Here is a 72,089-nt window from a genome sequence, read left to right as displayed (position 1 = left end):
CCCTTTGGTCTGTTTAATTCATCTCCATGGTTATGAATTTACATTTATCCCTCGATTCAAGTTGTCTCTAGCACTGATTTGGAAATCCCATCTGAAATCCCATCTGAGTCGCAAAACATGTATCTGTTAAATGTAGTTGAAGACATAAATGATTTTTTTTTATAAACGATATCGCTGACAACATTGTATATATGTAAATTTGTCAGTTAGGGTCGCTTCTGAATAAGAACAAGTCACCTATGTGATCGTGTTAGGCAGAGGACGAAAGGGCTGATTGCGGGCCATTGAAATTTTATCATCTAATTTATCTATTCTGGATGAATTCATATTTTACAGCGGCTGATGTAGAAGATTGTTAGCTACATTGTAATGCAGTATGGTTGATTGGATTTCCATCCAGTTTCATTTTATTTTTCCCTTCGCAGTTCGGTAAAATGAATAAAACAACGAAGTTATATGGGATTTCTCATTTTACTATGCATCCATATGCTCGTAAGAAAATCTGTCCTTAGTGTAAGTTCTAAAACGGTGACTGAACTAAACAATATTCCTAAACAATTTGATAAAATGTGGAGAATATTCATGTCAGGATTCAGCGAAAGTGGTATACACTATTTTATTCCAAAACTTTTTCTTTCCCTAATCGTCTCAAAGAAACGCAGGCGTGTGTGTGTGTGTGTGTGTGTGTGTGTGTGTGTGTGTGCTTACGTGCGTGCATGCGTGTGTATGTGTGAGTGCTTGTGTGTGTTGTTTAATGTATGCCTGTAAGCCTTCTTCCTTTCATAGAAAAAATATATGAAGCAGAACTCTCATCTCAGCCAAGCGAGCATTTGGAAATAATCTGCCATTTATATTTATCTGCTTTATGGCCACCATGTGGATGTCACGCTATTCTTATGCATCTCTTTAAGGACTGGCATCACACTTTTGATAAAAAGTCATGTTTTCTTAGCTCTATTTCCGTTTGGTGTTTTAACTTTAATTCTATTAATCTCATTTCAGGGACATCTAAAGCTTATTAATTAAACTCAAAAAGCTTGGATCAAAAATGTTCATTTCCATTGAATATTTTATCAAAATGATTTTATTTCTTATTTTAATAAAGATTGTTTTGCATCTGAATGTGTATAGCGGCTGGCAAACTACAGCAACTCATCCTTTTTGAAACAGTCAAACCCTTCTTGGGTCGGATTGGAAACAAAATCCCTCCACTCTAGATGACATTGTGAAAGCTGGTTGGTTTCACTATGTAAAATCAAAAGACCATGGGCTAAGAAAATGTACTAAACAAAATGACTATTTGAATTTCATGAACGAAATTTTAATCTCTGAAATATTTCTGAAATTCATATCGCGGAGGAGCTCCCAATTTGTGTTACAATTCTACGGTGACAAACTAAGTAACAGTAAGAAACCAAACGAACAAGTTTTGTCAAACGTAACAGTTGACTTATCAATCTTATTTTTAAAAAACTTGGGAAGAATATACAGTATTATAAACTGAATCCAAAAACAATCCTGGAAAAAGCACTCTTGAAGTAAAAATGAATGAAATATTCTGTACAAACTTCAGATCCAAGAATATATTGATCAGCCAACGGTCCTGACTTGTTAAGATGGCGTGTTCCAGAACTTCTTTGAATAATTCACAATAGTTTCAAAATAAAATTAAAGTCCAATGAGCATTTTCTATTTCCTCTGAGTAATCCAAGCGAATGTGTCTCCTCTCAAATAACATATAAATATAGCATGAAAATACGTCTGCAGACTTGATGTTACAACAATAATAAGTTTGAGAAAATTATCCAGTCTTAGGAACATATATACAGCTGAAAGAGTAAAAGACGCATATAGTCACTACTCGCATAACCAATTGCAAATTTCAAACATCGTACAAGAACTCACATGATTTAACCCATCCAATGGGAATTAACTTAATTCTTCCAAGATACCAAAAGCCCTGAAACTTGTCAACATATTTAATAACAGTCTTATTATTTACTAATGATTTTATTATTAGTAATTATGAACACGTACGTAATCATCTATTTAAAAATAATATGCATTATTACGTTCTTTGAACCTATCCATGTACGAAATTTCAACTAAAGATAATCACTGCAATTTACAGTCATGAATACAAATTACAACAATTATTGATATACATAGCACTTTTCATGAGCACAAGTCAAACCATTCAAGACATTTCAACTACAGTTGTGCGATACATTAATGAAGTTGTAAAGTGGAGCTGTTTATTTCAACCAAACTTGTTATACATCAAACGAGTTATACAGATGAGAATTCTGTGCATTTCATATTTTTTTTGTTACTTTGAAAATAAGTGTAGCATAGGAAGTATAATTAGTACATATAATATTGATACTATAGTGCCAAATGTCATTATCACAATTATGTAAAACCTGATACTACTGGATCATGTATTATACGTGTAACAGGACTGAATCCGAACGGATTTTGGATCGAGGAAAAACACCAAGCACAATGTATTTAAATGAATGTGATTCTATGAAATGAAAATAATGCTAATCGACAGCAAGTAAATACATAAACCATAATAATGATCTACCTTGCACACTGACAATTAATTAGATATAAGATTCGTAACCATGTGAGAAAATTAAAACAAACACTACAATTAGATGAAGCAAACATAATGAATATGTCAAGGAAAAAAATAAAATGTACAATTCATGTATAAAATAACAATGATGAAAGTTGTTAATTCAACCGCAGGTTGAACTCAGCTGAACACTGTCCAGTCCCTCTAAATGATACTCACCTTCATTTAGTCCACTCTGGACTTGAATGACCACGAATGTGGCTATATAGAGAGACATTATACACTGTAAATACAAACAGGTGGCAAGTTTGGACTAAATGAACCAAAACACCAAAGGTTCTCAGTGGACATAATGTCTGTCAGTTTCCAAAAGTGCTCTGCTCAACACATTGTGACTTAGTTTATTTCCTGTCAGTTTTCTCAGCATCACTATCCTAGTGATATGAAGCGGTTATTATTATTATTATCGCACCTTTCCACTACCTTCCCTTCCAGATCATTGATTTTGTAATTATTTATCATGTCATTTTGTTTTTTTATTATGTAGCTTAGACCATTACTTCATTCTGGATTATTTTGTCTTTCTGAGCCAAAAATAAAACTATATTTAGTTGTGTGTGTGTGTGTGTGTTGTACATCTCTATGTTCATTTTTTTGTCCAGAGCAAAAGCTGGCTTAACATACAGAACTTTGCTATTTTACCGGTAATTTGGTATATATCCATATTAACAATATAATGAGCTATTAAACATTTTTGTGGCGAAAACTCTTTTACAACATTCATTTTTCTTATTGTTCATGCCTTGTTAGCAAATATGATGGGAATAAGTTCATAAATATATTATTATGTAGTTTTTCTCAGTTACACTGTTGAATCCTTTATAAGATACAGAAGAAATGATTTAAAACTAATTACTATGATGAAATCCACATCTGTTCCTTAAAAATCCTCTGTCAATTAATAATATTGATCCTGGACAGTGAACGGTTCATGCATAATGTTTATAAATGAAGATGGTTCAAGAAATAAGTTACACTTCTGGTGCAAATCTAGACATATGTTCAGAGGAAAGTAATGCTGATACCAATAAAATATCGTTAAAAATAAAACTTGTTTCAAGATACCAAGGGATAGTATCAACCCAAACAAGGGACACAGTTCTTACAATTACCAACAAAAGTGTGAAATTTCTATTGAATTAAACTGATATTAATCTCCAGATCGAATCCAACGGATCCTTTCACATTCATTTAAGCAGAATGTGTCACAAGATCTATGTATCTGAATGTAATTATGGATGTTTAATGGACAGACATGAATAACACTCAACATTTGGATGGATGTTCTGTGGATAGACATGGATAACACTCAACATATGGATGGATGTTCTGTGGATAGACATGGACAACACTCAACATTTGGATGGGTGTCCTGTGGATAGACATGGGTAACATTCAACATTTGGATGGATATTCTGTGGATAGACATGGATAACACTTAATATTTGGATGGGTGTTCTGTGGATAGACATGGATAACACTTAACATTTGGATGGATATTCTGTGGATAGATATGAATAACACTTAATATTTGGATGGATGTTATGTGGATAGAGATAGACGTGGATAACACTAAGTTCTACTTCCACAGAATATTGTAAAGAAAGTGAAATATACCCTAAATAGTACCTGATAAAGAAAGTTTGAAATAAATTAACAAGGATGATATAAAAGACACGATATTAAATCAAATTTTAAAACGGGAAAACATAAAAAGCTTGCTTAAAGTAAGTCAACAATTGCGTTTTGGAAGATAAATGTAAACCTTAGTTTTTTGAGAGGCAAGATAGAATGCTGGGTAATCCATGCTAACCCAATAAAGAACGTTACAAAGAATCAATAACAAAACGAAATCGAATTTATAAACAAGAATCTAAGTGTGAGAGATTCTAAATGTGCAGATGTAATAAATGTATTACTTGTGATATGTGTAAACATTATTTGGTGCCATACCATAAGGTAACATGGAATTTATGCATCTTATCTTTGCTGACGAGTGGAAACAGAGAATCAATGGCAAGGATGAATGGTTCCATAATAAATAAAATCCAGGCACCCAACGTACTGTTATAATTGTAATACTGTAATGATCTGAATAACTGTTATCCAACAAGTCAGTATCCATGGTACTGTTATAATTGTAATACTGTGATTATCTGAAAAACTGTTATCCAGCAAGCCAGGACCCATGGCACTGTTCTAATCGTAATACTGTAATTATCTGAATAACTGTTATCCAACAATCCAGGACCCATGGTACTGTTATAATCGTAATACTGAAACTATTTGAATAATTGTCTTCGGCATATTTTTACACAAATTACGGATCTTCAAACAGGCTTTTGACTGGTTTAATTTTCTTTAATGTTGGAAATAAAATTACTGATATTCAAATTGGTTTTGATTAGGACAATTTTGTATGTCTGGAATTTAAAATTTTTTATATTCAAACTGGGTTTGATAATATCGATTTTCTTCAGTATCTGAATAAAATTATTGAATACATTCAGGCACAGATTTCTTCCTGTGCATTCAAAATAGTATCACATTACAGTCACCTGTATATAATGTTCACCTGTTTTCTGCTGTCAGTGGCCATGTGTTTTTTTTAGCCAAACAATTGTTTCTCCCTCCTTTATAACAGCCACTGGAACATGTTGACGCGTAAATTATATGTTTGAATAATGAGGAAGACGTCGTTTTAGAAAAAGGAACAACACACAAATCAATGTGTAAACATTATCTATTTCACTTGTACTCAGTGTAATCCAATCCAGTCACACTGTCAGTGTAAATTAGATATAGTAGTATAGGGTGAACTAGCCTCTGAAAGTGTTCTACAGCCTAAACGGGAAACTAACATGGGTCACGGCACTGGGAAAAAATGGTTACAAGGGACTGAAGTCATTGGGGTGGAGACATACATTATAGTGTTCGAGCGGATCTCAATACGCATCTCTGTGTAGGTATGGCAAATCCTGGGAAAGGAGTCCATCGGTTGAACATGGGAATGAGTTTATAGGGTCAAAGGTTTTAGAGGGTCAAAAGGGCTTATGGAGTAAAATGAGCTTATAGGACAGAAGGACTGTCTGGTTTATAGGGGAAGTGCGAGGGTTTTAAGGTGAAGCTAAAACATACACATAAACAAAAAGAGTCAGACACAAAATAAAAAACATAAACAAATAAAAACATCTAGGGTAAGAGTGAAATAATATATCTTCTAGACAGGTAAGGACCCTGAATTGGAGTTTATAAATCAAAGTTAGTTAACATACGTTGCATGTCACCGATCTCCTTTTCATCCTCAAACTTCGTCTTACAGCAGGGCCATACAGCAGGACTCTCTTCAAGCACCACTGCCTCTCCAAATAAATTCTTCTCTTCTAATTAACCGTGTCCATTATCTTGGTGATCGCCCGTGATGATTCCACATACATAGTTAGGGTTGAACAGCATCCCCGAAATGTTACTGGATTCTTCCCCTCTTGCTAACATTGTTTGCGTCTTCGACTCTTCAATAGTCAATATTCTAAGTATCTTGACCTTGGTTAAGAACCGGTGAAACCATAAGACGACTCGCAAGTATTTATATTCTAAGATGGATCGAAACGAAATGTTTCACCAATCCAAAGTGGCTTTACAAACTTTTGGCACTGCAGGCAGTATTTCTTCAAATCAGAAGACAGCGCCACATGAAGTCACATGCTGTATGTAGGTGCGCCATCGCTAGTTTGAGTATGGCTGAAAATAAAAAAGACTATATACTAGTCTGCGCCTGCGGTGGATACGAAGAGTGATGGTAAGACGGCTACGAAAGCCTCATGTGATACTTCTAAAGAAGGATGATTTTAGTTTAGTGGATTTTATTTGGCCTTCGCAAGAATTGTTTCCGGCATCACAGCCTTTACTGCCCTCTCCGTGGGTAGATGATTTTAGACATAGAAGGATGAATTGGAGAAATTGTTACAACAGCATAAAGAAGAATAAGTATTTGTGCTTCTGCAACAGCAGGAAGAGGAAAGAAGAAAACAATAAGAAGAAGAGAATAGAAAGTGCGAAAGAGCAGGACAGAAGAAAGAAAGTGAAAACCAAACGTTGTGTGATACAAGACATTTTGGCAGAGTTGATGCTTCTGAGACAAATGTATCAGACGTCTTTAACTCGACAAAAGAGAACGAGACCTTCGCAAGCCAAGCATTCCAACCCAGTCATCACTACAAATACGCTGACTACCACTAAGAAGCCATCAGCAGCAGTGACCACTACCCAGTCATCCACAGTAGCATGAGAAGTAGGAGCTGGTCATGGTAAGGCCTTAAGACAGTTAAAGCTCGTCATGTCCAGTCCATGAGTTGGTCAGAAAAATATCACCCAAAGGTATTTTGCAGGGCCACCCGCATCTATAGAAATAAGATACTACTCAAAGTTTGTAAAATCAAGTAAAACTTAAATTCATTTTTCCATCATGTTTCAAAGGTGTGCGTGTGTGTTTACTCATAGAATAAAAGATCAAGACAAAGAGACATTTGCGTTTTCGTTTGAGTATATTCTCTTTTGTTTTAAACACAATAAACATTTCACAACATATTACGAAGTCCATTTTCTTCTTCTTTCACGTGTTGTCTCTCTTCTTGAAGTTCTTTGGTGGCATAAGCTCCACCTCGTCTTCCTTTCCTTCTCGTGGTCTGGATTTCTTGCCTTTCTGGACAAGAATGGGTTCTTCATCTTCTGAAGATCTTCCCTCATCCTCTTTCTTTACAAAGACGGCTTACGCTTACACCATGAAATTTAAAGAGTTTGAGTAGTGTGTGTAAAACTAGGACAAATTAAATTCTGCAATCAAGATGAAACTATCACATTTTTTTCAAAGACAAATCAGACATCAAGCGAAGATAGCAATCTAGGTCACTAACATTCTTTAAAATGTGTTGGTAGAAGTTTGTGCTAGCTATCTTGAAGATGATACTATTGTCCCATATCTAACACCATTTGTATCCACTGCAGAGTGAGGCTAAGAGGTTGAGAGAAAAAATGTGGTAAAACTGATATGCTGACAGAATATTCAGGATCTGCGAAGAAAGAAATTCGTTTGGTAATTCTTGGAAAATATCTTTTACGATCTAGCAGCCTAAAAAAAATGACTTCCAGAAACGTTAGAACGACGACATACACCTACACGGTGAAAGTAAACACTGTAAGTCGTAATGGTTGCTATGTCTTTGTATGTAATGTTCATATACTTGCCACAAATAATGTATGTAAGCTAAAGCTAACACACACACACACACACACACACACTTTACTACAAAGTGTGACAGTAGAAGGGCCGGTGCTCTAGTCTAGACATGAATGTTTTGAGAGAGAGAGAGAGGATGGTAAAAACAAACGTAGGGTACCATTTTTTGTTCTGTTTTGTTTAGTGGTATTATAGGAAAATGAAAATTTAACATGGGTTTACTTTGAGTTTCTGATGACATAAATACATTCTGAGTGGAAAATGTTCATGGGCAATTGTTTTCATTCACCAATTTCATAAATGGTTAGTGTTATATTTATTGTCGACTGACTGCAGTAACATTTGCTGTATACCCACTCCTAAATGTAAGGCATTTCCAAAAAACCATAGCCTGGAAAACAGTAAAAACACGGTTTGTTCTATCGGCAGTCTAATGTATGTGTGATTCGGGCTTTTAATATTTCTCTAACAATTTCTCAATCATATTGCTACGATATCTGCAGTGTGGTAGTTTTTATAGTGATGTCTAGCACTGGGGCATCATGCCGTAAACATGCATTATAGTGTCACACCCAGTCACCTTATCCTGACACCAGGCCGAACAGTCCTAACACTAACCTCATAATGCTGAGAGCCTAGCGAGACAGCTGTTAGTACCATTTTCATAACTCATTGGTATGACTCGGCCGAAGCGATCGCTCTAACCACTTAGGCCACGGGACCGGAACCGGTATTCTAAACTTGACTAAGAGTAGATCATGTAGTGTTACAGTTTTTCTGAACGCATGTTTTGGGTTTGTAATGAGAGTGTAGAGTAGGACGTGACATACATTGCAGAAAAAGTCATTCTCGAATCATTATAAAATGATATGTGGTCGTTTGCATTTTGTCTTTCGGAACACGGTAGATCTAATGTTAGAATTTTTCTGTGAGACATCGCAGTGCCAAACTAAGAGAAAGCAGATATTGTTTCTTCAATGAGAGTGCAGAATAGGGACTGAAATCAAGTTGGTTGCTTATTCCTTATTCCCGATTCAAATATTTTCACATACATTTGAATACTTATTCCTTATTCACACCGAGTTTTTTCCTTCATTATTCCCAATTCACTCTGTAATTGGTTACCACTTAGTTAATGCAGATGAAAGCTCTTAAGGGCATGCACTGGTGTACTTATAACCTGACTGGAGAAATACGAGTTTATATAAAGCTGAATATAGACAGATCACGAACTATATGGATGAATGGTTTAGGATATTGATAGGAATACGTGTTTTGTAATTTGAATTAGGATTAATTAGTTGTGTTAGGCATTTGGGTCGTGTCTTGTGATACATGGCGTGATGTATTAGTATTCGGGTTCGAAAGGCTTGCTAATGACTTAAGTAAAAGGGAAACCACAACAACAACAAAAAAAAAACAAGTGTGAAATTTGTGATTTCCCTTCTGTGGTCGTCAAGTCCTTAGAGGAGAATTATGTGGAGTATTTACGAGTTTAAGAAGCCTTCAGCTGACTTGGAATATTGTCTTGAAGTCCTTGGAATTGGGGAACTTAGCATACTTGTAACCGATTTACAGAAATTGGAGTTACATAAAGGGGTGTGGAGGGCAGGTAAAGCACATGCCGCAAGAAGATTATATGTTACTTATACAGTTTGGTCGTTAAGTATCACCTTTAAAGACATTTGACAAGGACCCTTCTTGACATGTTATCTCTAGAGGATAGTTTAGGTACGAAAGAATTCCTGAAGAATTTCGTTGCGCCGATTTCGAGAAATCAGCTAGATGACGGAGGTCTCGTACGACACATGCCGTAAGAAGATTATAACATAGACACTTCTTCGATATTGCATCTCTGAGGGATAGGGGTCCATCCACGAAAAATGATCTGACAAATTTCGTCGAGAGGAAACAGCGAAATAAGGGACGCCCTATGAGTACCTGGAATTAACCCCACCACCCACCACCCACCCCCGTAAAAACACCAACAAAAGCAACAGCGACACGAACATGTTAATAGACTGTATAGATAGTTTGTACTAATCGAACACCTGCTAAGAGAATATTGATTTCAACGCCTCTGACATAGCATCTAAATAGGTACACGATCTAACAGTAGAAAAGGTTTCTTTTAAAATAAAATAAATCTTCGTCGAGACGATTTCGAGAAATCTACCGATAGATGGAGGTCGCGTAAGACACATGCTGTAAGAACATTACATCTTTATACAGTTTTAACAAGGAACCTTCGTTGATATTTTATCTCTAGGGGATATCGTCAGCTCTCGAAGGAAGTCTGCACGAATTTAGTATATAGCAAACCGCGCTATAAGGGGCGTTCGATGGGTACCGGGTATGAAAAACATGCAAAGATTAATAGACTGATTCAAGAGTTTGTACTAACTGAAACTCTATTTAGACGATTTTGATTTCAACGCCTGTTGGACTGTACCTGGTTAGGCACCCATTCTAAAAGTAAAAATTAAAAAACAATTAAATACGTCGAGTCGATTTCGAGAAAGTTGCGGCCACATAAAGGGGGTCGGGTACATCACATTCCATATGCAAATTGTGTTTTACGTATATATTTGGGCCATTGAGTACCTTCTTTATAGAGTTTGACATAGACCCTTCTTTGACGTTTTATTTAAAGAGCAACTGAGTTCATCCACGAAAGAATTCATGACGAATTTCGTCGAGAGGAAACAGGGAAATAATGGACGCCAGATGGGTACCGGGTATGAAAAACACACAAATGTTAATATATTACATCATTAATTTATACTAATCGATCCCTTACTTAGACGATTCTGATTTCAAAGCCTCTCGTACGGTATCTAAATCGGGTCCCGTTCTAACAGCAGGAAAGATTTTAAGAACATTCGCCAAGATGATTTCGAGACGTTCGATGCTAGAGAAAGGAGGCCGAGTACAACACATACTGTTGTACAGTTGGGCCATTATGTCCCCTCTTTAGAGTTTTGATATGGACCTTTCTTTAATATTTTATATCTAGGTGATAGAGTGCATCCACGAATAAAGTCATGACAAATTTCGTCGTGTGGTAAGAGCGAAATGAAAGGTATCCAACGGGTACAGGGTGTGAAAAACACTCAAATATTCATAGATTGTATCAATAGTTTGTACTAATGGAACCTCCGCTTAGAGGATTTTGATTTAAACGCCTCTTTGACATTATGTAGCTAGGGACCCGTTTTAACAGCAGGAAAATACATAAACGTCGGTCGAGCAAAATTTGAGAAATTCACGACTAGATAATGGAGATCTAGAACAGCACATGCCGCAAGATTATATCTTACGTTACAGTTGGGACACTACATCACCTTTTCACTGAGTTTTGACATAGACACTTCTTTGATATTTTACATCTTGGGGATAGAGACCATCCACAAACGAAGTCCTGATGAATTTTGTCGAAAGGAAACGGCGAATAAAGGGGCGCCCTATGGGTACCGGGTATGAAAAACAGGCCAATGTTAATAGATTGTATCACTAGTTTGTGCTGATTGTGCTCCAACTTAGAGGATTTTGATTTCAACGTTTCTTGGACAGTATCTAAATAGGAACCCATTTTTACTGTAGGAAAGGTGTAAATAATTGTCTTCGAGCCAATTTGGAGAAATTAGCAGTAGGAGAAAAATAGTCGAGTACAACACACACCGTCAGAAGATGACATCATACCTAATCATTTGGGCCATTACGTCACATCTTAAGAGTTTTGACATGGACCAGTCTTTGATGTTTTATCTCTAGGGAATAGATCCATCCACGAATGGAGGTCCTCACGAATTTCGTCAGGGGGAAACGACCAAATAAAGGGTGTCCGATTAGTATCGTGTTTGAAAACCACGCAAATGTTCATAGATTGTATCACTAGTTTGTACTGATTTTTATTTCAACGTCCCTCAGAGAGTATCTAATTAAGGACCCGTTCTAACAGTAATCAAGGTTTGAAGAAAATTCGTAGAGCCAATTTCGAGAAACAAGCAGCTAGATAAAGGAAGTGGATTAGAACACATGCTGTAAGATTATATCTTACGTTTACATTTGGACCACTACGTCACCTTTTCATTGAGTTTTGATACGGATTCTTCTTTGATATTTTTCTTCTAGGGGATAGCGACCACCAACGACGGAAGTCCTGATGTATTCCGTTGAGAGGAAACAGCGCAATTCGGGGCTCCCTATATGTTTGTACTTAGTTTGTACTAAGAGTACTCCAACTTAGACGATTTTGATTTCAACGTCTCTTGGTCGGTATCTAAACGGGGACCCGTTCAAACAGTTGGAAATGTTTAAAGAAAATTCGTCGATCTGATTTAGTAAAAATTAGAAGAAAGTTCGTGCAGTCAATTTCGAGAAAGGATACATGGAAATAAGGGGCGCCCTATGGGTACTGGGTATGAAAAAACCTCAATTCTTAATATATTTGTATCAATAGTTTGTACTAATTGAGTTTCTACTTCGAGGATTTTGATCTCAAGGCCTCTTTGACATTATTTAGTTAGGGACCCATTATTACAGTACGAAAACATTGAAGAAAATGTGTCGAGCCCATTTCGAAAAATTCGTGGCTAGATGAAGAAGGTCGTGAACAACACATACCGCAAGAAGGTTATATCTTATGAACACAGTTGGGCCATTACGTCCCCTCTTTAGAGTTTTGACATGGACCCTTCTATAATATTCTATCTCTAGGGGATAGAATACATCTACGAAAGAAGTCCTGACGAATTTCGTTGAGAGGAGTCAACGATATAGGGGGAGTAGGCTATAGGAACCTTGTATGAAGAACAGTGTATGAAAAAACGCAAAAGTTAATTGATTGTATCAATAGTCTAATAATTGTACTCCAGTTTAGCGGATTTTGATTTTAACGTTTCTTATACAGTATCTAAATCGGGACCCGGTCTAACAGTATGAAATGTTTGAAGAAAAGTCTTTGAGCCGATTTCGAGACTTCGTGTCTAGAGACAGAAGTTCGAGAGATATGTTGTTTCTAGAGGATGAAGTCCACCAAAGAAGGAAGTCCTGACGAATTTCGTCGACAAGAAACAGCGATGTAAGGGGTACCCAATGAGTGTCGAATATGAACAACACGAACATGTTAAGATTACTTCAACAATTTGTACTAATTGTACTCCGTTCTAACAGTAGGAAGCAGCAACCTTCGCACATGCCCTTCTGGGCGCTCGCGACGTAAATCCAATCAATCAATCAAAAGTAGGAAGCATTAAAAGAAACTTTTTCAAGCCTATTTCTGGAAAATCGCGGCTAGATAAAGCAATAAGAGCTCTACACATGCTGTAAGATTATATCTTACATTTCCATTTGAGCCATTACATCCCCTTTATATTCAGTTTTTACATGGACCCTTCTTTGATATTTTAACCCCTAGTATAAAGTCCACAAACGAGGGACGTCCTGACATTTCGTAATGAGAAAACAGCGAAATAAGGGTACACTATGGGTGTCGGGTATGAACAATACAAAAATGTTAATAGTCCAATCATTTGTACCAATTGTACTCCCGATCATAAGACTGATTTCGACGTCTCTTGGACAGTATCTAATGAGGGACCCGTCTAGCAATATGAGAATTTTCAAAAATTATTCGTCTAGCCGATTTTGAGAAATTCGCGCTAGATAAATGGGTTCGGGTCGAGCACATACCGTAAGAAGATTATATCTTACGTATAGTGTTGACACATTACCTCCCCTCCTTAAAGAGTTTCGACATGGACCCTTCATCAACATTTCATCTCTGTTGGACCTAGGAAGCAAGTCCTGACGAATGTCAAGGAGAGGAATCATCCAAATAAGGGGTATCGTAAGGTTACCGGGTATGAAATACACGCATAATATAGATCTATTTGAGCAATAATACATTATAATTTGTACTAATTCAACACAGACTTACAGGGTTTTGATTTAAGTGCCGCCTACAAAGTATCTAGCAAGGGATCAGTTTCAGCAGTAGAGAAGTTTGAAGAAAATTCGTCGAGCCGATTAGGAGAAACTCGCTCCTATATAGAGGGGTTTGAGTACAACACATATTGTACGGAGATTATATTTTGCGTACACCCATGGCTATTACGTACCGTCTTTAAAAAAAATTTGACATGTACTTTTCTTTGAGAATTTAGATCAAGGGATAGAATCTGCCCGCGAAGGAGCACCCCATGGGTGCCAGTATGAAAAACACGCACAATTAGGATCGATTGGATCAATATTTGTACTAATATGACACATATTAAGATAATTTCTATTCCAACGCCTCGTCGGCGGTATCTAGATTTGTATGTGTTATAACAGTAGAAAAATTGTACGGAAAATTCGTCAAGCCGATTTCGAGAAATGAGATCAAGGGGTATGGGTACACCGCTTGCCGTAATGTATATCTAACATATACAGCTGAGACATTAAGTACCCTCTTGAAAGAGTTTTGAACTGGATTCTTCTTTGACATTTTATTTCTAGAGGATAGAATCGATCAACGATGGCCGTTCCGACGAATTTATTCTACAAAAATCAGGGAAATAAGGGGTACCCTATGGGTAGTGGGTATGAAAAACACGCACAATGTGGATCGATTGGATCAATCATTTTTAATTTGACAACTACTTAGATGATTTTGTTTTCAACGCTTCGTCGTTGGTATCTAGAGTTGTGTGTGTTTCAACATGGGGATAATGTTAAAGAAGATTAGTCGAGCCGATTATGAGAAACGTATGGCTGTATAACGGGTTTGGGTACACTGCATGCGGTAAAAAGATTATATCTTACGTATACAGTTTGTACATTACGTTCCCTCTTTAAATAGTTTTGAAATGGACCCTTCCTTAAGATTTTATCTTTGTTGGATAGAGGCGACCGACGAAGGATGTCCTGACAAATTCGTCGACAATAATCAGCGAAAATAGGGGGTCCCTATAGTTACCGGGCATGAAAACACGTGCACAATGTTGACCTGCTTGTTCATCACTTTTACTATTTGAGCCTCTTCTAAGAGGATTTTGATCGCAACACTTCGTCTGCGATATCTAACCCAATATCTATTCCAACAGGAGGAAAAGTTTAAAGAAAATTCGTAGAGCCGATTTCGAGATTTCTCGGCTAAATAAAGAAGTTGGGTATAACACATGCCGTAAGGATATATATCTTACGTGTAAAGTTGGGATATTACGTACCCTCCTAAAGAGTTTTGACATTTACCCTTCTTTGACATTTTATATCGAGGTGATAGAGGCGATCCACGACGTAATTTTCGTTTCATGTAAACAAATATTAGTTTCATTAACGTATATGTTTAATTTTAAATGTTATCGGGCTTTGTAGTTCCGTCTAGCGTCTTAGTTGGGGCCTCGTGATTCCACCTGGATATATATATATATATATACACGTGCCAATTGTTGCTGAGCTGATGTTGTGTTATGAAGCGGTATTGCGTAAAGACGTCCCCTTGCAAGTGAAGCTTAATAACAATCTGCCGGAGCAAACACATGTGCTCGTAGAACAAACGAAGAGGAAAGGACCAGGCTGGTGAATTTAAAAAGTATAGTGACAAGGACTTTCGTGCACCAGGATACATGCATTACAAGGTGCGTCCAAGAAACGCAGAAGTCTTACGACAATAAATATTTTAACTGATGATATATCTTGTCTCATAATTTCGCACTGATCGTCACTCTGTGTGTCGATCTTGATTGAGGAACGACGCGCAACCACAACCTTGCCGGCGATTCAGTCAGCTACACAGTCGTTGACTCTGAGACCAAGTCAGCGACACAGATGACGACTATACGACTCACTCGGTAACCCAGTCGGCAACTCTGCGACCATGTCAGCGACACAATCTTCGACTCTGCGACCCAGTCGGCCACTCTGCGACCAAGTCGTTAGACCCAGTTGGCAACTCTGCGACCAAGCTGGCAAACCTGTCGGTGACTCTGCGACATAGTCACCGACATAGTCGGCGACATTGCGACCCAGTCGGCGACTTTGCGACCAAATCTGCGACTCATTCGGCGACTCCGAGACACAGTCAGCATCAGTCGACGAATCTGCGACCCAGTCGGCGTCTGTGAGACCCAGTCGGCGACCCGGCATCCACAGGACACCCAGTCGACGACTATGCGACTCACAGACGATCCATTTTCCGACTCTGCGACTCACTCAGCGGCCCTGTTAGCGAATAGTCGGTGACTCAGCGACACAGTCGGCGCTCTGCGACAAAATCAGCGACCCAGTCGGCGGCTTGGCGATCCAGACGACAATCAAGTGTACGATCCAGCGACTCAGCTGAAGTCGCAGTCGCCGACCACAGGACTCCCAGTCGGTGACTCAGCGACCTAAGGAATCAGTCGGCGACAATAAGCCAATAATAAGACTGTATCCCGCTGGGGTAGAAATCTGTCGCTGTCTGGAACACTAGTCTCCAAAGAGATCCAGCGGGTATCACTCCAAATACAAAGATCTAACCTAAAGAACCCGAGATAGCTAGACTTGGTGTAGTGTAGCCGAGAGAGATTCCGCCACAATAATTTGACCCAATTAGAAACCTACTTAGAGGATTTTTATGTCGACATTTTATGTCAACACCTCGGCGATTCCTAGGTAGTTACGTGTTCCAACAGTGGGAAAAGTTTGAAGAAAATTCGATAAGCTGATTTCGAGACATGTGCGGATATATAAAGGGGGTCGGGTAAAACAAATGCTGTAGGAAGATTTTACCTTACGTATACAGTTGGGAAATTATGTGCCCGCTTTAAAGAGTTTTTACATGGACCCTCCATGGATATTTTATCTCTAGGAGATAGAATCTACCTACGAAGGAAGTCCTGACCAATTTCGTGAAGACGAAACAGCAAAGTAAGGGGCACCTAAGGGGTAACGGATATGAAAAACACGCAAATGTGTATAAACTGTGACAATAGTTTGTACTTATGGGAACCTTACTTAGAGGATTTTGATTTCCACGCCTCTTCTACTGTTTCTAACTAAGGCCCTTTCTAACAGCAGACAAAGTTTAAAGATTATTCGTCGAGTCGGTTTTGAGAAACTCGCGACTAAATAAAGGACGTCGAGCAGATCACATGCCGTAAGATTCTGTAGATATGGGCCATTACATCCACTCTTTATACAGTCTTGACGTGAATCCTCCATGGATATTTTATCTCTAGGAGATAGAGTCCACCTACAAAGAGAGCCCTGAAGAATTTCGTGGAGACGAAACAGCAAAATAAGGGGCGCCTTGAGGGGTACCGTGTATGAAAAACACGCAAATGTTAATAAGCTGTATCAATAGTTTGTACTCATGGGAACCTTACTTATATCATTTTTATTTGAACGCCTCTTATACTGTTTCGAAGTTAGGCCCCTTTCTAACAGCAGAAAAAGTTTAAAGAAAATTCGTCGAGCCAATTTTGAGAAACTCGCGACTAAATCAAGGAGGTCAAGCAGAACACAGGCCGTAAGATTCTATCGTACGTTTACATTTGGGCCATTACATCCACTCTTTATACATAAACACTTGAATGATATTTCATCTCTAGGGGATAGAAACACCCGCGAATTACGTCCTGATGAATTTCGTGGGGTGGAATTGTCCAAGAAAGAGGCACCCTAAGGGTTCCGGGTATGAAAACACGCAGATATTTTCACTCCTAATGAGGTCTGGCGTAATGGCGTAGTCAAGACTGTAAAAAGAGTGGACATAATGACCCAAATATAAACATATGATATAATCGTACGGCATGTGTTCTGTTCGACTTCCTTTTTTTAGTCGCGATTTCTCGAAATCGGGTCCACGAATTTTCTTTAAACATTTTCTGCTGTTATATAGGGGCCCTTTTCAGAACAGTATAAGAGGCATTGAAATCAAAATCCTCTCAGGTTCCCATGAGTACAAACTATTGATACAGTTTATTAACATCTGCTTATTTTTTCATACCCGATACCCCCTAAGGGGCCCCTTTTTTGATGTTTACGCCACAACTTCACCACTGCACTGTACCTCTTTGTTCCATTTCCGTAACGTATCGGTAGTATTTCACGCCTTGAAAATATACAACTCAAACACACCTATACAGGGAACTATTTTACCTGTGCTACCTCAGGCCAGCCAACTCATGCTTTTAAGCCTCATTTCACCTATAACCTTGCACCATATCTACCATCATATCAACAACACAAGACGTTTCTAGACAACGGAACCGTTCCTTCTGAATTATTCTATTGTACAATTTACCAGTCACCAATCGCAAATACTGCACATGAACTCACACAATTGATCCACATAATCAGGTTTTAATAGGGACTGCTCAGCTCAGGGACACATATGGGACTCTGACCTGAACTCACTATAAAATTAAATCATGCCATCCTGGAATCTCAACAACACTGGAATCTGTGACGTTTTCCCCTAACAAATGGCTGATTAGTCGGGCTGAGGACACCGACTTCCCAAAATCAACCAAGTGATCACTTAACTCCATGAAATCCTTAAAATGGAGAGCTATATGCAAATGGCTGATACGTTAAATTCATTACAATATCAACGATGGGTATGTGTAAAACTGTATAAAGAAGGTACGTATTAGCTCAAATGTAAACGTATTATAAAATCTTACGTCATGTGTTGTGCTCGACTAACTTTATCTAGCTGAGAATATCTCGAAATTGTCTGGACGTGTTTTCTTCCACTTTTTCTTTCTGCTATTTACATAGTATCCAAGAGGCGTTGTAATCAAAATCTTCGTAGTAGAGGTTCAATTAGTGCAAAAGTTTGATGCATCTATGAACATTTTAGTGTTTTTCATACCCGGTACCCATCGTTGTTTCCTATCGACGATATGCGTCAGGACTTCCTTCGTGGGTGGACTCTGTCGCACAGAGATAAAATATAAAAGCAGGTCCATTTTCAGAACTCTCTAAACAGGAGACGTAGAGGCCCAACTATGTACGTAAGGTATAATATTCTGATCACATGTGTTGTGCTCGACCTCTTTCATTTAACCGCGAATTCGTCGAAATCGTCTGAACTAATTTTCTCTAAGGTTTTGTACTGTTAGGACTGGTTACTCTTTACCGACTGTCAAACAGGGGTTGAAATCAAAATTCCCGGAATAAGGGTTCAAGCATCGCAACGTTTGGCTACAATCTTTTCATAGATTATAACGGTTTCAAATACTGCTGGAATCAGTAAAGATCCTCTTAGTTCTCCGCCTGCATTAGACAAACACCATCAAAAATGCTATTGGGAGTCAAATATATCTCTACTTAGAAGATATCGTAAATAATAAATGACAAGATCATGTTAGTGGTGAACTGTAGGAACCAGATATGGACCAAAGGGGTAATCTGCAAATGGACTTTGTTACAACTATCATATATTAATCTCCGGATTCCAAGAAATCGGGTCGACGAATTTTCTTTAAACGTTTCCTACAGTTGGAAGAGATCCCTAACTAGATATTCTCTGAGAGGCGTTGAAATCGATATATTCTAGTTAGGGGTTCAATAATTACAATCTATTCAATCGATCCAAATTGTGCGTCATACTCGGTGCCAATAGGTTGTCCCTTTTTTCGCTGATTCCTCTCGATAAGATTCATCAGGACTTCTTTCGTGGCTCGACACTATCCCCTAGAGATAAAATGTCAGTGAAAAGTCCATGTCAAAACTCTTTAAAGAGGAGACGTAATGGCCCACCCGTAGAAAGATATTATCTTCTTCCCGCATATGCTGTACTCCCTCCCCCCCCCCTTTATGTAGCCCGAATTTATGGAAATCGGTTAAACAAATTCTTTTAATAACTTTTACTTATGTTGGAACAGATTCCTGAGTAGAAACTGTCCATCAGAAGTTGCAATCAAAATCTTTTAAGTACCCCCTTTAAAGAGTTTTTACATTAACCCTCCATGGATAATCTTTTGCTAATTATTATTAGATTTGACTCACACTGAGCGTGTTTCATACACCTGCCCCTATGGTTGTTTACCCAGTTCCAAGGACTTCAAGACAATAGTTGATGTCAACTGAAGGCTTCCTAAACCCGCAGATACTTGAAGTAATTCTTCTCTAAGCACATTATGACCACATAAGAGAAATTTTTAATTTCACACTTGTATGTTTTTTTTTTTTTTTTTTGTTTTTTTGTGTGTGTGCTGGTTTCACGTTTACTTGAGTCATAGTAAAACTTTCGAATACAAATACTAATATTTCGCGCCATGCACAACAGGACGCGACCCTAACATCTAACACAACTAATTAATCATATATCAAATTACTAATTATGTATACCCACCAATATCCTAACTCCTTCCTCCACATAGTCCGTGATTTGTCTCTAGTCAGCTTTATATAGCTGGCACCAAAGAACACTCTTATTTCTCTAACTGGGTTAGAATAACACCAATGCATGCCCTGAAGGGCTTTTAATCTTCTATATAAAAAAAAAGTTATAACCATTTACTTATTGAACTGTGAATAAAGAATGAATACCGAACTGGATGTGAACAAGGAATAAGTAACCAAATGTAAGTATAAAAGTTGAATCGGGAATAAGTAACTGGTTACTTATTCCTTATTCCATCCGTAACTGGTTACTTATTCCTTATTCCATCGGTAACTGGCTACTTATTCCTTATTCAATAGGGAATAAGGAATAAGTAACCATCTTGATGTCAATTGAATAGGGTGGGTCATACTCAAGTTCTTCTTTTACTGTAAAGCGGAAGGTGTGTTTTTAGTGTGATGTTATTCTTCCTTAAAAATCGGTAGATTCAATTTTTTAGTGACTGAGTCACACAAATAATCTAATTATGCAGAGCATTGGTGAAAAAAGTACCCAAATTAATATGATTTGAAGTCAGTCATGCGTATCGTTGAGTATTAGTAAAATAAAACTGTTGCGACTTGTAAGGGGGTTTGAATGAAAGAAAATTAAAACCTTGATAGCGAACCCTCTCCTTTGCTATTCATACCCTGTTTTTACTTAGAGACTGGTATCAACGCTTAATAAGTCTTCTCGAGCCTGGCGCTTGGCTATGCGAAGAAAATAAATACAACGATTACCTTTATCATCTTTAATATCACTAGAGTAGTGGAAAGCCCTCTTCAGGCACTTCACCTCTATCCTATTATAAAATAATTACCTCACGATTATCTTCTTGATTTACTGCTTTTCTTGTTTTCTTTCTTTGAGGACGATACACATCAGAATCACGATTTAGTTACTGCCGGCCTTTAAATACACTGGTACTACGTGACCTATCGGGTTACCCGACGACTCTTTATCTAATTAAACCATCCCATTCTCATACGGGATACCTAAACCATCCCATTCTCATACGGGATGCCTATCACAATCCCCATTCTCATACGGGATACCTATCACAACCCACATTCTCATACGGGATACCTATCACAACGGCCGACTTAGACCCAGGGAAAATCGCTACACTTCATTGCGTGTTGAATTGAACCTGTTGTGGCTATCCCTATTCAAGCTGACTTGCTCTGTTTCGAACATTTTGGACTTAATCAGTGTTAAAAGTTTGTTATATTTATTTTATTTATCATGTTTAAATACACTTGTCAAAACGAACTGCAATAGATCTATTCATATATACTGTTCTCGTATTAAAAGTGACCGCTCCCTCCCGCCTCCTGTCACTAGGATAGACCGAGTTGGTTGTGGATTGATAAAGAGACCAAGACCAAGTATGAAAATGATATATTTAATACTACTACTACTACTACTGTTAATAATAATAATAATAATAATAATAATTTGGGGATAATACATTTGGTTCTGAATGAATCATGCAATCTCTGTCCTTAATGATAGACTATTAAACCCTAAATACAACGTATATGTAGACAAAAACAACTTCACTTAATACAGTGTACTACGCACATGCAATCATAAAATATACACCTACGCATACAAACATGCATGCAATAGTTTAAAACATACGTAAGATATGCATGTCAGTCTGGGAGATAGAATGGTGGTGATGGGTATCCAAGTAAAGTATCTCAACTATTTCAGAATTGGTTTAATCAGAACGAAGACATTTGTGAAACCTGCTCATAAGGAATGGAGTGTTAGTGTTTGTTTGATACCATTGGGAATGATATCCACAACACTGCTGCTGAATATGTTAAAGATGTTTTGTGCAGAGTAGTTTCGGATTTAGGCAAATAAAGATTCTATTAATAAATCGACCGCAGATTGTGTGAATATATATATTGGAAGCTGGAGCTATGTGATAGCTCATAAATGTGGAGCCGTGTTTTGAAATATGTATTTGTCAAAGTAGATTTAAAGTATTTTATTCTGTAATAAAAAGGTTACCGCTGTAAATTAATGAATGAATGAGAGGATGGATGGCTCGTGTCTGGAGTTTAATTATCTGATTCAGATAAGTAGCATTGCAATTTTCCATCTGATACGAAGCCAGTCTTGTATAATACGGACATTTTGAAGGATACTGCAGAACACACGCGATTCATTTGATTTTTCACACGCAAAATGCCTGTCAGTAAACCACACCGAACAATTCTTAATTTTCGATGTCATTTAATTTTGTTCCCTGAACACGTGGTCTACTGTGATCCAGTTTATTCGTCTGTGTTTAATTGCATTTTAATAGTTTAGCTCCGTAGTATTACAGCATCTATCTATCTATAGAAAACGTCGTAGGAAGAACCATTTAATATGGTTTTATTGTGCTAAAGAAAGAAAACAAAATAAATTGAAATATTAGAATATTTTCGACTATCAGGAAAAACCAAAACAGCAAATTACCCGACATAGCTGAAGCATGGATTAACATATTCCGATGGGACTCGCCCGCACAACATGCTTCACAATGGAATATTTTTAATGGACAATCTGGATTCCTTTTCAGGCGATTTACCCACAATTAGAGGCTTTACGAACAAAAAGCCAACCTGGGAATTCAATACCATAATACAGTCGGGCTATCCGATGGTTACGTGAAAATGCCTCGTGATATGTTTCATCTACATTTAGTCTCACATCAATAAACGAGGTGACACTGTCTACATATTTGACACCTGTACCATGTCAGACCCAACATCTGTAGAATTATGTACCGTATAGCGTGAATCGGATCCTACACATGTAGAATTATGTACCGTATCTCGCGTATCAGACCCAACATCTGTAGAATTATGTACCGTATCGCGCGAATCAGATCCAACATATGTAGAATTATCTACCGTATCTCGCATATCAAACCCACCATCTGTAGAATTATGTACCGTATCTCGCGAATCAGACTCAACATATGTAGAATGATGTACCGTACCTGGTGAATGAGATCCACTTGTCATTACGCTTCTACGCAAGAATTTGCTTCGGATTAATTCAATTACTCTTTTATTAAGAATGAATGATGCCATTATGAAAATGCCCAAAGATGCATTTAAAACAATAAAAAAATAGGAAAGAACTATTTCCGCCGTCCATACATAGAGAAATCCAAAAATCCACGTGATTCCTGTAAGAGAAGAAAGTTTTACAATGATGACAGTATTGTTTCTGTCATGCTTAACATTTTTCTCAACACTGGGTATTGAACGCAGTTTGAATATAACTACAATGAACATAACCAAATTAGAAACAACAACGAACCCAACAGGGAGGGCAAAGGTAAAGCCAACCATGTACCCACTTGAGATGTAACAGATTTCAGGACCATAACCCATTTCTACCATGTCCGACTCGACTAAAGCCTTGATGATATTGGCTAGAACAAATATGGTTGATATAGCCATTACAATTATTGTATAAATGACGACGGTGATTGAAGTAGATGCCTTTGGGTTTGGTTTTTTCAACCTAATGAAAACTTTAAGCATGTGAAAGGTGCACACGTGCATCCATAATATTGATGATAACCAGAAAAAGTGAAGCAATACGCCTATAGCTTTACAGATGGAGCCTGTGGAATTCGGATTAAAAACAAAAGCTAGATACATGACTTGTGCTATGAGTAGATTTATCACAAGAAGAATGTTGTTCTTTCCAGGAACAGTCTGCAATTTGGGGAACACGAGGTACACAGTAAGAGTCAATAGGAGACAAAGAAGTGATATGACAGTGCATGTGATTGAGAGGATTGCATTAGCGTCAAAGGATACATTTCTATCAAATGTTTCACCTTTGACAGCATGAGATGCCATGTATACATGTGTACAAATCCTCAAAGCTTCTCCATTAGGATTGGGAACAACATTGAAATCTGTCATGTTGACATGCAAGTCTAATTGTGAGACATAGACACCATATTCGGTATAGTTCCAATCGAATCGCTCCTCATCTAGTTCAATCATAGTGCATGGGATCAAGATAGACAGTATCAGATTGAAGTCTGCGCGACGTTGGATACAAACACTTCGTTTATTTTGTACAATATATGGGATAAATGTCTTGTTATCAGAAATGCTAGGAAATGCATGGGAAATAAGTTGAGTGACTTCTAGAGGCTTTTCATTGAAATTTCTATTGGACATACTCGAGTAAATTTCTGAAAGACGAGCTACTATATCAAAGACAGGCTGTTCAAATCGAATGAGTCGGGGTAAAAGAGTGACGTTCAAGCTGTCGCGCATCTGAAGGATTATGGAAGAATTGGTGATATTCTGAATCATTCCGTATATGCGATCAAACTCATAAAATCCAGTCACTTTGAATTTCCACCGAGAAGATATAAATATTAAATCCGAATTTAATATTTGAGAATACCATGTGTTGTTGTCATCTTCAAACAGCAAGTTTTCTTCATAAACGTGATTTACTTTATACACTGTATCAATATTACAGATGCTATATTCTGAATCTGTCCAATCAGATAACAAACCCTCAAACCATATGCTAATCTGTTCTGCGACTTCACTGGCTTGTGTAACTGGACATTTCTTCAATGGAAATAGAGCAATTTCGGTTTCGAAGAAGGCGCCGTTCAACTGACTCAGAATATTGATGCATTTGTCTTTATCAAGAGTCTTTGTCGAAGAGCAGTACAACTGTTGGCATTTCATCTGAAGAAGAAAGAAAAAACAACATCAAAATGTATCAGCAAATCTGTTTGTCAGTATACGTGTCTACTAGTTTCTATGATTTCAGATCTGCTCATAACCTTACGATCACGTGAAATGCTGTTACGACTCTGTGGTCACAAACTTAAATAACAGAAAACAAACTAATTTAAATGTTTTATAAAACAGAGCAGTTTAATTATAAATGAAAAATGTGAGAGGAAATACCGTATTATGAAGGGAATCCAAGCTAGTCCTTGTAAAGGTTTATGAATGAATAGTTCTTTATAGTTCAAAGTATCGGAGATGTACTGGTCCTCCATGAACCGTGACGTTGTCAAGATGGCACCGTCCAAATTCCTATAAGTAATTTATAACAGTTCCAGAATAATATTATAGTCCAAATAATGAGCACTTTTTATTGCCACAGAACAGTCAAAACAAATGTTTTTCCTCTTTAATAATATCGAAGTTCAACATAAAACACGTCTGCAGACTTACAATAGGAAAACAATGTGTACATGACTCAAAAAATCGGAATGAATCTGATTGCTCATTTTTCTCCTCATATGTACCATATATTGGGACTGTACTTCGCAATAAATCCCATGTGAGAGCATACACTCTTGATTTTGCGTCGAATTAGGCATATGCACATTACCTCACGCAACCAGTGGGAAGCTACAAAATTATTCTCGAAAACATAGATATCCCATCAGTCACTGGAAAACTACGCCGAAGGCGTCATTTCAAGTCTTATTATTAAGATTAATATTATTAATTGTCAACAGGTACATATATTTATAGATCCTATGCAGTATTATATTCTTAACATATTCAAGTCACGTGGGCCAAACTTAACTAAAGATATTTTGTAAACATTACAGCTATAAATAATTATGAATGATAAAAATCAGATAAATGTTTGTACCAGGGGTTAAAAAAATATTGATATCCATATCTATCTATCTATCTATCTATCTATCTATCTATCTATCTATCTATCTATCCATCCATCCATCCATTCACCCACGCATCTATCTATCTATTATCATTCTATCTATCCATCTATTTATCTATCTATCTATCTATCTATCTATCCAAAACGTTTGCTATAGTGATAAGAGAAATCCATTTATAATGTCTCATAACGCACATATGGGATTAGTGTGAATGCATTCAAAAACATTCTGACTAATATCAGTTTGAATCATAAATACTGTTAATACGTCTGCACATTCCAGGCTATTAGTACATCAGTACAGTCAAGACCTGGAATTCATTCAGAATACAAGTTGAATCCATTTGGAAATGTGATATAAAGTTTAGGATTATATGGGTTTAATTCACAATACTGTAAGTCTCTTTTGAATCTTCAATTTTTTAGATTAGAGAATTAATTTTGTTGAATTATACTACACTTGAAGGTTTTGCTTTTCCCCTCATTTATTTTACACTTTAGAGTTGTAATAAATGTTCATTGTTTTGTCTTCGGTAATCACATTGTACAGCTTGGTAATTGTGCTGAAACTATTGTGGCGTTATTGGTGAATATAAAAGTAACAAAATTATTTTATCATATCCGCCAGTCCCATATGCTTCCGTCGATATGGATGCAGGAGCAATTCCGATTGGCGTGCTTGTGTTAGTTGCTGTAACTGAAATCTCTCAACACCAAGACTAACTATCGTTGCTACGACAGGTCCACAAATATCATCCACAATCAAACACATACGCTTGAAGACAAACGGTTTTCTTGGTGATTTCATGTCGTAGTTATTATTGTGATACTGTTGTTGTTTGGGGAGTGGGGTCGGGGTCTTGAATGTTTTGTTTGGGGATTTCTTTTTTCTTCATGTCAGTATCGAGTAACCTTCATAGTTCTTTCACTATAATTGCTCGACAGTCTGGTCTTTTCTAGGTGCAACAAACACACAAACATATACACACACACGCACACACACTTCTAACCAACTACTCAATTTTTACTGGTACAACTGCCATACAGTCATTGAAATTATATGCCTGGCGACTATTCAACTTTCGGGCGGTTGTGGCCTGACACCTCGTTTGTATAGAATCACACTGCGCTGTTGAATGATGTCTGATACGATCGTTCTCGTATTCGCCCAATAACTGTTCTATGGACAAGTGAGTCATTGTTGAATAACGGTCGAGACCGAAGGGGATTGTAACCCGCGTGAATAAATCGGTTAAATTTACTTCATTCCTGTGTGTTTTCGATGTCCACATTCATAACCGTACATTCCGCAACATTCTCATCGCGTGGCTGTTCAGAATCCGTCAGCTATGTGTAATGCCTAATCTTAAATACAAGCACCAAGGGGCCCCGAGTGGCCGAGTGGTCTAAAGCGCTCTCCGTTACGGATCACTGCCAGCTCCCCTCTGTCTACGCTGGTTCGAGTCTCGGATTCAGCCAATCTGGGTATGTGAGAAAGCTTGCCAGTAGCTTCTCGTGGGTCGGTGGTTCTTTCCGGGTTTTCCCGGGTTCTTCCTCCACCATTAATACTGGCCGCCATGCATAGCCTATCGTGTGCTGAGAAAGGCGTTAAACACAACAACAACAACAAGCACCAAAAGGGGTTAAATACCCTTATCAAAAGGGGTTAAATACCCTTTTGGATAAAGATCGAGTCCTTCGAACTGAATTTCATCTCGGACGAAATAATGATATATATGCTGCATATGTGAAATATTTTAGATCATTGTCGGGACTTTGTATATTAAAACATCATCATTGACCAATAATAGTATTGCACCTCACTCGCCTTCGTGTCGCCATAATATGAACAAATACGATCCAGCCTCGCGCACCTTCAAACTGTGCGCTTCAGGTTTGTCAGAGTTATGCCCGCCCATAACACTGAAAGTAAGACTATGCCAGGCAACTGAAGCAGTGTAGGTAGATGCAATATCTGCTTATTTATTGGTAGAAAATATATAAAAAGTAGACAATTTATTTCGTCTTAAACTGTGTATAATTGATTCATTATAATGAATTTATCAATGAAAATTTTAAGTAATCTTATAATTAGAACAATTCAGATATGTCAGACAGTATCCCAGCGGTGAATCCAATGTTTCCTTTAATAGACATTCCATTTCAGAAATAATGTTGAATTATGCAAATCTGTATAATTATTGTAAAAAGGTTTTAAGATTGTACAAATTGTAAAGCAGATTTAAATATTAGATATAATAATAGGAAATAATATTTTTATTAAATTGATTACTACATTAATAAAAAGTAAAGGTCTGAAGAAGGACTATGTACTTTTTTCATATTAATACATTTGCATTGATATTTCGTTAGGTTTGTGCAAGTAATAAATGAAAGTATGAAAGTTCCGTTCCTTTGTTACGAGTTAAGCAATTGACATAAGTTATACTGCGAAAGGCAAACCATGAGTATTGTATAGGTTGTCGTTGAGAAGTATAGATGACCGAAAACATAACCAAGTCAGTTTCTGACACAAACCAATAACAACAGAATAGACCCAGTACAACACCTTTATCAAACAAGGTAATTGTATATATTACCTCTAACTGATGTTCCGTTGTGGAGTTAACATTATAACTTGTCTTAAATGAAAATTTTGTATTTTATGAAAGTGTGTGGAAACGTGAGATTAAAAAGATTGAACGATAATGTTGTTTATTTCAACTTCATACTTGTTCATGCGTTTAGATACATGCTGATGGGTTCGTTCATGCGTTTACTTGCTGACGGGTTTGTTCAACACCTTCTTCGTACAAATTATCAAATGAATACCAATAGATGTTTTACAGTTCATATACACATCTTAAATGTTTCTTTGGCAATACAGCTACCGCAATAGGTTTTTTTTTTTTTTTTTTGTATTAACAAGAGAGATATTAACGCAATGTGGATTAAACAGGGTATTTATTAACTAAATGTTTTCATTTCCACGTGTTTGCATCTGCATGCGCATTCTTTGTGTTGAGGATATCAGGGTAGTATGTTGTTACGAAACGGAGACAGTTGTTGGTAGTTTTTAGATCTGTATTTTAGGAGACTGTTTCGGTCCAGGGTCTCAGCTTTTACGATATGCTGGGAGTATCGCTTTGTTTTTGGATCCCTTTTTTAAGTGCCACCTGAGTTCCACAATTCTTTTGTTCAGTCATTAGAGCAGGTACGTTTTAGCTTTGTCCAAACGAAAGGTCTTGATTAATGTTTAGGATGACAGCTCGTGGGAAAGAGATATTTAAGGGCGTCGGTCTGTTTGCGGCACACGTCAGTTTCTCATTTTTGTGTTTCTGTTGCTTAATATGGATTGGTACCAAGTAGCATATAGGAGAGAGAGAGAGAGAGAGAGAGAGAGAATGGCCCTCAGCAGCATGAAATTATAATGATGCCGGATGTGGTTTAGCCACAGCGTGATTTGATAATTTGGCCGATCAACATGATAGGTTCTAATCATGCCCGCGAAATCGTTTGTGCGCTATCCGAAAATTCGCTCGTTGTGTCGATATAAGACAACTACAAAATAAGTCAGAAAATAAAAACAGGTTAAAACAGCTGTACGATCACAGTTCATTCAAATCGGTGATGTCTTTAGAGAATACTAAATCATGAAACAAGAGGCCCATATCAGCCTGATAATGCTCACCAATTTTTTTTTTTAATCGTAACAGGCTTATATTGTATGGTAAGAAGAAAACTATGCAAACCATCTTCTAAACTTTACATCATTTTACCTATCTAACTCCAGTCTGATAAAAAAAATTATTCCCAAATATGAAAGCATGTATATATATATATATATATATATATATATATATATATATATATAATGTATACATTAGATACTAACAGAAAAAAGAAAATCCAACACAAAAAAAATTCTGTTTTATTTCGTGCGTATAGATGATCTCTACAATTTACAAAAATTACACACACGAGTGAGAGAAAAAACCAGTCAAAATCATTTTCATTACTGTCACCGTCAATAATAACACAAAATTCTTCGACGGATTGGGTCAGCATATCCATATATGTCAGCTAAAGCTCTTATTCAGTTGTCAAATTTAGCATCTCAAAGATTTCACCAACTGAATGACTCTGACCGTTTCTCTCCGGGGCCAGACTGAAAGCGCTTGACCTGTTTCGGTTGGAACATTGTGATAAGTTCTGGTCGGGTTTTGGCAGAAGAATAACCTTGTTTATTTTGACAGTTATTTACAGAGAACTGATGAAATCGTTTCCTATTTGCGTAACGATTGTGGCTAAGGAAAACTGCTGTTCACTCTTGTTCTGTTGTAACCAAGGAACCTCTTGAAAAAAGGTAGTTCTAGTTTCGTTTGAAAGTAGTTTCCTACTTGTAAGATATGATGGTAATATTCGTAGGATATGATGGTAATATTCTGGCTCTTTCTGGAGAAAACATTTGATATTTATCCTTTTAAACAAGACACTTATTTGTATGGATGATATCATATCCACTTTCTGCCTTTTGTGCATGCGTAGTTAAGGGGCTGTGGGTGATCGACAAATGGTGCAAACAGCAGTTTTAAAACAATAACGTGAACTAAACAGAAACTAGCAACTATTTGCTTAGAATAATCTCATTTGCTAAATGGACGTGTCTCAGGTCAGAATTGGATTTTACTACAGTAGTGCATGCAAATATGCGTCTTACACTATATGTCGGCTCAATAATTCAGGGAAAAAATATGATCATACATTTGTTCGAAGGAAATTTCCTAGCCAAAAAAAGAAAACTGCAATATTTTCGGACAACATCGGCATTCTACGATTGGACTGACTATAAGATTGACTGAGAAATTACGAATGAAACAGAGTTCGATGCATGTATTCAAGGTATGATCCATAGGACTGGCAAATGCTTTGGAATGTACCGCCAAAAACTCGGTTATTCGGACCACTTCACCTATTTCCTCGATAAAACAATATGCATCGAATGTACGTCAGCTCAGTAATTTGGAGAAAATTCATACATATTTTTCAACCAGAAAGTTCTTTGCAAAAAAGAAACAAAAATCGATTCAGACAATCTCCGTTATCTCAACAATTGGATTGTCCGTAGGTTTGACCGAGAAGGTGCGAATAAATAAAAAAAATATTCGATGCATTTGCAACTTTTCAATCAATCCTTGTTCTGTAAATGGCGGGAATTGTTTGAATCACAGCTATTGGCATATATACGGGTATTATCCGTAGGATTTACCTTGAAGTTGCAAATGACTATTGACAGCTTGAGTAGATTATTGTGATTACATGCACTTTGTTTATACAATCATTAATCGTAATGGGTGTGTTCATATTTTCGAATTATTACAGGCAGAATTTACATGTAGGTAAACGTGCCGTGCGTGTACTTGTGTGCTCCATCGACTGTTCTCTCGCTCTTACTTGTGGGCGGGGAGAGGGTGGATAGGCCTTTAGATGTAGTACGGTTTCATGGACACTGTTGCATGCATGACTGTATGTTTATCAAGCTTGATGTTGTGCATTCACCTGTGACTGATATCAGTACTCATTAACAGTATTTTGTAATTGTAATAGCCATACAAAGCTTTGCTTTATTTTCCTGACAACAAGAAGAGTGTCAGCATCCCTCTAAATTTTATATTGGCTCATTCTTAGCAATACCTTCTAATCTGTATCAATTGTATAAGCGTGAATGACGAGAACAATCTTGAATTCGGATAGATTTTATGGATTGGAAACACAGTAACAACCCTGTTTAACTCAATTTTAACTGCGTCCCCTCTAGGAATTTTTCGAAATTATTCCTTCCATACTCTTGCACACCAAACCCCGCTGGCCTAGTTTTATGTGTTGAAACATAAATTTAAACTTCTTATTTCTTTTTACGTTTGAAGAGCATCTCGAAAAAAAGACTGGCTAAGAGAAGAATCCGTGGCTTTTACTAGGTGAGAAATGTTCAAAACTAACAGTTATAACTGCAAGTAAATGAAGATAGCGACAACAACGAACGACAACGACAATAACAGTGGTATTGAGGGTGCCAAAAATAGTTTTGACACTGACATATATAAATATATCAACAACAGTAGCAGAAATGTCGGTAAAAGATCAAAAGTAGATCGTTTATGTTGTTTGTATCTTGTTTTGATTTTGTAATGGCACTTTTAACACATGTATTGACTATATGGTAGCGAAGTAATGAGGGAGGGACTTCCTAGCACCACACCCACACTGTCCTGGACGTGTTTCGAACCAGCGACCATTAGATTACAAGTATGACACCCTACTAACTGGGCTACCGTTGTTCCCACAAGCGGGTGGATTGTTTCAATGTATACTTATTTGTAGAAATACTGTCCTATAATGTGAATATACTATTACGACTATATGGTCTTAAAACAAATAATCGAAAAGAGTGAGAAGCAAAACAATTTGTAAAATTTAACAAACTATTTATCTTCAATGCAAAGTGAAAAAATGTTTAAAAAATAATCACAATATTGCGAAATAAATTACAGACTTTCGAACACAAGTTCTAATGACTATAGTTCTAAACAAACTATAGTCGTATTAAAACATAAATCCAATGTTGGAAATGTTGCTGTACCTGAGGTGTCCTGTGTTGTAGTAATGTGCCAACATTATTTTAATGAATCACAATCACAAATATCGTATCCAAGAATATATCCTTATTTCAAATTTCACTAAATATCCAAGTCTCTATTGCCAAGAATGTTATTGTTAAGCACTTAGTATTTCTAGAAAAGAATAACTTGAATTAAATAATTTGAATAAATAAATTCCAGCCCAAATTAAATACTGGACACAACATTAATGCAACTGATTTTGATCAGATCATAAAGCAGGAATTATTCAGCTTTCCAGTAAGATGAGTATAGAGTCCTCTGCCTGACCACAGGTCATAATTAGCATTTTCTAAAGAAAAATCTTTTCCTTAAGGGCAAATTTCATTATGGAAGGTTCTAAATCTTTACAAGACAAAATATTAGCTTTAATTAGAAGGTCTGCTACTAACATTGTAATAAAGTACATGGAAAACACAATGTCCTTGACTCAGACCAAGAAAAAACATGTTTACTTCATTGGTAAAATTCCTGATATTAAACAAATACTTAGAGAGAAAATTTTAGATATGTAAGTAGTAAGGTGGGGCACTATACGTACAATGGAAATTAGTATTACGGAGACCCCTGGGTGAATATACGTACAATGGAAATTTAACATGGCGAAAAATCGTGGGTTAATATACGTACAAGGGGAATTAACATGGGAAAAAAATTGTGGGCCGATATACGTACAAGGGGAATTTAACATGGGGAATAGAGTTTGGGGGTTGTTTAGGGACAAAGGGGAATTGAATATGGGATTTTTATTTTTTTTTTTTAAATTTTTTTTAAATTTAAATTTAAATTTAAATTTAAAAAAGGGGTAGGCAATGGAAAGGCTATCTCTTTTCGAGAAATATGGCTGGCCCTGAAAAGGGCCTTTGGGTTTATGTTAATGTATTCATTAACATAAAGGGCACCGCATTGGTCTTCTTCTTGTTCTTAGGCTGCGTCTCACTGTTGGTCCGTAAATCAGCACTCTTTTCAGGCATCCTTGTCTTTCAACGTAGATCCTACGTATCCACAAACTGGTGTTTGTCCTGTGGACAACGGTCCACTTGGATCGGACATACATGAGCATGTCCGTCCGGAACAACATGGAAGACACAAGCGTAGAAGATTGCACATCGGTCCACATCTTGAAGCGACGAGAACAGGTGAATCAATGCACTGAACTGCGCTTATTTATAGGTAGAGGTAGGATTGAAACGGATTGAGTTCATTCACCAATCCAAACACGCGTTACAAAATTCAGTCAGCCCGCATCCAATCCGAAGACAGCAGTCTGTGACGTCAGTTGGTCTATATAGATTCGTTAGCGCTTGTGTGCAGTCAATCTATGCGACAGTGATTCAACATGACGGAAATTCAGAAAACGATCCATTGGGGTGCACCAACAGGGGAGACCGCCCAAGGGAACCCGGACTTACTTTCAGAACAGGTGAATTGGGATTTTGTGGATTTTCTCTCCTCGCAAGAATTTGTTCCGGAACCTTCGTTACCTTCTTCATTACCGCAAGTGGAGAATTTTAGACAGAGACAGAAAGAAGAATTGGAGAAATTTATACAACGACAAAAGGAAGCGGAACAAGCTTTTCTCCTACAGCAACAGCAGCAAGAAGAAGAGGTAAGAAAAAAACAACAGCAAGAAGAAGTAGCAGCAAAGAAACAAGAGGGTGAAAATCAAACGGTCACGGTACTGTTGAACATTTTAGCGGAGTTAAGAAGTCTGAAACAAATGTATCAGACTTCTTTATTACGACCGAAGAGAATACGACCTTCCCGAGCTAAACACGTCAACCCTGTGACTAAGCCTACCGTACCACCCTTAGTGATTTCAACCCAATCATTATCATCATCATCAACATTACGCAGTCCAGAAGTAGGCCTTGGCCGTGGCAAAGGCTTAAGGCAGTTAAAGTTGATTGCTTAAACTCACCCCTACACCATAAAGAAAAAAAGGCCCTTTTCAGGGCCACCCACATTTCTCGAAAAGAAATACAATTTCAATTTGTCAATAACTCAGAAAAATATTAAACAGCCCATTTTACCCTTACAGTACGTTTCTGTGTATGAGTGCGTGAGTGTACGTTCTTATTTTAAAATCAGAACTCAAAGACACTTACCTTATATCATTAATTTATTCTTTTCTCCATTTTTTACAATCCAATTCACAATTCATAACAGAACATTTTAATTAAAAGTTCATTGACTTCTTCTGTCTCCTTGTTTAGTCTCTCTGTTTTTTAAATTTCTTCACCGTCACACTCTTTTCCTCTTCTTCTTCCTCCTCGCTTTCTTCCCTTCTTCTTTTCTTCTCCTGTTTCTTTTTCTTCACCTGTCTTCTTTCTTCCTCAGAAGAATCCCTCTCTTCCTCTGAAGAATCCCTCTCTTCTTCTGAAGAATCCCTCTTTTCTTCTGACTCCTCTTGTTTCTTTTTTGGGCAATCTGGAGACCAATGTCCTTTTTCTTGACAATAATAACAGGTATCTTCACTTTTGTCTTTTTTAGCCCCTGTTTTTGTTCTTTTTTGACGGTCTGGACACTCTGAAGACCAATGCCCTTTCTTCTGACAGATATAGCAAGTATCTTGACTTTTATCTCGAAAGGAAGGAGAGTAGTCCGTAGGCTGGTCTGAAGAGAATTTTCTAATGACCCCTCGCAAAGCTCTGACGAAACGTTCGATTTGGTTAGTCTCTTCCATCGTTGTGCTCGGCTTGAGAGTGAAATGAATAGTGAAAGGACAAGACACACACCCTTTTATATACGCTAGTCTGCCATGACTATAAATTAGTCTATGGTGTTTGAACTTGAGTCATTTGACGATTTTCACTCAAGATGAAACGATCCTATTCATTTGAGAAGAAAGAAGAAGAAAGTAAGAGGCAGAAACGTGATCTATCGCCTCGTACCAGGGCTGAAATCTTGGCACAAATTCATGCCAGTGATTTTGAAGAGGACATGAGTGAACCAGAATTTGAAACCTCTAAACCAAGTTCACCACCCTTAGTCAACCCTGAAAAATACTATTCCATTCGAGAGACGGAAAAGCGCTCCTCTAGAAAATTTAGAACCACGGCTTACACCTACACGGTGAAGTTTAAAGATTTCAAGGCCGACGTACCATTGGAGAAAGCAGAAGGGTTCATCACCGAGATGTGGGATTCTTTGCTCACCGCACTCAAGCGACAATGTCAACCCAAAGAAGACGATCGTTTGACACTATCCATAGATCACGACGGTTTGAAATCCCCTGTTTGGATCGAGTTTAGCAGACCTGCAGAACTAACCCCTTCCAAAATCATGGACAAGATTCAACACGTACAACAATCTAATGACCAGTTTGACATCACCGATGGTAAAGCCACACTGAAAATGGCCCACGTCTCTCTTCCTCAAGGGACAGGACGCAAAAAGATGTTATTGGTGGACGAGCTTCGCAGCATTAAGCGTAGTCTTGTCCAAATTCACAATCCTCATGACCAGATGTGTTTAGCCCGTGCCATCGTGGTGGGACGAACCTATGCCAACAAGAACGACACGACAGAATGGAAAAGAACCTGGAACACTATTCAACGATCCGATCGAGCCCAACAACGAAACGAAGCAGAACTCCTGTTGCAACAAGCTGGCCTGTCCAAAGACACACCCTGTGGCATTCCTGAGATGCAAAAATTGCAAGATGCCCTAGCTCCATGCTACACCTTGAAAGTGCACCCTCAAGAAATGCGCGGGTCTCTGTTGTTTCGAGGCCAGGATTTTAAGGACGGAAAATACATTCATGTCTATTATCACGATGACCATTTCGATACCATTACCAGTATCACCGGATTCCTGGGATACAGTTATTATTGTGAGAAATGTGATTATGGTTATAACAATCGAGAGCAACACAAGCATTGTGGATCGAAATGCCCAGGATGTTTGGCCTCTCCACCCTGTCTGAGCGAAGAACCAGTGCCTTGTTCAACTTGTCTGCGCACGTTTGTTAGCCCTACCTGTTACCAGCAACAATTGAAAACACAAGGTTCACAGAAGAAATGTGCTTGTCAACTCCTGAGATTGTGCCCTACGTGTGGACAAGGCATACTTACCCACAATGCTAAGGCGCACGTATGTCGAGGAAAGAAAAAATGTCACATTTGTCACCACATCGTGGACTTGGAACACGAATGTTACGTGCAAAAATACCAACCCCCACCAGAGAAAGAGAACGGTCACAAGAAGAAAGGCAATTTCATCTTTTTCGATTTCGAATGCATGCAAGAGACCGGCATTCACATTCCTAATTTCTGCGTAGCTCATCGAGCGTGCGAGAAGTGCATTCAAGAACCTATCTTCAGTCATTGCCCTCACTGCAGCAAGATTCCTGGAGGACGTGAAAAAATCTTTCGGGGACCGAACACGTTAGCCGATTTCGCTCGATGGGTCTTAGACCCCATCGACAAGACGTGGAGCCAAGAGGACATCGAACGTTACGGAGATTGTCATCGTCATGCCACGGTGATGGCTCACAATTTTTCCGGATACGATGGACAGTTTCTTTTGAGGTACTATACGGAACAAGGCACCGAGCGTCCTAAAGTGACTTTGAACGGAGCCAAAATCATTTTCATGCAAGTGGGACAAGTGCAGTTTAAAGATTCGATGAGCTATTTGGCCATGCCTTTGAGTCGAATGCCTAAAACGTTTGGAATGACAGAAATGGCTAAATTGTACTTTCCACACTTTTTCAATACGGAAGCCAATCAACACGCCGTTCTACCCCATTTACCTGAGGCTCACTATTACGACCCCGACAACATGCGTACCGAACAACGAGAAGCTTTCTACGCTTGGTACCAGGCTCACGCCTTGGACCCTTTCGACTTTCAGGAAGAAATGCTAAAGTATTGTCGTTCCGACGTGGACATTTTACGGCGTTGCTGTGGAAAATTTCGAGAACTGTTCATGGAACACGGAGGGGTCGATCCTTTGAAAGAAGCTTGCACCATTGCCAAAGCGTGTTCCTTAGTGTACCGACAACGATTCATGCCTGAAAACACCGTTGCTGTCATCAGTCCTCAAACGACCAACTATGTCAAACGTCAATACTCGGTCAAAGCCCTACGTTGGTTACATTACTTGTGCGACAAGGAAGACAAGTGGATTCAGCATGCCCGCAACGGAGGGGGCGAAAAGACCATCGGAACGTATTCGGTCGATGGCTGGGACTTAGAAAACCCCAAGATCGTGTACGAGTTTAACGGTTGCTTATTTCACGGATGTCCCGTCTGTTACCCTGACCGTGACACTAAAAATCAGTTTTTACAACGAACCATGGAAGACTTGTACCAGGACACTTGTCAGCGACGCCTAAAGTTAGAACAGGAAGGATACCAAGTGGTGGAAATGTGGGAACACGAATACGATCACCGTTTGAAAACCGATCTCGAGTTTAAACGCCTCGTGGAAAGTTACCAGTTCATGGACCCGTTGAACCCGAGGGATAGTTTGTACGGAGGAAGGACCAATGCCACCTGTTTGCTGTACCAAGCCGACGAAGAGAAAGGAGAAGAAATCAAATACTTGGACGTGTGTTCGCTGTATCCCTACGTGTGCAAATATTGTCGCTTTCCTGTAGGGCACCCGCAATTGCTGACGGAACACATCGACCTGAAAAACATTCGACAATACGAAGGCTTGATCAAGTGTAAAGTTTTGCCTCCCACGAACCTATACCATCCCGTCTTACCTCACTATTGTCAAGGCAAACTGATGTTTCCCTTGTGCCGTACTTGTGCCGAAACGTGCAACCAAGACCAGCCTTGCCATCACACCCAGGAAGAACGTGCCTTGACGGGAACCTGGGTCAGCGTAGAATTGTTCAAAGCTCTGGACATGGGATACCAACTGTTAGAAGTGTACGAAATTTGCCACTTTCCCAAGACACAACAATACCACAAGGGTGATCCCAGTCAGAAAGGCATTTTCGCCGACTACGTGGATGCCTTTTTGAAACTGAAGCAAGAAGCCAGCGGCTATCCTTCCTGGTGTCACACTCCCGAAGACCAAATACAATTCAGAGAGAAATACTACGAACAAGAAGGCATCTCTTTAGACCACATCGAGAAAAACGAAGGCAGGCGATCGTTTGCCAAAGTGATGTTAAATTGCTTGTGGGGTAAAATGGCACAACGACCGTGTTTACCCAAGACGGAATATTTGACAGAACCTTCCCGCTACTTCCAGATGATTCACGACAAAACCAAATACATGAAACACGTGGACGTCGTTCGAGAGGATTTGATCTTGGTCAATTACGAAGAAGATCTGGACTTTGTACAAGACGACCCTTTTGGAAATGTCATCATTGCGGCTTACGTGACAGCTCATGCTCGCTTAAAATTGTACGAAGCTTTAGAACTGTTAGGGGAACGCGTCCTGTACTTTGACACGGACAGTTGCATTTACATCCATCACCCGATTCAACATCACCCTGACATCGAAGGAGACCGTTTAGGAGCCTGGACAGACGAGCATCCCGACGACAAGATTCTAAGTTTCGTCAGTGGCGGTCCCAAAAATTACGGCTACGAATACCGGGACAAACAAGGAGAAGTGCACACGACGTGCAAAGTGAAAGGACTGACTCTGAATCATCGTACCAGTCGAGTGGTCAACTTTGGGGTATTGAAAGAAGCCTTGCAATCGGGAGAGGATGGAAACTTTAAAGTGACCACCTATCAACCGAACAAGATTGTACGTTTACCCACTCACCACATCGTCAGTCGACCCTTGGAAAAAGTCTATCAAATTGTATACCAGAAGCGAGTGCGACTTCCCAATCACTTTACGTTGCCGTACGGTCACGTCGGTATTGGTCTGTATATAAAAAGGAACCCTAGGCAAGATCGATAGTTCATTGTAACTACCAAGACCGAGCGAACAAGATGAATACTTTCAGAGAAACACAGAACAAGTTGTTTAGAAAGGCACAATTCAAGTGTGAGGCTTCTGAAGTGGAATGTGATTGTGAGCCTTGCGATGGGTACGATGCTGTACCTTGTGACTTGAGCGATGCCGTAAAGCATCATGGGAACTTTAGTGTCCCTACCCCTATCATGGAAAGTGATGCTGTGCGTGTCAAACCCGTGGGATGCGAAAGTGATGCCGCTCGTCCTCTTGGACATTTTACTGAGTTTCGTTTTAAAGGGGAATGTTCACCTTCACGTTTACCTCCCTACGGATGTCATCCAGCCCTGAGCAAACTCCTGTTCATGTCACCCAACCCTCATCGAAACGAACCTGTGAAAGACGAATATTCGTTTCCTGTGCGTTTGTCGGAATACTGCGACTTTGAAAATCGTCTTCAATCGTTCAAAGGAAAATGGCCTAAGTATCTGGGAGGACCGACCCCCGAAGAATTAGCCAGAGCCGGATTTTTCTACTTGGGCGAAGGACATAAGGTCAAGTGCTTCAGTTGCGGTGTGTCACTTCACCACTGGGAACCGCAAGATTCGGCCTACGTAGAACATGCTCGATGGTCACCGAATTGTCATTACTTACCCTTAGTGGGACCGAGACATTGAAGTAACTTCTTACCATAATCTGTTCATGGATACTTTACAAGAGAACATTCGTGCTTTGCCTGTGGAGTTGAGAGAACGCATTTACCGAGAGCTGGTCAAAATACAAGTGAAACGTAAAGAACAATTGCATCCGTTACGTCACCGGTGTTTGAACCACTGGTACCTGAAGGCTATACAAGGATTGATTCAATTGAAAGTGTTGCATCGGACAGACATTGATCAACGATCCTCTAGTTTTAAAAAGGATTGGTTTGGTATGGGCGATTCTACCTACATCATTGTAAACGTACTGCATCGAATTCCAGAGGAAGAGTTAACGAATTACCAACATCTTGAACACAATGTCATCTTGGTGAAAGAGGAAACTTCTGAACGAATTGTAATGTGCAAATTAGTGACTGAACGATTTAGATTCGACACTGAAGTAAAACCATGTTTGTGCAAACAGTACATTTCTTGTGTCAGACCAAAGACGATTTAGTATGACCTATTCATGGATACTTTGCTAGAGAACATTCGTGCTTTGCCTGTGGAGTTGAGAGAACGCATTTACCGAGAACTGATCAAATTACAAGTGAAACGCAAACTCAAAGTGATTCGTCCGTTTTTAAATTATGATATGTTCCAAAGTACAAGAAGACTGATTATGAGTGGATATTACATTAGGCACAAAGTTAAACGAGGCTATTGGCCACCACCCAACGATTCCAAAAACAGTGTATATACTTATGGATACTTTACAAGAGAACATTTTGGGCTTGCCTGAGGAGTTGAGAGAAAGGATTTACCGAGAGCTGGTGAAAATACAAGTGAAACGTAAAGAACAATTGCATCCGTTACGTCACCAAATCTTTAACCACTGGTACCTGAATGGTATAAGAGGACTGATTCGTCAGAAATTTTTTCAGTGGTCAGACCTTGTTCAACACTTTCAGTGTATGAATGATGATGATGATGGACTAGACGTTCGTAGTTTTGGTTACTTCGAGATTCACTTACTGCAACGTATTGAGGAAGACGAGTTAAAGGATTACCAACATTTGTTACATGGAATCTGCTTAGAAAAAGACGAAACATCTAGACAAACTCTGACGTTTCAGTTACAGTATGTAACATTTAAATTCCCTACTGGAGAACGAACATGTTTGGTTAGAAATTACCTTTATTGCTTCCGAAACAAAGACACTATAAAATCAAGTTGCCATGCCACGGATTATGTCACATATCATTCAACAGATTCCGTGGAAGGTACTCAATGACCATATTCAAACCGTGGATCATTACCATCAATTATTACAAGAATTTTATCCATTCAATTTGGGACGACAAGTGGTGTGTGTCTTAGTGACTTGTTTTCTGGGATTTCGTTTACCAGCCGATTCTTTGTGGACTCTTTACGATCAGTACTTACCACCTCAATGGCCTTAAATGGTCACGAAAAACTCCTTTTGCTCAAAGCCTTGCGTTTTCATCTGGATACTTCTCGACCTCAACAGGAAAAAAAGATTCGTCGACTTTTAGCTACCCAAGACGTGTATGACGATGTGTGTGTAGCTTGTGACTTACATCCCCATTGGACAGATGTCCGTGCCTGGAAAGAATGGGGTTTTGAGGCTTGGACACAAGAAGTGGCCCAGTATGCACGAGAGTTGTTCAAGGAAAAAAGTTACTTTTCAACCCGTGTTAGTGACGGTGCCAGAAGAACCCGTGACCCAGGACGGGACTGTCGTGGACAGGCCTGAAAGACCCTTTCGGGAGGACACTTGTGTGACTTTACCCCCTACTATAGAACTGGTTAGAACATTACCCAAAACATGTTGTTGTTGTACAGACACTTGTTTTTATTCCACGTTCATAGTTATCATGTGCCTCTTATTCTTGTACTTAAGCCTTTGGCTTTTATGTATTTTTGTCTTTCGTATTCATGTTTGAAAAAAAAACATTCAATAAACGTGTTCTGAAAAAAGTATATAAACTCTTGTCTTGTTTGTTTTCGTGTCACAAATGACATTTCTCACACAATGGCTACCTCTACTGTCTCTGCTCCCTCTTCCTCTACTGTCAAAGTCATCGACGAACACTTAGATCGTGCCAGTTGGGAGGCTTTGTATCTTCGCCATCCCTTTAACATGCTCATTGTTGGACCTAGCGGTTCAGGCAAACCGAATTCGTCAAACGTTTGATCGAACATAAACATCATTTGATCGATCGGCCACCTCAACGGATCGTGTGGTGTTACAAAGAGTGGCAATCGGCGTACAGCCTCTTGCGAGAAAGTCAAGGCGATTCCATCGTGTTTGTGGAAGGCATTCCTAAAGAAGACGACAGCATCGTCTCTGACTCCCGTCAAACCCATTTGGTCATTTTCGACGACATGTTAGGAGAAGACGAAGAAGAAATTAAACTGTGGTTCACGCGCAAAGGGCATCACCGTAATGCCAGTGTCGTTTACATCACCCAAAATTTGTTTCAACAAAGTAAAGCCCATCGCACCATCAGTCCCAATGCGCATTACGTGGTCTTGTTTAAAAGCCCTCGAGATAAATCGCAAGTGCAAGTCTTAGCCAAACAGTTAGGAACGCCTTGGCTGACTCAGGCGTACGACGATGCCACTCAAACTCCACACGCCTATTTACTCGTCGATTTGAAACCTACGACCCCCGAGGATTTGCGATTTCGTACCCACTTGTTTCAACACTGGTGCCAAGACAGAGGGCCTGTCCTGTACACGTCTCCGTCCTCGACTTCATTTCACTCCCCATAAAAAAATCTATAAAAACCTCAGACCCTTTTTCGTCTGTTTCACACAGTGTGAACATGACGTCCCTTCAGTCGCATCTTCCCGTCAAATTGATTCGTGCCTTGTATGGCATCAGTCGAGAAAAAAAATCCACAAACACGAGCTGGTGCCTTAGAAGCTAGTCTCAAAGAAGTCTTACGATGGTTCACGGTGACGGCACGTTAATTACTCCAAGGAATCATTCAGATTCCTCATCAAACCAAACGCTTTTTCGATCGAAACAAAGTCGCTTTGGTCCAACTGGCCGATCCCCGCATCGACAATCAAATCAAAAAACAAATCATTTTGAAACCTGGAGGGAGCGGTACTCTAGGAGGGGTCATCATTCGCTTACTCTTAAGATGGGATCCTAATGCCCCCAAAGTTATCACCAAGACAAAAGTCCAACGAAGCCCCAAGAAGAAAAAGAAAAAGACCAGGTCCCCACGAAGAACTTCTCCAGTGGCGGGACCCTCCTCTTACCAGACACCACCCCGGAAAAAGAAAAGAAGCCCCCAGAAAAAGAAACAGAGAAAAAGTCCCCAGAAAAAGAAAAGTCCACAGAAGAAAACTAGTCGCAAGAGAGGCACTTCGGCCAGGACGCAACCTTACACTCGCAAACCACGATCTGCCACCACAGCAGTGACTGCGTCTCCGGCATCCTCACGTTTGTCCACTTCTCCGTTGATGACACCAGGAACTGAAGAGTACTTGGAGACGTTGATCACACCAAGAACTTCTCCATTGATGACCCCCAAAAGAACTTCCCCAGTGGCAGGACCCTCCAATTTAGTGGCAGTGGCTGCTGCTCACAAAGTACCTTCTCCCAAAATCAAAGTCCATGAAAGATCGGGCATGTTACAAAGTTTACTGGATTTGTTCAAGCAAGAACTAGCTCGATTTAGTCCGTTACGCACCCCTGCACGACGTGTCATGCCTGTCCTCAAACTAATACGACGTAAAGACAATCAGTGGCGACGCGTTCCAGTATAAAAAAGACCTATGACCAAGTCGGGTATCAGTGTTTTTTTGGTGCTCCTGAAGACTCAAAGATGTCACCCTCCAAAAAACCCCAAGGAAAGAAAAGGAAAGGACTGCCACCACGTTTAGCCAAACATGGGGACCTGTTATCTGTCCTGTCCAAAGCTTCTCCACCCCTACGAAAAAAACTCATTCAATCGGCCTCCAAAGAGGTCATCGATACCGTGTGCGAATGTTGTTTGAACGTCTTGAAAGGCACGATCCCTTTGTCCAAACACCAGAAACAATGCTTAGCCAAACATCGTCACGTTCTTCGCCAAATGGTTCGAAAGAAAATTCCCATTCGTCAAAAAAAGAAGATGTTGGTCCAACGTGGAGGCATTTTGCCTCTCTTGTTAGGCCCCATACTGAAAGGAGTCTTGGGAACCATGTTGGGAGGACTGGTGGGAGCAAGATAAAAAGGCCCTCGGAAGTCCCAAGATCTCAGAATCGACCCCTGACAACCCCTTGGAAGGACGAAAACTAGCTTTAGTGCCTTACAAACGATGGATGGAATACCATCGGTGGCAAGAACAACGCACACCGCATTTACCTCCCAATCCCAATTTGAGTGAGATGTCCCAGTTACAACACGAATTGCAGTCCTTGATGGATCGCCAAGATTTGTCCGAAACAGAAAAATCGCAAAAGTACGGTCAACTCTTGCAACGACTGCAACTCTTTCACCAGAAAGCTTTAGACGAAACAGCTCTACCCACTCTGAAAGATTTTAAGACCTTGATGAAAAGTCCAGCACCATCACCAGTACCAGTACCAGTACCAGTACCACCAGTACCAGTGACCAAGACAGAAAAAGTACGCAAGTTAACAACACCACCTACCTCCAGAATTGGATGGATTAAAAAGATGATGGCTACCCCTTCTTCATCACAAGAGAAAAAGAAAGTGAAGACAGAAGTGAAGACAGAAGTGAAACAAGAACCGATATCCCCCGCTCAGACATCCTCCTCCTCTTCAACACCTATTGCCGGTCGCACACGCAAAGCATTGCAATCCAAGAAAATACCCCAAGAGAAAAAGAGTAGCCTCTTCCAAGAGTGGGTGCCTTATTAACACACCAACCAACACACCAAAAATGGAAAAAGTCTTAGCCAGCATTTACTACGATCCCTCGCATCCTGCAGGTTACGCAGGAGTTCAAAAATTGTATCGTGCTGCCAAAACTCGACTGAAAAGTCGCCGTTTACCTCAAGTGCAACGATGGTTACAAGAACAAGCTACCTACACTTTACACAAACCCATTCGACGCAAGTTTGCCAGAAGTCGCACCCGAGTGGAAGGCATCGATCATCAATGGCAAGCCGATTTAGCCGATGTCTCTCATTTGGCCAGCTACAATCGTGGCTACAAATATTTGTTTTGTGTCATCGACGTCTTTTCCAAATTTGCCTGGGTCGTGCCCTTGACTTCCAAATCGAGCAGCGAGTTAGTGCGAGCCCTGCAACAGGTGTTGAAACAAAGCGGTCGTCACCCTCTTCGATTTGAAACGGACAAAGGCACCGAATTTCTGAACCAAGCTTTCCAAAAAGAATTAAAGAAACGTGACATTCATTTTTTTACCACCGAGAATCCCGAAACCAAAGCCAGCATCGTGGAACGTTTTCAACGCACTTTGAAAGAACGCATGTGGAAATATTTTACGCATCACCACACTCTGAAGTACATCGACATCTTACCGCACCTGGTGCAAGCGTACAACCAATCTTACCATCGAAGCATCGGACGTGCCCCGCAAGAAGTGACTCCCGACAACGAAGTGTTGGTGTTTGAGCGCCTGTTTGGTACGTCCCCTACGAAGGCTGTCCCCAAGAAAAGTGGAGAGTTGGCCGTAGGAGATTGGGTGCGCATTGGCAAAACCAAACGCACTTTCGACAAAGGTTACTTACCTAACTGGACGACCGAATTGTTTCGCGTCACTGGACGAGTGCATGGCCGTCATCCTACCGTCTATAAATTGGAAGACATGAACGGAGAAGTGCTCAAAGGAACGTTTTATTTGCCCGAGTTACAACGTGTCACCAAAAAAGAAGACGACGTGTACGACATCGAAAGCATTCTCGAACGCAGAACCCGTAAAGTGGGCAAACGACGTGTCAAAGAAGTCAAAGTACGTTGGAAAGGATATCCACCCAGTTTCGATTCTTGGATCGACGCTTCGCAACTCATCGACTCTAAAAAGAAGTGACCATCATGCCCTTTCACACAGCAGACGCAGCTACGTCGACCACTCCTCCTTCACCTATTTCTTCTGTGCAAGATTTACAAAAACAACCCTTGTGGGTGTGGTGTGGAGAACGTGTGCCTAAAACGCAAATCGTCTTTTTCTGCCAAATCTTCGTGGTGTATTGTGTCATCGGGGCAGCCATTGCCAATTTGAGTTTGCAACAAGGAGACAAACAATTGTGGACCATTTTATTGAGCAGTTGCATCGGTTACCTGCTTCCTAATCCCTCCCTGAAATTCTCCTCGAACGGGAACCTTGTGTCCAGTGCCAGTGTCAGTCACCACTCCAACAACAACCACAACCCCATTTTGAGCGGAGACACGCCTCTGACGTCCACTAACCCCTCGGACAGCCACAGAACTCTGGAATTATGAGTCACGAAAACCAATTTTACTTAACCTTACCCAGTGACAGTTCCATGGAGGTGTTTCCCCACAACAAGTTGTGCTGTTACACAGCCAAATTACCTCAAGCCATCCCGATAGATCACGAAGCCCATTGGGAAGTGGCTTTGGTAGAAATGATTCACCCTACACAAATCCAAAACATCACTGAAACGCAAAACACTTTTGAGGTGGAAATCATGAGCGAACAATTACAAAACTACATGAATGACATCGGTGGGTTTTCAGGGATCATAAGACCAGCCAACAATCCAGCCTTCAAAATCTACACCTTGAAAATTCCGGCAGGGTTTTATTTTAGTGGCCAACATTTGGTGGACACTATTGCGGACAGGTTCGAGTTAGCCTTTGGCAAAGCTCTGAACAAACTAACTAAACGTGTCACCCTGGAGTACCATAAAGTGGCTCGTCGCTTACTGATGAAATTTCCGGATACCCAGACGATGTCCATCAGTTTCAATCGTGACTTGTTTGATATTTTAGGTGGAGACACAAAAATGGCTCCAAATTTTAATCCGAAGATCAACAGCAATATGGCATTTTACAAGTATTTTCGATTCCCTGTAGAACTGAACCAAGGACTGAATTTGCTGTTCGTGTACTCCGATGTGGTGGAGTATAACGTGGTGGGACACACCTCCGTACCGTTACTGCGTGTCATTCCTTTCAAAGTGGATAGTACCACGACCAGTGACCAGGAAGGTGGAAACACTTACCACGTTCACCGCGAATTTGTCCATCCTCACTATTTGCCTGTCAGCAAGTCGTATTTAGACACGGTCAACATTGCTATAAAAGGAGATTTGGGACAAAATATTCCATTCACCAAAGGAAAAGTCACGGTGAAACTCCATTTTCGAAAACGGTTCTCTCACGATTCGTAAGTCATGTATCCAGTGTACCGAGGGGTTGCACGACAGCGAGGACACGGTTTAGGAGATATGTTAAAATCGGCCTTTCGTTCGGTGGCCCCTGTGTTGAAACCGATGGTGACACGCGGATTGCACGCCTTCAAAGATGCGGCACTGACACAAGGCAAAGAATTTCTCCAAAATGTCATCATCGACAAACAAAACCCTAAAGAAGCCTTCATGAGGGCAGGCAAAAATGTCTTGCTGCAAACGGGCAAAGACATTTTGGGTCGCCGAGACACACCTATAAATGCCCTGCACTCTACCGAGTCAGGCATTCAGCAAGGACAAGGCAGAAAGAGACGACCAAGAAAACGCCCTTTCACCAGACTTCAGGCTAGAAAGGCCAAGAAAAGAAGAACCGTTCGAGACTTAGACGTTTTCGATTATTGAGAAAGAGAAAAAAATGATGCACCGAGAGTCATGTGCTTGTTCCAAGTCGGAACTGGATCTGTTTGCCATGCCCCCCACCATGATGACCATGCAAGAATCCCAGTGGGTGGAATTTCATCCCGTTTCCTCACTGACAGATTCAGCTCCCATCGAGTTTGAAATCAAGGGACAGCCCGAAGATTACATCGATCTGAATAGCAGTTACTTGTACTTGAAAGTCAAAGTAACCGAAGTGGACAATGACCCTCTCATTGATACGTCCAGAGTAGCTCCCGTCAACAATTTCATGCATTCCTTGTTCAGTGGAGTGGACTTGTATTTGAATAACAAACTGGTCAGCAGCAGCATGGATACTTACCCTTACCGAGCGTACCTGGAAAATCTCTTGACGTACGGAAAAGAAGCCAAGAATACTCATCTGGATGCTTGCGTGGTATGGAAGCCTGACGCATTAGGTGCAAAGTTCGACAGCACTACAATTGCTGGGGATGAACAAAATTTATCGGGATTTATAGAACGAAGAAAGAAAATTGCACTAAGTCGTAGTTTAGAACTGATGGATCGTTTACATTTGGACATGTGGTTGCAAGAAAAGTATTTGCTGAACGGAGTGGATGTCCGCCTGAGACTGAATCGCAGCAGTGCCGCTTTCCATCTGTTGTCTAATGCTAACGATTACAAAACTGTCATCCAAGAAGCCAGACTCTACGTGCGACGTGTGGAAGTGTTACCTAAAGTAGGTAACGACATCAGTCAGACGTTGAGCGGAACGACCGCCAAGTATCCGATCCGACGAGTGGAAGTGAAAACCTTCACCATTCCCGCTGGACAGCGATCCATGATCGAAGATCATCTGTTCCAAGGACAGCTACCCAAACGTTTGATCCTTGGTATCGTCGAGAATACAGCCTTCAACGGAGCTATCGATAAAAATCCTTTCAACTTTCGACACTTTGGCGTGTCCAAGATCGAAGTCAGTCGCGATGGCAAGACCTTGTGTACCCGACCTTTCGAACCTAACTTTGGTGTCGCGAAGAATTACTTGAGATCGTACTTGTCCCTGTACGAAGCCACCGGACAGTTAGGAACCAACACCAGTCACGGTATTACGTACGAGGATTATGCAGGAGGCTATGCTTTGTGGGCTTTCGATTTCACTCCAGACCAAGGCAGCGACGAGGGACATTTCCACCCTATAAAATCTGGCCAGATTCGTGTGGAAATTCAGTTTGCAAACCGAGACCCTGATGTAACGGTGAACGTCATCCTGTATGCAGAATTCGATAATACCATAGAAATCAACAGTTTGAGAGAAGTCATTCTAGATTACTAGAAGCCATGGAAGACTGTTATCCCTCTTTACCTAGTTGAGAAACTTTGGAGATGAAATGTGAGGAGACCGTGGAAGAAGAAGTGATCATGATGAAGTCGAGATGGCCAGAACAAGAAGCCCATTTAGTCTCCTGTTTTGCCAAACACTTGGTCGAAAAAATGACGGAATTAATCAAGAAAAATTGCTATGGATGTCAAAACGATCATCCCAGTCAAATTCAACACGATAAATGCCTAATGTTAAGTCAAGAAGAAAAATTGGACGAGTATCTGGACGAAGCTTGGAGTCTCATCTCGAACAAAGACGTGTTGCATCAGTGGTATAAAGACTTGCGTGAACATTCTTGTCCACCATTAACCACTCAAGAGATCCATCGTATCGAAGCTCTCCTGAATCAGAGTGAGGAAACAGAACGAATAACCGTTTATTCGTCAGACATTTTCAAGCAAAAAGTCAGGATCGAATTGACAACTTATTATTACCTGTGAAGAAGAAAAAAACATGGATACCTGGGAACTGTATTACCTTTTGAACCACAGTTCGTATACGGCTTCTTGGAATCCTGTCGTCTGTGCTAAAGATGAACTCCTTCATCGCAAACCTAAAGACCATCAAGCTTACGTGATCAACACGGACGACAGTCATCTCCCAGGAACCCACTGGGTAGCCGTCTACTTTCCTCAAGAAGGATGTGTGGAATATTTCGATTCGTACGGATTGCCCCCTTTGGAAGACGATATCATCGACTTTATGAGAAGAAATGCTCAGACTACCCGATTCAATAACGTGAAAATACAAGGCACAGATTCCTTGGTGTGTGGACAGTACTGTGTGTATTTTCTGCATCATCGCAGCCTGGGCTATTCCTTAGAACATTTAGTAACTCATTTTGATCCTCGTTCTTCTACTAGAAATGATGTGAAAGTAGATCGATGGTTTTGTGACCATTATGCTTATCTTTTGTCTCAAGCTAGGAAACGTAGTGTCCATCAATGGCCTAATGATTTCCAACAGTGGAAATCACAATTTCATTCACAACGTTGTCAGCCCTGTTTAAAGTAGATTGTCAATTGAGAAAAAAATGTTTGTGATTTGAAAAAAAATTGTTTGATGTTGTATTGTTGGATTATTGTTAAAAATGTTAGAGTTGTTGTTTAGTGTTAAGTGATTTTTGAATAAAAAATGTTGTGTTTTGAAAAAAATGCCTTTGTCTTTTGTTTAGCTATAAGAATGTTGGATTGATGCTCTTTCATTTCTTACTATCCCTCTCATGACACTCACTGAACGTTGCGGCTCGAAAACCGTGTGGGGATGTTTTCCTTCACGTCCGCGCTTTGACTTTAAGAACCGGGGTTGTTTCAAGTCTAACCATCCATTGTCGACTCATCCTCCTAAGAAGATGTTCTCCAAACTAGCTAAGCTCAACGAAGCCTACGTGAATTTGCATAGGGTCAGACACAGTCTGATACCGAAGCCAGAAGAAATAGAGAATGTGAGAATGTTAAAAATCACTGAAGACCTGATAGAAGAGCTCTTCAGAGAAGAAATGAACAGGGAGAAAGAAGAATGGACAGAGAAGTACAGACTTCAGAGACAGCAGCAACAGCAGCAACAACAACAGCAGCAACAACCTGAAGCTGACAGAGGCTTTGTCGATTGTCGTATCGACACCAAAGAGTTCTTCTTCTCTTTCCGAAGAAGCAGACCTATCGCCAGAAAGTCTATCCTCAGAGGATATCGCATTCTTAGAAACTAAAAAATAATGCCATAGCAAACAAAAAACAGCCCTTTTCAGGGCTACCCAATACTCTAGAAAAGAAATAACTATCCATTTGCCAATGTGTGTAGGTAGAGCAGTGTGAAAATAAACACTAACTCTTTTTTAAAAAAATGTGAGGGTATGTATTAGTGAGTTTGTGTGTTTGTAAGTGCTCACGTACGTTGGTATGGATAGTAGATTAAAATGATGTATTTTTTTTGGTTGTTTGAGGTGTAGATTTGGGGTTAGATTGGATTGCTTTGGGTATGTGGATAGTCTATTGAAGTGATTTATAAAAAAAATTTAAAATAGTGATGGGTAGCATAAAAAAGTGAGTGAGTGTTTCTTTTAGGTCAGCGCGTTGTTGTTTTTGGTCATGATGTAGGTAAGATCAATTTTATGTTTTCAGGGGGATGTTTTCCTTCACGTCCGCGCTTTTAGCATAAATTAAAAAACTAATCGTCAGTTGGGCTACCCATCGTCGACATGTTAACAGCAAGACAATGAATACAAGGATTGTGAAACTGCTAGAACTCCAGATGCACCTGGAATATGCCAGGCGCATAGTAAATGAACTATCAGCGGAGGCTATCGTAGAAGAAGCAAGAATACAGAAAGAAGAGGAGGAGAGAAGAGAGAGGGAAGAGGAGGAAAAGAAAATAGGAGAGAGGATGACTTATAAGATACCAGAGACAGAGGATTGGGGTGCTGAAGCGAATCATCCCGCCTCTGCACTCTCAAGACAAAAAGTAAAAAGAGACTGGAGTCAAAGATGTGTGTGTGGCGCCAGGCCTGGAAGGTGGAACCATTAGATAGGTGCATCTGGAGTTCAAAACAAAAAAAAACAGCCCTTTTCAGGGCTAACCAATACTCTAGAAAAGAAATAACCATCAATTTGCCAATGTGTGTAGGTAGAGTAGTGTGAATATAAACACTAACTCTTTTTTAAGATAGTGTGAGGGTATGTGTTTGTGTGTTTGTGTTTGTAAGAGCTCAGGTATGTTTGTGTGAATAGTAGATTATGGGTTTGTTTATTGTTTCTTAGCGTATGTGGAGAGTATAGTTTGGGTTTTATTATAAGAAATGAGAAAGTAGGGGATGTTTTCCTTCACGTCCGCGCGTTGTTAGGTCATGATCTAGGTAAGATCAATTTTATGTTTTTTAGGGGATGTTTTCCATCACGTCCGCGCTTTCAGTATAACACTAATAGTGTTGGTCATTGGAGCCCATTCTATGGAATAAGCAAACAAGAAGATGCCAGCAGTTTCAGCTTTATACAACGATCTTATGGGAAGTTGGTATTGGATGGTAGATGGATTGAATGTAGCAGAAAGGGTTGAACAGGAATGGAGGTATGCAGTGACAAAAGACTTCGTCTCAAGACAAGTAACCAGCCTCCACTTATCCGTAAATATTGTAAAAGAAATGATAGAGGATGAGGAGAAGAGAATCAGAGGTTTAATTAACGCACCGTATGTGAAAGTGGGTAAGTTAAAAGAAGCAATAGATCATGTGACGAGTGCAAGGTGCTTTCTAGAAGACATTGTAGAATGGACAAATTGGTGTTTCGCGAAGTGGGGGTTAGAAAAACTTAAGAAAGCTGAAGAACTAATGAGGAATGTGCTGACCGAAGAGGTCAAGAAGATCAAAGAAAAGTGGTCAAAGGAAAGAAAAGAAGAAGAAAATAGAAAATAAAAGGATGAACTAGAAAAACTGAACACAAACTGGATGAAAATCCAAGAGAAGTTCCGGGCCATGGGCCACCCGGACTGGATGCCGGAAACAGAAAAGAAGAAGAAGAAAGGAATGATGGACAAAATAAGAGGATGGTGGAAAAAGTTAAGAAGTTAAAAGAAGAAGAAAAAACCCAAAGGCCCTTTTCAGGGCCAGCCATATTTCTCGAAAAGAGATAGCCTTTCAATTGCCTACCCCTTTTTTTAAATTTAAATTTAAAAAAAATTTTTTAAAAAAAATCCCATATTCAATTCCCCTTTGTCCCTAAACAACTCCCCAAACTCTATTCCCCATGTTAAATTCCCCTTGTACGTATATCGGCCCACAATTTTTTTCCCATGTTAATTCCCCTTGTACGTATATTAACCCACGATTTTTCGCCATGTTAAATTTCCATTGTACGTATATTCACCCAGGGGTCTCAGTAATGCTAATTTCCATTGTACGTATAGTGCCCCACCTTACTACTTATGTATTAGTTGTTTACAGAATACCAAAAAATAAAACGTTGAGGTCAGGTAGAAAATGAACTTGATTTTGGACAAGTCAAGTCCAAAATACAATTATCCATAGCATATAATGAAATTTAGAAAATACAAATTAAATATACATAGCAATAGCCACTAAACATTCGGATCCAGTTTCATAAAATTTCCGCTTTTTTCCCTCAAACTGAAAATTTAAACTGTTTTACTTTGAGATGCTTCCGCGGATATTGGGAATTTTGTCGAAGGAAGAAATTAGAGATTAAATAAAAATTACTTTTTTAAAATAAAAATGGTAAACCTTGTAATGATTGTGTTCTAATTAAGAAACATCTTTTCAGGACTTCCTCAAATCTGATGAAATAGACAATGTTATGAAATTTATAAAACATCACTTATTGAGAGAGAGAACTTGTGATTTTATGTCAACGCATGTTAAATAATGAGTGAAAATATGTAAGCAAGGAAATATTAAGTGTTCCCAATAAAGATGCGAAAGATATATAAATATCTCATTTTGCGGAATGGTTTTGAGTTGAATGAAACGTTGCAGTGGTAGTAGTAGTTGTTGTTGTTGTAGTAGTATTAATAGCTTTAGTAGTAATAGTATCAGCAGCAGTAGTAGTAGTATTTGCACAAAAACAAAAATAGTCAGTTCTACTACTACTACTACTACTACAGTAGAAGAAACAGAATTAGTAAAAGCAGCCGTAGCCTCTCTGATGATGATGTCGGTTATAATCATTGCGATGATAGTAAACTTACCAAGTATGAATCAAAGACCATTTCAACAGGGCATTGGTTCGATTCCAACGGTTTCAGCTCCTGTCTTCGGAAGTTCAAGAGGGCGGAGAAGGAGAAATCTTTAGATGGTGCTGGGCCACTATTGACTGAGCAGACAGGTCTATTATTTAACATCGTGATGTTGTTGCAAACCATGCAGAAGACGTTTTTATATTCCGAATTAAACGAGGACCCGAATGGAGAATGACACAGCCTTTCAATTATCTCATCGTATTGGGACCAAGATCCACTCTCGTTACAGCTAGAAATTAGTGGGGTACATTTCCTGGGTGTATATTCTGAAAATTTTGGTGGATGAAAAGTTACGTTACATTCCTTTGAGTTGATGGCATCTATGATACGTTGTTTTAGGGAGGTACCAAAAACAAACATATTGTCACAATCCAAAGATATATTCCAAGACTGAAGGTCCTCCTTTTCAACGCCATGACACGATGCACAAAATTTGTTCCGATAGTTAAGTCCATTTCTGATATTAGTAACTGGTGTTACGTTGGAAAAATCAAACTCCTCTGACACCACATAAGAATCACCTGATCTTCTGCACGTCTTCGTATCTTCCAGATTATTTTGTGGAGGACAGTCAGCAATGAAATAATAACCTGAATCTTTAATTGAACCTCTTTTAGACTTATGCAGTGAGGGATATTGACATTCTAACTCACTTCCGACAACTCTACGAAGCTCATCGAAATCTGCGATAAAATTGGGGCAGCATTTTCCCTCTATCTTACAGTCTACGTCACATCTACATGGATCACAACAAGGAAAGCCTTCAGACGGAAATCCTAAACCCAGCGAAAAATTGCAAATATCATTGTAAGGACAATAGAAAAGTTGAATTTCAATAGCTCTTCTAATGCTTTGATCTTCAATGGCGTTGAGATATGTCAAAGTCTTTTTCATTGAAAGAATTGTTTTCATGTCGACGAAGGTGATATACCCGGGATAAAAAGGGTACCAGTCAGGTTCCTCCAGGTATAACTTAGTAGTTGAAGTACTTTTATCATATCCTTGACTGCTATAAAATGCTGTGTATTTTGTAACTGTGGTAAACTCCAACTCATCAGGAGCAAATGCATACATTTTTGATGTCTGTAGAAAAATTGCAACGACCATTAGTAACATAGTTGAAGATATCATTTTCTGGTTCTGTGCCGCAGATCTTCTTTCTATATATTTCCTATCTGCAAGCCTCCTTCAGATATTTGGTAGACATTGTGTCAGGTACATCTTCTGTCTTCATCAATTTACTGCCTTGTCGCAAAGCCAATCAGCAATACCTGCAATTATATTGAGACACCTTAGATTAGCGTACAATTCATTTTGTTATACGCATCAACCAAACTATTTTCATGCTTTGGACAGCAGCCTTCATCGCACAGTATACCTTTATCTTTATTTATTTTCATTTCCTTAAAATGTTACACTCGTACTCGTCCGTCCGTAAAATGTAGTTCCAAACTGGACAAAAATTGCGAAACATCACATTAAGAATCAATTACGTTATGCTAAAGCCAGAAATGTTGTTAACTTTATCCTTCGAAAATAAAGCTGATTATTTTACTAGAATTTCTTGACGGTTAACATTTGATCAAAGTAATAACCAGGGCGTAGTTGCTTGAAAATCGTAATTCAAAGCTTCTGTTTTCAGTCAGTCTTTATTAAATCAAACCTTTGATCGACTGCTCACCAATTGCATAATGCAATATATTTAAAACCACCTGACAATCCCACCTGGACTGTCTACTTTGTCAAACCTTTGAGCGAAGTTAGACACCAAGGTAGCATCAGTGTACATAATTTTACCATGTCCCATACATGTGTCTGTCATCACATTTGATTTAATCTAATAGTTATGTCGAAGATCGTGATAATATTAAAAATAACCGCCTAGAAGAAAGTCATTAACATATAATTTAGAGCAGGCAGGACCGTATAGAACCGACAAATTCGTTGAATACATTGTTCGATAATTAGAAATTACAACCATGTGGAAATGATTATTCTCGTACACAAACCAAGAACAAAACAAAATCTCTAAATGAACAACCGAAATAATTCATGCAAAATAGAATACCGACAAACCGCTGCAAAACGGGTTAAATATATGGAAGAATATAAATGTATCCAACATAGAATATATTTTAAAATGGTTTTTGTTATATAAAAAAACTGTCAGTAAAAGCATTCTATAATATGATGTTATAAAGGTTCGGCACAATCTCTAGCTTTTCCTCCATTATATCTTACATACGATTTCCTACAATATGTAAATAGGTTTCATGGATAGGAACATACCTGACACAGAATAGGTACGATTTTGTCCTCACTCGAACAACAAATATTCAAGGATTTTTACACAGTCTATTTCTAATAATATTTTCTCTTCCATTTCATTGAACAGGTTTTACTTACATTCAAACAGCACGGTCATTACTATCGTCATCATGACCCACTTTAGCTTATAGGTCTACTTCGCTTCATCGCCATTGAATAGAATGAAACTGAAGATACAGTAAATATAAAATAAAAATGTTTGTGCGGCAATGCATGACACTCCTCCGTTCCACTGGGATTCTAGGTGCTGTCATTTGGAATAAGTGAGTGCCTTCAGCTTGATTTCATCGCTATCTAACAGTATCATCTAACAAAAGTACATAGGCGTGATTGTTTTTCTATCTAGACGTTTTAGTCTCAAAATGGTATCATAACAAGTAAATAATCATATACAACTTATCACATTGCAAAAATCATCACAAAAATTACTCGTTGAATTTTACAAAACTTATTAGTTTTCCGTCTTTTCTGTTTCTTCGTTTAAGACCTTAGAGCTGTAATAATAGTTCAGTGTGATCCAGAACAGGTGGTATTATAATAAGAACTACAGACTTAACTTGAATTGTACAGAAAAACAAGATGGTATACAAATGTATGACATATGATGTGATCACATTCTGGATCACACTGACCTATTTTGTTTTTGAATTTTAATTATTGAAGTAAACACTTTGGATAAAATACTCCCATCTTTCTTCAGTTTCGGCGAGTTAAATTAACATAATATTGATAATTATAAATCGGCTAATGCTATTTTACTTTGTACTTTTCATAGTTAAACGTTGTGGACAATGTAATACATATAATCTAGTGAATGAAACATTTATACATAAGAAAAGTAAATGGTCTAGCATGTACGAATAGATAAACTACAATAATTTAATAGGTGTAATCCTTAAAATTATAGTTTGCCTTTTCTAGCTGTATTAATGGAGAGTGTAAACGATAACCACACTGCAAAAATATGAAAATAGTTTCTAATCAATAGTAAGGTAAGTGTATACACACAACACATCAATTTCAAAGCCTTATTTCAATAATATTGTTTTTTTTTTTTATTTGTCCATTTTACAAATTAAACATTAATGGAAACACGGCGTTATTAACTGAAAATTGTTAAGTTCCTGCAGTTTCTACTTAAAAGTTCATTTAAACAAGGTAAAAGACAGATATCTTGTATAAAACCCAAGCATCATTATTTTTAGGTTAACAGCAACAAAATGAAATGGAATGCTTATGTGTAACGAAGTAAGGTCCATGACATAAAACGGAAACACTGTAACAGCAAATTAGTGATAACGAGTTTTTAAATGGACTTGGTAGGAGTTCGATTACAAATGTCGAATATACTAAGTGAAAACATTTTAGAGGCAATAAAAGCAACAGATCTTTACCTTTTTCATATCGAAATTACAAACGACGTTTCTGTAATATTTACGAAGCTAAGTTCACATTTATCTGGGCGGAGTTATGTGTGCATTAATCATTTTGTTGTTGTGTAATGATGAATCTGTGCTTGTGTATTTAGTTCGGAATACAGCATACATTCAGTTACTTTGTTTCGTGAAGTGTATTTTTGTTTACATAAGTAAGCCTTAGGTAGAATAAGAAAATGAGCAGATAATAAAAAGATTACTGAATTTGTATGGGAAAATATGAACTCACAAGGTCGTGCAGTATTTCCATCCGAAAAACTCGTTCATATTTTCCCATACAAATGCAGTAACCTATAAGCACAAAATGCTGTAACGTGTGCAAATCATGCTTCACAAACGACATTGTATGCAGAGATGTCAGGATTGTTTTACTTTTCTCTAATATACAACAACAATATGTTTTAATGTTCTGCAATTAATAAGACTAGAGATTCGCGTAAATAAAATGTCTGGGATTGCCGCAACATTCGCAAAAAGCATACCTCAATGTAAAGAACTGTACATTTCACACACTCTGCCTCTGGCACGATAATACCGAAAATAGCAATTCAGACAACCTAATATATAAATTATACAATTAGTTCAGAATGTATGACAAACCGTTTTGTATCCATTCAAGAAACTATACATCTCCTAATCTATATAAGATATCTCATAAACGTTAAACTCTATATCTTACAAAGTTACTTATAATATATCTTTCTTGTTTTATCACATCTCTTATAGTTTTAAGCAGATATGTCATACGTTTTATATCTTGATATTCTGTGTATTGTGTAATAATTGTGTAAAAGATACATTAGATACAATATTTAGTAAGACCGCTTAAAAAGTCGATAATATATCTTATAATTTATAAATTTATTCAAAGCTTTATGAAATGTTTCAAACAATTGATCAGATTTATGAATCAATACTGATTATAAGACACCCTTATAAGACACCCTAACTACCAATAACAGTTATGAGAAAACTTATTATATGATATCTAAATTAAATCGCTTGTTGAGCTTAAAAGATGTCTCTTAAATTTATGAGATATATTAAAGACTATAAAAGATGTTCTATAAAAGTTACAAGGGACTTCGATAGTTTGCGGATATTTTTATAAGAATATGGTAGCCAAATGAAAATTTATTCAAAGAACAATTTATCTTATAAACTTTATATCATATTTCATAACTTCACTGAGATACCATATAACTTAAGATATAGTATGTTTTTTTTTTATAAAATACATACTTTATCTGACAACGTATTTTACTTTTAATTAAGATAATGTATAAACCATATAAGATATATTATATTATTTATAATGTGTCATGATGCAATTTTTCGATGAATTTTTAGAAAGAACAATTTTTAATGGTAATTTAAATTTGAATAATTTTATTAAAGATGATGATTGATAGAATTTTTGTATTGTACAGTTCTAAATTGTAAGCTTTTAATAAAGTCTGTCATTGTTAGAGCTGTGTTATTGTAAAAACAAATCTTCAGTAGAAATTAATATAGCTCTTAGGCACTACAGTAAATTTGAGTAGCAAATACACTACATAGATGAGGTAACGATTTACAACAACATTCTCAGCCACTGACGTAAGGCATAATGACTGAAAATAATTTAGTAAGAGTCTGAGTTGTGCACTGTGAAAGTTTGATGAAACAAATTATTCTTAGAAGCGGAATGCAAAATGGAGGGCTCTTCGTAGCTTTTCGGAAGCACGAGCAGCCATCCGCACTCCAAGAACACGTACGTTGAAGATGAGTGTTGTAAGACATAACATAACATATTAATGACAAGGCAAATGTCTGGCGGCATATGAATATATATATATATATATATATATATATATATATATATATATATATATATATATATATATATATATATATATATATATATATATATATATATATATATATATATATATATATATATATATATATATATATATATAATCAGCTCTCGACAGCCTAGTCACAATTGCTGTGTTGCAGACTGCAGATTCAGACTTTTCGCAACATACACCACTCTGCACATGTGAGATGTAATATCCACGTCGCAAGAGTGACACCACCATTTAAAAGGAGGCCACCGTATTGTATTTCTCACTTTTTTTCTATCTGAGAAGTGTAACGTCATTAAAATGGGCATAGCAAAAAGAATTATATTCAGTAACTGACCACAACAATGGGCAAAAAGACCCATCAACATTTCTTTTTCATAAATGATTTATTGTAAAGTGTGTGAGGTACTTTAAACCGTTATACGTTTTTATTAATTAACTCTGTAATTTTATAGTATATACTACAAAAATTATAAGGCGTTATGAGATATTTTATCTACTATAATATAAGCATTATAAAACTTATGAGAGATCTTATAAAATGTAAAATGTTTCCGTATAGTTAATAAGATATACCATTAACCGTATAGCGCATCGTAAAATTATATGATATCTTATAAACATAGTTAATTCAGATATCTCCATAACTTTTACAAGAAATTTCATAATTTTATAAAGTATCATTCAGCCAATTTATGATATCTTTAAAACTTTGTGAGATATCATAATAAAATTGAATGTAAGATATTCTATACAGGATATGAAACACTTGATAAAGTTTATGGGATGCTTTATGGGACGTTTATAAGATATGTCATAACGTTTATAAGATACGTCATAACGTTTCTAAAATATGTAATAACGTTTATAAGATATGTCATAACGTTTATAAAATGTTTCATAACGTTTATAAGATATAAATAGTTTGAGATATCTAGTTTTCGTAAGGAATAAAAACAAACAAATCACAAGTGTAAATCCTACTCTGCAAAGGGTTGCAAAGAGGTTTTAAAACCCTTGAAACGATATGTGGACTGGTTAAGTAACACATTGAAATGCTCGACAAATTTCTGGAAACAGAACTTCAGTTGAATTAATCTTTAATCCGAGGCTACAAGATTAAATGAATTAGAGCTGATACAATGCTTGAACAGAGAAAGAAGATTTAAGATAGAGATAAGGACAAACTGCAAGAAATGCAACAAATATAGCAACACGATAAGATAATATGTTTTCCATGTGTGCTATATATCAACAAGATCGTCTGTTTTCCACGTGTGCTATAAAGCAACACGATAAGATAATGTTTTCCATGTGTGTTATATAGCAACAAGATAAGATCATCTGTTTTCCACGTGTGCTATATAGTAACAAGATCGTCTGTTTTCCACGTGTGTTATATAGCAACAAGATAAGATCATCTGTTTTCCACGTGTGCTATATAGCAACAGCATCGTGTTTTCCATGTGTGCTATATAGCAACAATATAAGGTCATATGTTTTCCACGTGTGCTATATAGCAACAAGATCGTCTGTTTTCCACATGGTCGCGCAGCTCAGTGTGATTGTATAACTTTTAAAGCTATTGTATTATCTATAACATTTGCTATTTAAAACATAAATCCTAGTTTGTATACCACTTCGTACTATATGTAGTCTCCAGTCAGTACAGGTGTAATTGTTAGTTTTCAAAATGTTCATAGCGAGACCGCATTTGTGTTTGGTTTTCCTTGTAGCTTATTGAAATATATTACCAGTTAGAAAATGAAGTCATCGAAATCGTGTGTGTGTGTGTGTGTTCGATCAATGATTAGTACAGACAGTATAGGACATTGTAATTCCATGACTCCGTGTCAACAGTTTCTGCATTTTTATACGATTCCGTTCATAATTGGGACATTATTAAAGCATCAAAACACTTAGTCTCGAGTAGTCTCACTAACATTATGAGGTAAATCAGAACTTGAAGTAGATACATTTCACACCTAGCATTATTTATTGACAGGATGAAGTTCGAATAATTTTCTATTTTCAAAACATCATAATAGTTAAGATTTTAAGATTATTTTTATAAGCTCAATAATTCCAAAGCTGCACAAATTTTCGCATATGTTGCATCACTGTGTCAGAGAAGAGCGAGGTAAAATGATTTCAGTTCATTAGTACATAGAAAATTTCAGGATCTATGTAATATTTTCACCAAACGTCGCTTGTGAATCACGAGTCACGTAAATGAGAATGTTACACAGTAAGCGAAAGGAATCACCGAATCATCCCATTTATCTATGTTGGCAGCATTCCTAATTAACAGCATGCAATGTGGAAGATTATTAGCTACATGGTATTGCAGTAGTGGGGACTGGATTTCCATCCAGTTTTATTTTATTTGGGTAAGAGTGAAAAAAATAAAACAACCGAGTCCAACACTCTGGGTAAGAAAATGTATCATTAGTGTGAATTCTAAAACCGCAACTGGACTAGACAATATTCCAATACAATTGCTACGATATGGTCAATTTGCACGTCCGGACTCACCGTAACTGATTAACACTACTTACTTCCAAGATATTTTGTATTCAAATCGTCTTAATGAAGCGCAATGTGTGTGTGTGTGTGTGTGTGTGTGTGTGTGTGTGAGAGAGAGAGAGAGAGAGAGAGAGAGAGAGAGACTTCGTCTAGAGAATAATATGTTGCTGTAAGCAATCTTCCTTTCATAGAAATAATATATGAAGAAGAACTATTGTTCCAAATGAGAGAGCATTATCGGGGAAAAATCTGACATCCATAGTTCGACCAGGGTCTGGCTGACACACAACGTCACATCCTTAAGAACTGATTTCCTACTTTTCAATTTTAAAAATGAATGCCCAGAGGAAACTGTTACGTATCTGTCGAAGATATTTGCTAGCCTTCCCAATTACCCTTAAATTGAAAGGTGTTGGCTCAAGGTGAGGGTGATACAGCATGCTATCCGACTTCAAGCTAGTTGTCAAACAGATAGAAAAAGGTAAACCTCGGTATTACGACTTTAGGTTTCAAACTAAGTAACATAAAGAGGTGAAGCCATCAATGTGAGGAAAAATCAACAAGCGATTTATTTCCCTATAATACAAAATGAAAATTCAGGAGACAATTACGGTATCATCACTATAACTGCCACATTGCAAACATCGAAGCGTTTTGACCGCAACATTGTTAAAGCTACGTTAAAAATAAAAATAATAAAACACACACACACTTCTGACCCTCAACCCATGTTTTGTCTTTCGGTTCGAACAATGACCTTTTAATAACACAACCCACAGCTAAGCCAAAGTGTAAGTGTGACAGGACGTATCCTTGCTTAATACCTTAGCAGGTTTCAAACTACTTGGATCAGTTTCCACTCTCGCAGTACATTGGCTGCCCATGTAGAAACCATTCATGATATCTTTCAATTGGCCATGAATCCCGTATCTTCCACTGATTTGCCTCACTGAATATATCTGTATGCAGTCGAATGCCTTTTTGAAGTAGATTAAGCTAATTAGCACAGGTTTCTGCCATGCCATATACTTTCACGTGACTTGTCGCAGCGGTCACAACGGGCTGGAATCTGGCTTCTTCAGATTATAAGCTTTGTCATCAGTATCAATTATTTTTGTCTGAGCAGCAGAGGGGCTGTACAGACCGAAACTTTTTGCACAATAAACCCCTCCAGGAAACTATTCCTCGATAGAGGGCTTATTTCGACGAAATAAACCCTTCTATTCAGAATACAGGACAAAAAAAAATGTCCCCCGAAAACTCGAAGAGTTTCCAGGGACAAACTCGTTGAGTTTGCACTGACAACTTGGGTTACTTCAATAAATCTGAAACAGTTTCCGTGGCGGGGTCGTTATTGAAAAATCCATGGGTCGGGTCCATCCCCTCTGCTGCTCTGGGAAATGAGTTTCCAAGGAAAAACATTTTTATGTTAGCGGAATTAAATCATTGACAAATAAATAATGGCAAATATTGGAGAAGCACATACGACTAGATTAGCTCGAGAACGTCTCGAAGCAATTCAGAAATTTCTTCCTGTCCGTGATAGTGTCAGACAAAAATTACAACTAAGACAGCAAGCACGGGAAGGCTTTGCAGAGACTACGGAGGAATTATTTAAACCCGTGACCAAAGCTACTGAAAAATCCGCAGCTGTTACCAAAGAGGCTTTAATAGAGCAAAGGAAAATTTTACAGGATATTTCAGCTGGACTTAAACCCCCGCCTCCACCCGATGAAGTTGTTGTGTCAGTACCTGCTGGTAAGCGAGTAACAGGGAGAATTACTGACCCCGCCAAAAGATTTACGCCGGATTATATTGAACTTCTTAAAAATGTACCAGAAGAGAAATTACCTGAGACAATACTGTTAGGATTGATTAGAAGAGATGTGTCTTTAAACCCAGAACACGGTTCTATGACAGATGATAATTTTATCAAATATTCGTATCGTATACGTGAAAATAAAAAACAAATCAGCAGGGACGATACAAAATACGATAGACTTGTAGATGCTATACGTAAACTTGAAATTCCACCATCGCAACCTCAAGAAGAAAAATCACCGTTGCAACACACAGAACGACAACAATATCCTTCACGGCGAAGAGCAATAGATCCTGACCTAACTCCGTTAAGTGAATACGAGGCTGCATCTGAAGGAAGTCCGCGGGGCCAAAAATTCAAACAAACTAGGTCGCCGATAATTAGCTTAACAACATCTTCTGAAAGTTTGCCTCAAGACATTTTATCCCCAAGAATTGTACCATCAACAGGGGAGGGTTTAGGATCCGGTTTTATTGCCTGCCCTAATAATATCATCGATGATGTATCACGGTTGGAAGTTCTCATCGGAGGAAGACGTGCCGGAAACAATTCTCCGGAAATTATAAATGAAGCCGCAGATATCTGTCAGAGACTATTTCAGCGTGGCATCATGGATATCAGCATCTACCGGGGGCTCATTGATGAACTCACAGACGGTTACCACAGCGACTAATAATTAAATTTGCTAGCAAATTCAGTTAGATAAACAATAATTAAATAAAATGATACTACACGATTCTTTTCGCAGACCAAGAAGTGTCAGAGTAGTAAACTCACGATTACCAGTATACGAGGTTGTTTACGGAGATGGAGTCGGTGATGTTGTTAGGGATTTAGTCACAAGAATCGCTCCGAAAGCTGGACCGTTAGCAAAACAATTCGCGATGAAAGCCGCTGATGTTGTCAAGGATAAAGCCATTGGCACTGTTGGTAGTCTTGCCGGGAAAGCATTTCAATCAATCAAGGATCGACTAGCACAGCTGATACGAAAAAAAAACCCAGTCGAGAGGTTGGTGCCAGTAAAACTACCATCCACTGAAGCTATGCCGGCAAATGTTAGTAGCGTAGTAAATAAGGCCGTAAATCAGAAATTAGCTGAGATCGCAACAGCAGGAATTACCTCCAAAGCGTTGCAAGATAGTGTAACTGCTAATTTGATAGCTGGTAGTGGTTTCCGGTGACGATAACATTTTAATTAGATCATCACAAATAATAATAATGTTTGCACGAAAATCCAATGACGCGTTTGATATGTCCAAACCAGTACTTAAAGATGATTCTGTACGTGATTTTCAATATTATTCTTATGAAGCACGTGATCCTAACCAACGCGGAAGAATTGAACTACAGGTCCAGGATACAAGTAGATACTTCTTGCCCGCTGAGGCCTTCATCGAAGTTGAAGGTAGGCTTTTAAAGAATGATAACACTAACTACGGAATCGGCGACCGAGTTGGATTTGTTAACAACGGCATCATGGCGTTATTTAAATCCGCTATTTACATGATAGATGGAAAAGAAATTGAAACAATTCATGATAACGTCGACGTTGCCACAACAATTCTCGGGTTGGCGAGATACTCGGATGATTACACCAGATCAGCCGGACCATCAATGATGTTTGCAAAGGATATAACCGACAGCCCCGAGAACAGGAATGTAACAATGAATAATGCCGGTGACGCAGTTGCATCGATGAACGAAAATTTTAATTTGGGTTTTGCAACACGTAGATCGATGTTAAGTGGAGATGAAGAGTTCTCAGGTGTGATTCCATTGTCTCACATCTTTGGATTCTGCAGAGATGTCCACAAGGTCATATTCGGTGCCAAACACACAGTTGTACTTGTGCGAAAACCTGATGATAATGACGCTATCTGGCGAGATGCTGCTGTTGCCCCTGGTCAGGTAATACTAACTAAACTGTGGTTGTGGATGCCAGTGTTGTCTCCGTCAATCACCGAAGAACAACGACTGTTGTCTTTCATGGACACGGGCGGTAAATCACTGCTATCCTGGAAAACAACAACCACAGACGTTATTCAGGGTGATAATGGTGGGTTGTTTACATGGCATATATCATCGCAACAAGGAGTATCAGCACCACGACATATTTTCATTGCATTTCAATACCGTGCTAGAACAGATAGCCAGGAAAGAAATCCAATGGTATTTGATACACTTGGAGTTTCTGAAGTTTCGTTGAGAATAAATGGGCATCAGGAGCCATCTGAGGATATATTAATAGATTTCGAACATCATCGTGTCGCACGCGCGTATCATCGTCTGATGTCATTTATGGGGCGCGACCTTAATGTAGACACTGGCCTGCAAATATCACAGCGAGACTTTATGAGTTTATATCCGATTTATTACTTTTCGCTGGAACATCTTGATCTGGTTAAACAATCTGTTGTCGACCTACATTTCCGAGCTCGTGTAGGTGTTCCTGCTGGTGGTTACAGAGCGATTGCTGTCATACTCTCCGATAAAGCAATGCTGCTTGAAGGTGTTGGCGGACGAATGAGGGTCATCGACGCTCCAATCGAGAATATGTAACGCAATTAAAATCAAACTTAGGATATAATGTCATACAGTCATGTTAATGTCACCTTGACTTCCGGTCAAACGAAGAAATTGCAATCAAAGAACGCAAGCACGTGCGGGACATCAATAACACTAAAACGAGATCAGATTACTGGTGGTCCAAACAAATTGTCGTTGACTAATACTCAGCTTAAACATTTTAATAAGGCACTAACAGCAAAAACCGGTGTCCGACTTGATTTCTCTGCTGCAGCTATCAAGGACATGACTAAAACCGGTGGAATATTTCCTCTTCTCGCAGCAATACCGGCGTTGATTGCCGCGGCAGCACCAGCCGTAGCAAAAGCCGCAGCACTCGGTGCAGTTGGAACTGCAGCTGGAATGGCACTAAAAAAGGCAACGGGAAAAGGATACAAGAAAAAAAAGGGACGCGGTCTAAGACTACCAGGAACTCCACCATCATGGTATCCAAAAAAATTCTAACGCCGTTGAGCAATTTTGATTTACTCGATGCTGTTAAAAAATTGCGTGTAAAACATTTCAGAGGCGTATTTATGCGAGATCAATTACCGCAACGACCGAATAATCCAGAAACTGGCATTATCAATCTCGACAACAAAGATGGTCCGGGAACTCACTGGGTTGCTTACGCGATCGATCCACGTGGAATTATCTATTTTGATTCGTACGGTTTAGCACCGCCAGTTGAGTTTCTCAAGTATGTCAGCAGATTTTCTAATGTTCCAGTGTGGCAGTCGACGTTACCAACACAAACATTAATTGATCCGCCCATTTGTGGGAGGGAGGTTTTAAATGTTCTTGATGCAATCTCAAGAAATCCAGCAACTCCTCCTCATAAAGTAGTGTATGAATATACCGCATCGAGAAATGCTAGCATTTGAAAAACAGCAATAAGAATAATGGTGGATATTTACGGAAGACCTTTCACACGAGGAGGTAAACCAAGCACAGATGCTGATCTCTCAAAATATGCGACCAAAGATGAAGTCGATAATCTTTTGAATATAGCTGGAGTTGACCCAGATGAAGTTGCTATTTTCCAAGACAGGCAAGGAAAACTAAGAACGAGCAACATTAAGTGGAATGATATAATTCGCAGAGTTCTTGGAGCTACCAAGGATAACTTCGTTGCATTTAGTGATGGCGGCCGGATCAAGGACTCGAATATATCAATCGCAAGCATCAAAGACAGTATTGATAAAGGTGTTGATAAATGTGTGACACGATGACAGGCGAACTCAGCATGAGCGGCAACAAAATAACCGCGTTAGCGAATCCCGAATCCGACCAGGATGCGTCAAACAAACAATACGTGGACATCGTCAACGGTAAACTAAATACGCTGCGTGCAGAGCATGATGTTCACGTGGGCGCGTTTACAAGATTTCGAAGAAACTTCGTAAAAACTGATGAGGTCGTGGATAAGTTCTTTGGGACTCCTCCAGTCGTCGATGTAAAACTCGCTGATGTAAAGACCGACATTAACACGATCAAACAAACACAGCAGGATATCGTATCGGGTATTCCTGATATCGTTAACAAAACCAGTTTGATTAAAGTTCCCACTGGAGTTACTCCGGGGCATATCACCAACATCGTATTCACGGTATCATCGGGATTCGCAACATGGTCACGACAAAATAACACTATCAAATATACAGCAACAGCCACCGGTGTTTACAGGTTGTCTGTGTTTTCAGCCGCTAAATTTGAAATCTTCACAACATATCCTTGGAGACATTCCACCGATAAGTATTCCGGGGTTTGCACTGTAATACTAAACAGCGGAACCGAGGAAACATTTATGCTTGAAGCCGAGGACGATAGTTTAACAGCAACATCTTACTGGTTTTGTTTGGAATTCGTCGCTGCAACGCCTCAATTGGTTACCGCGTAATTGAATAATGTCAACGACGCCAGATGCTCAACAATATCGATACAATCAAGTCCGTGAGTGGCAATCTGAGTTAAAAACTGTCATCGAAGTAACTAGTCAAAAAGTAAAAAAATACAAGCGCCGCATAACAGTGCTGGATATTATGGTTTATTCAGTATCTGCCGTTGTTGCATCTGCCGGAGCAATACTATCAGCGGTCACTCCGGTAACTGCAGCAGTCGCCGCCACGATCTGTGTTTCCGCGGCCACAACAACAGCTGGAGTTTTCGGCATCATAGCAAAAAAAATATCATCATGTGCTAACACAAAATTACACGATTACACGACAAAATTAAATACAGCCACGACCGCATATCAGAAATTATCATCGCTGATATCATCATCGTTAGACGTGCAAAGTAGCGACGCTACGATATCAGATTCTGAATTCAAACTAATGTCAGATGCGTACAATGACTATTTGAAAACTAAACAAATAAATAATGTCAATAGAACTGCTTCAACAAATAGTCACAAACACAACACCGGTAAGGACCACAATGATCTCAGTGTCCTCGACGACACCAGAATTCGGTATTAATTTTCGAACTCCAATTCCAGTGAGTGAAATCGCGTTAGCAAAGCTCAGTGTGTATCACAGCTGGCCCAATGTTAGGTCGGCATCATTTGGTGGTCTGCAGCCAAATAATTCATTCGTGTTCGGGAAAAGCAAAGCCGACTCCGGCGAACAGGGTGAACTTGACTGGAATACAATTACACTTCCCACTGGGAGTTATCAGATCGAAGAAATCAATAATGAGATACAACGCCAAATAAAACGAATCACCGGCAAGGAAGCCAAAATATCTATAACAGCTCATGAACCAACGCTGTCTGCGGTCATTGAAATCTCAACGCCAGGATACGCCGTGGATATTTATAACAGCTCAATCCGAACATTATTAGGATGGCCAAAGGCCCCCGAGGTTAAACCTCGTCCACCAAAACCTGAAAAATCGGATTTTATGACCTATAAAGAAGCACTACACGACCTCGAGTACAATTATTATTTACTCCTTGCAGATCAATTACTAGCAAGAAAAAGTACTTTAATGCCCGATACTTGGAGTATAGAAGCTCCACGTGTTAAGGGGGGGGCAGGAGCTCCGTGTTTACCGTCTAGATGATATAGAATCTGAATTATTTATTCCGATCAATCTAGTACATAAACAACAGCTACAACTCCTGCGAGTATATTTCCAAGATTATATTTCTGATTTAACAAGTCCGCGTGATAATATTATCACAACCATAGAAAAACTAAACAAACTCGCATCGGCCATGGAAACTATAAATCTAAGAATAATTCAGGCTTTACTGGATCTTAAAGACTATATCGATGATAATTATAGACAGATAGCCAGAGCAGATTTTGCAATTAAATATGGTATTCAAGTGAATGATATTTCAGATTTTAAATTTCCTGGATATAACGTGCCCGAGCTGAGAAAATCAGTCTCTGATCTCATCGATCAATCTTTCGAAGATATTCTTGCCGCGTACGAACGAATAAAACCACAACCTGTTATTCTCAAGCACGACAACAGTACAGCATCCGATGGCAGACACATCTCACCCGGGATCGTAAATATCACAGATGTTATTGCGGTCAATCTTGTATGTGACGTCATCGATGGCAGTTACAGCGCATCAGATACTACGACGGCACAACAGGGGTTTATCCTGTATACGTTCACACCAAGAGACCCCCCTGGTTTTCTGATTGTGCAAGAACCAATCAATCCGGTCTATCTACGGTGTCATAACCCGTGGTTGTCAACGATAAATTTCAAACTCACCGACCAGAGGGGGAATTTGTTGGACCTGCGTGACGAGACTGTTAGTATAAACTTACTGGTGAAGTCCTAAGTCAAGGGATCCATAATATTTATAATAGTTTTTTTTTCTGCACTGATCCATTTTCGTCATTTTATCGTGCAAATACCCTATCAAAACCAGCATAAGTTATCGTTGAAAGTGCTAGCACGCATTTAAAAAAAAACGGTTGTGTATAATGTATCAACCCGAGTACATTCATGCACGAGTTCATATTCATGATAAGCAAATTCTTTACGAGGCAATAAAAACCGCATTTCAAATACAGACATTCCCAGAACAGTATTTCCCCGTTAAAATAGTTATTGACGTGTATGGTGACGAAGACTTCTTGTTAACTCCGTCACAATTAACAGAGCTACAGCAAAATCATATGATCATAGTTTGGTGTCAACGAGAACAGATTATGAACTATTCTCATTCCTGTATTGATGTTGAAACGCTTAAGCAAATCCTGAAAATCTGAAAGCGCCCTTCACTTGAGAAACTCTTTGAGTTTCCAAGGGCAAAAAAAATAATACACTTTTTTTTTTACCCGTGGAAATGTGCTTTACACTCCAAGCGGGGGGGGGGGGCGCTAGCGTTCTCAGGTTCTACTTTCACTTTGTGCTGTGAGTCACACGCTATGCGGTTTATACTTCCTTGTCGGCCTCGTAGTCAGAAACACTAGTATTTTTGTCAGAAATGCAAGGCATTTCCGTGTCTAGATTCTTTATATAACCTTTTAACCGTCTCACCCTGGTGCTAATTAATTTTCGAGTCTCATACTCTTGTGACAATCCAAGACGAATCTTCTCAACTGCACGGCACAGTGGAATAAATTCAGATACCTGATTTTCAGTTATCCCGGCAAGTGATCTGTAAACACGATCTTGCAAACCCTTAATGAACCTATAACGAGCAGGGAGATTGTTCTTCCCCAAGCGTGATAGCTCATTCAAGGATTCAAAATCTGACATAATTGTTTCAGTGTCTAGTAAAATATTAAAACCTCGCTGTTGTAATTCTTTAATTTCAACAAGTATGGTATTTATATTTTCGTGATTCATATTATTATATATTTTTATATTTTTAATAGAAACACTTTGCATGAGAAACGCTAGCTTTCCAAAACAAAACGAGACAGTCGGAAACATTTATCCCCTGCAAGGGCCTAGATCGTCAAATAACGTTCTAGAACCCCACGAGGACTGCTTCCGACATGACAATACAACATGTAACACGAAACACTTTATCCCCTGCAAGAGCCTCTAGATCGTCAAATAACGTTCTATAGGCTCAAGAGGACGTGTTTAGTGAATTGACAAGGACAAACATATAACACGTAACTTATCCTAAGGACGGACCCCTCTGACTGCCAAGTGACTCAGAGGCACATTTATTTACAAGACGAGACAACCCTGGCTTCTAGGATCGAGTTCTCTAGCAGGCCCGGCAAACATTTATTTGACAACACAAACAACCTTTACCTCTGATTCGAGTATCACAGCAAGCAAAGGTACAATGAACATGTAATCTTATCCTAAGAGACGGTACAGAACAGACAACCTTTAACCTCTGATTCGAGTATGACAGCAAGTAAAGGCACAATGAACATGTAATCTTATCCTAACTTATCCTAAGACCTTATCCTATGACGACACAAACATACACAGGTGGGTCATTTTCTACGGTCAGCAGCAGAGCAAAACCATCCATTGAATCGACCATTGGATGGTGCACAAAAGACACCCGCCATTGGCG

General features: G+C 38.8%; 1 protein-coding gene across 1 annotated transcript; it reads right to left on the bottom strand.

Moving 5' to 3' along the window:
• Positions 1–21,865: 21,865 nt before the first annotated feature.
• Positions 21,866–55,118, bottom strand: LOC149794910 (uncharacterized). Its single transcript, XM_089963730.1, has 2 exons — positions 53,994–55,118; positions 21,866–24,977 (listed from the first exon to the last, which is right to left on the bottom strand). Exons 1-2 carry the CDS (start codon positions 55,116–55,118, stop codon positions 22,974–22,976), a joined length of 3,129 nt encoding a protein of 1,042 aa, XP_089819856.1. The 3' UTR covers positions 21,866–22,973.
• Positions 55,119–72,089: the final 16,971 nt, after the last annotated feature.

The sequence above is a fragment of the Sinohyriopsis cumingii genome, chromosome 7, assembly GCF_028554795.1.
Source record: "Sinohyriopsis cumingii isolate HCF-2022 chromosome 7, ASM2855479v2, whole genome shotgun sequence".
Lineage (NCBI taxonomy): Eukaryota > Metazoa > Mollusca > Bivalvia > Unionida > Unionidae > Sinohyriopsis > Sinohyriopsis cumingii.
This window is presented reverse-complemented; position numbering and strand designations above follow the sequence as displayed.

What these genes read in the sequence shown, in the direction of transcription:
- LOC149794910 (XM_089963730.1), bottom strand. Translation starts at nt 55,118, where the DNA reads ATGTATGCATTTGCTCCTGATGAGTTGGAGTTTACCACAGTTACAAAA. An exon ending in TGGTCTTTGATTCATACTTG is followed by an intron (nt 24,978 to 53,993) that starts GTAAGTTTACTA and finishes TTTCTTCTTCAG; the next exon opens with ATGAAATGCCAACAGTTGTA.